This window comes from Lynx rufus, unplaced genomic scaffold (assembly GCF_022079265.1).
Source record: "Lynx rufus isolate CCGP_SWC_20201006 ecotype Redwood Valley unplaced genomic scaffold, mLynRuf1.p SCAF_6, whole genome shotgun sequence".
In the NCBI taxonomy this organism is placed as follows: Eukaryota; Metazoa; Chordata; class Mammalia; order Carnivora; family Felidae; genus Lynx; species Lynx rufus.
This window is the reverse complement of record NW_025814878.1, coordinates 107,755,152-107,827,240: the sequence shown is the minus strand read 5'-3', so window position 1 is coordinate 107,827,240 and position 72,089 is coordinate 107,755,152.

Genomic DNA, 72,089 nt, shown 5'->3' with positions numbered 1-72,089 from the left:
ATATGGGACACTGATGGGCAACTCACACCAGAGCACCTCATCACATTGGTGAAGCTTTCTCAAGCATGCTTCAGTTGGACTTCTCCATCTGTTTAATCTGCATCCTCCTGTTCCTTTCACAGATGCTGGTCCCTATTAAATTTTATACCCCAAATTGTATTGGCATCTGTTTCAGAAGGACCAATTTGCAATAGGTCACAACTGATATTCCTTGCCTACCACCCATTCTAGATTTCCCTTGTTCTCAGATGCTACTCCCCCACGGATTACCTAGGCCTTCATTCCTGACTGGTCTAGCCTTCAGCCTCTCAGCTACTTAAATTCATGGTTGTCCATAGCTCTGGAAACACCAAGAGATGCTCAGTAATTCCCACATATGTCCCTACCTCCCATCATTATCTAATAGTAGCCTTAGCTCCTTACCACAGCCAAAGTTATAAGTAATTTTCTTCTTGTGTCCTTGATGGGAAAAGTCCACTTTCTACTGAAAAATGTCAGAAACTCCCAACAAAACATAAGATTGTGTCAGGGGAAAGAAATTTGTAAGTGGGTCTTGAGAGTGGCCATTCCTACCTCTACCCTTTGGTGGCAGAACATGAAAGTCTTCTATTGGTGGCATCAAGAAGTGGCTGTCAGCACAGAGTATGTACTCATCTATCAGAATGGCAGAGTGTCATGTGCACCAAAGCTGATGTGCCAACTCTAGGTAAGAGGCCATACTCAGGTCATGCCAGCAGCCTCTAGGTGATGTAATATACAATAGCAGTTTGTGTTCCTTTTTGTGTCTAATGTTGGGCTTGTTCATTATCTCCCATGAGTCCATGCAATTGCTGCAGGTATCATACACAGCACTGAGTGGGGATATAATTGAGGAGAACTATTGACTCCCACATCCTTTAAGACTTCAAGGGAACAGTAGAACCTACCATTCTAGTATACATTCCAACATACAGTATTTCAGTTTTCTGTTTTGGACAGGGTCTAGTTTCACAGGCTTCCCCCTTGAAGGGTTAGGGTTGAAAGGTGGGTCTTTCTTGCCTGTAGAACGTTAGTCCACATACAGGAAGTAACATGGTTTTACCAACTGCCAGGTGGGCCCAACCCTTACAGGCCTTCAAGTGTAATGGGAAAGGACCACAAAGAGGATCAGAGAAACACTGGACTGAGAAAGACCAACTTGGGTGGGGGCTAACTACCCTCTTATACCTTTTAACAGAAAAGTCATGAGTGTTTCGGGCCCCTCCTATCAGCGACCTATCTAACCCTGTATCCAACAACTTCTGATAGGTCTGAGTAGTTTCATTACCATGAGGTGGAGTTCCTCAAATTAAGTGAGCATAGATGCTTTCAGGGAAGGACTTGGGGAGTCACTACTGTATACTTGCCATGCTATTATGGGGTCTTCCTTCAGGGGGATTTAGCCAGTACTAGCTAAGGTGTGAGTACTGGGCAAGTGATAGTGGACTTTATACTGGGGCAACTAGTCTTAATCTTCTGCTCATCCACTCTTGATCCTTTTTGGTTATGTAAATCAAGTGATACTTCTGTTGGCCGCCCATCTTTATTAACCCCATAGATCCTTGTCTAGTAGCCTTATGGGTCAGGGTTTCTCCTTGCCACTCTGGATTCATGTTTTTTTTTTTTTTTATGGCAACCCTTAGAAACAATGTGGATGTGATTACATGCCGCCGCCAGGCCTCTGCTTTTCCAAATCCTACCACCCCCACAGACACGAAGGAACCTAGCTCTATATATGCCCTGCCACCAAATTTGGCTTACAGAGGATCTCCATAACACTGCGTCTCATGGTGGCTGGTGTCATCCTCACTAGTGTTCCTTTAGTTCTAGAGAAAGGAGTGACTACTGGGGAATCCCAGGGAACAGACAGCACTTGACTTCCCTAACCAAATATTCAAGACATTCAGGCCACCTACCTCATAGGCTTTACAACATAGCCCCCAGAATAGTAAAAGTATATGAGGGATTTTCCAACTATACCTTCACATTTAGTCATCATGGACTAGGCAACGATGGAGTGGTTCCTTCCCGAGACTTAAGTCCTCAGACCAGGAGGATTTGCCTAACTGGCCCCATACATCCTTAGTCTAGTTGTAAATTCTTGAACATTTTTCAATCCTTCATATCATTAACATGTACAATCCTTTCTCCAACACTTTCTGAAGGATCTTAGTATTTTTTTCCTCTGTATATAGTTCCTCATAGAAAGGGGATGGACTTTGGAAAATCACTACTCTATGTACTTGCTATAATATTACAGGCTCTTCCCTTAAGAGGAGTTAGCTAGGATTGGCTTAGGTACGAGAACTAAGATAGTTCCTTCATGTTGGGGCAGCTGGTTAAGTCCTTTCACCTGCTGTTGGTTGATTGCCTTGGACATGTCAAACAATACCTTGGTGGCTGCCAATCTTTTGCATTATATCTGTCATGGTCTAATTGCTTTGTGGATCGAGACTTATACTTGCTATTCTGGCTTTATGTAGATGTGATTAAGTGCTACTGCCTGACTTCTGCTATTTCTGAATCCTATTATTCTCATGGACACTAGTGAGCCCAGTTCAATATAAACCTATAGCACTACCAATCCAGGCCTGTAGATGATAGTTACCCCTGCTTCTCAGTGAGGCTGTGCCTTCTATCACTAGTGTAGAACATTTGTTTTAGGGAAAAGACCCCCCCCACCTCAGGGCACCCCAGGAACATCCTAGTATCTTGTTAAAAATCTTATAGCAGGCTCACCTCTGAGCCCTTTTCAAAACCTTGCCAATGTAACTACCATCTCCTCCTTATTTGCTCTATGTTAGTGGCTTTCAAACTTGGCTGCAATCAAAAATCACCTGGGGAGTTCTAAAAACACTGATGCTTATGCCTTATGTATTGAGATTGATCCATTTGTAAGAGATTATGGGAACATTAAGAGTCAAGAGTAAAAAAAGTCTCCCTACAGGATTTGAATGTACAGCAAAGTTTGAAGACAGCTGCTATAGGCCATTTTCCACCTCCCCACCCTTATCCAGAGCTTCTGATCACTATACCAGCAGCATATTAAGACTGGCTCCATGTCTGTTAGGACAGTCGTTAGTCCTGTGAGGGCACCTCACAATCAACTCTCCATATCTGGCCTTCTATACTCTCTGCTCCAGCACCTTTAAAAATCCATTCATAAGTCTGTTCTGAGTTCCTACTGACAGAGTAGCCAGGTCCTATAGATCCTTTGGTGAATAATCCTTTGTCTCAACACTGCCCCACTTGGGCCATGCTGGACTTGACACTAGTAATTGGGTTAAAGCTGTGAGAGATGTGGGGCATCCCTTACAGGGAGTAAATATCAGCTACTGCGAGATGTGCCTCAGATGAAGCTTTTGCATTATCCTTCAGCAAAGGGAGAGAGGCCCAGAGGATTAAGGGAAATGAGTAGTTCCAGGATGTGAAGTGCATCTGCCCAGGTGTCCTTATACCAGTATCCTAGCTCCTTCACCAGGACCTGACTTTAGTATACCAGAGGTGAGAATCTAGCATCCCTTGTAACCTGCTATTGTCCTGATCATATGCTGGGGCCTGATTCTTAGCTACGTGTGTACTTCAGCTATAGGAGATGAGAGTTTTTAGATGATGCCATAGTTTGTAGTTAGCTGAGCTGAACTGAGCTTCCCTTTTCTTTTCCCAGTGCTACTATGGTCATTAACAACCAACTTCTCAATCCTGGTAATCACTATTGCCTTCCTCTCTCTCAAATGCTAGAGAAATTATACAAGCCAGTATACCTTTTGGATCTCTAGGTCATCTGCATTCACCACAGATGAGAAGTCTGAGAACCTCTGTATTATAACATCATACTTACTAAAACTCAGCATCAGAATCCCCTGAAATGCTAGTCAAGCATAAAGGCCAAGGTTCTTTGAGGCACGAAAGTATCTGGCCTTAATATTTTCACCAAGTTTTCTAGGCAATTCTGATCCCCACCAAAATTCAGGTGTCATTGGTATAGTAAGCTGGGAGTTATTACCACTCCCCTAATACCTGCAATGTGGTCTTCCTATCATAAGGTAGAGGAGAACAATTCTAAACTCTTAACTCTTAGCAGAGGCTTTCACTGGCCAAAGATAGAATAAATACAACCTCAGTAGATTAAACACCTCAAATGTGTATGTTTGTCTAGGTAGAGAGCTAAGGTATTGATCATTAGCCTTTAATGCATTTTGTAATCTTCATTACTACTAAAATTATAGAATAACTTCATTAGAAGGAAATAATGGAACAAAAGTGTAATCAATTCAAAAGGAAGAAAGCAGGGAGAGAAAAAGAATCAGAACTTGTGGAATAAATCTCAAGTATTAGTAACAAAGGACTAAATGCTTAAGATGTCAGGCTTCAAAAAAATCTAGCTATACACACACCCCCACACAAGCCATAAGGATGTAGGGAAGTTGAAGAGGAGAGAAAGATACCAATTAAACTCAAAAGCTATATTAACATGTCAGAAAACACATGGAGATCAAGTTATTATGTGTACTCAAACAGAATGCTATTTTGAAGTGACTCTCTAATGGTTTTTCTGCCTCAAAATATGTCAACCAAAATTTATAGTTCTTTTGAGATGAAAAATCCATAAACACACCGGGATATTAATATAGTCCCTTAGTAACTGATAGAAAAGTAGACACATCAATAAGGAAATTAAAGATTTGGCCACTACAATTAATAAACTGGAACACATACAAACACTGTACCCAGTAAATGCAAAACACTTTGAAGCACATGCAGAATTTCTACAAAATAAATTTCAAAGGCAAGTTGTAGTGAGTGCCAATTAAATGCAAATAGACTAGAAATTGGTACTAAAAGTGACAAAATCCTGTATTTGGGAATTAAGAGTCACTTGTAAGGTAATCCACAGGTCAAAAACTCAGTGCAGATCAGAAATTTGGGAATGAGGTATTATTTCTATTCAGAATGTAGGAAGCTTCGAGAGAACATTCCTCCCTTAAGCCAGATGTACAAAATTTTAACTTGAACCCAGAGAGCTGAGGTTGCAAAGCAACCAAGGGAGTTACATTCCAGAGTATCCACCTCTTCTGAGGAGAAACAGAACAGTCTTACATCTGGTCAAACACAGAAGGGACGGCGACCCCCATAGAAATGGGTAAGAAGAAATCAGGGGGAATGTTTAGGAATTCTTAAAAGTTAGGCCAAAGTTTGAGATGTTTGGGTTCCCCAAACAGAAGAGAAGTTCACTCGCAAGATCTTTGCCAAAGGTCTCCTATGGTTGTTCATGGAAAAGACTGGGGCAGACACCAGAGAGTTGTGCTTTGTTGCACAGGCATGCAGCATGGGATTGGCTCCTGCTGGAGGCCAGGTACCAACACCTTCCCATTTCCTGGACCTTCTCTCAGAAGGGAGGCCTTATGCCACTCGGAGAGGAGAGGGAAATGCTCTTCTCTGAGCCTGGCAAAGGCCCAAAGCTTCTAGTGGAGAAGCAAAACTCATCTGCCTTTGTCAGAGAGAAAGTGTTTTCTCTCCCCCATTTCCACGACTAAAGGCAAGAGCCATAGCTTCTGGGAGAAGAAAAACAAAAAGCAGGAAATCCCATAGTCTGACCCCCTTCTTACACCAATACAAAGAGGCAGGATACACCTGGGGGATGAGTAGGATGTGTTTGCTTTCTTGCTAAGACCAGGGGGAGTGTGGCTGCCATGGGGTTGGAGCAGAGTTGCTCAGAAATCACCCTAGAGGCTCAAGCACACAGGACCAGCTTGAGACTAAGGCTGGTCAAGGAGAACAGAGGACAGTTCTGCCTCCACCATACGCCTAGCACTTGTAACAAACCAAGCAGTCTATTACAGGGGCAGTGCAAGACCTTGGAGAGAGACCCTTTCTGGGTCTTTCAGGCATTGAGAGATAGCTAAAAGCGGGGGATGGGTAGGAACACAAAAAAACTGGCACCATTAGCATAAGGGAAGAGCAGACTGCAGTAGAGAAACTGAAATCCATAACGGCAATAGCACTGACAAAACCCCTAACCCAAGTCAACATCTGACCAGATTGACTCGCCACCCCATCCCTCCACCCATATTAACAAGTAGTAGCCCACTTCCAGGTGGGAGTTTTATCTGTTCAAAGTAGCTGGCACTCAGAACAGAAAGGACCACCTATTGTAAAGATTGAAATAGTCAACACAACTCAGGGACACCTCAGAGGCTAGAATATCAGACAGGGACTTTTAACCATTAGATAAAAAGATTTAGTGAACAACATGCATGAACAGAGAATCAGAAAAATAGAAACTAACATTAAATGGAAAAGCTAGCAGAAGGCATAGTATCAGAGAAAGATGGACTCCATGGGTCTCATCAGAAGACTGAACTTAGCTGAAAAAAAAAAAATCTGAACTTGAGGCCATTTGAATAGAAATGACCCAAACTGAAACAACCCCCCGCCCCCGCCAGAATCCAAGATCTATAGAACAGTATCACATGGTTTAACATTATGAAAGTCCCAGAGAGAGGAGAGTAAAGAGGGAAGAAATCTTTAGATAGAATGGTAGGGCCAGGGGGTACCATGTGAACACTAACTTCTGCTCAATTTTGCTATGAACCTAAAACTGCTTTAAAATAATCTATTTTAAAAACTAGGGGGAAAAGATAGAAAGGCTGAAAACTTTAAAAAAAGTAACAAAACCACATATCCTAGAAGCTCTAAGAACACAAGCAGAATGCCAAAATAAATACATCTATAATCAGATTTAACAGGATTATATTAAACTCCAAAAGTTTTGTTTTCTCTAGTAATTGACAATTTCGTTCTAAATTTATATGAAAAAGCAAAGGGACAAGAATAGCTAACACTGCTAAAGAAAAACAAAGTAGAGGCATGTTCTACTAGAAAAAGACTTTAAAAAGTGGTAATGAAGACCAACGGAACAGAATGAAGAACCCAGAATAGACTCAAGTATGCGGAAGTCTAAAATGACACAGCTGCCTCAGCAGGGAGGGGGTGAGTCAGGAATGAATGCTTCCATAAATGAGTCTAAGACAGGAAGTTATTCATATGGAAAAGCATGAGTATGGACCTTACCTCTCACCATGTGCACAAAGTATATCAATTCCAGATATATTGAAGATGTAGGTGTACAAGTCAGCTTACTCTATTGTCTTCTAAAGTTATTTTATGACTGAGGTAAAGTAGAAATCCTTTGGTATTTAAGAGATATTAATTTGTGCTGTATAAAAGAATTGAGGCATCAGAAAAAAAGACATCAAGTTGTGAAAAATTATATGTACCATATAAACCCAAGAAGCAGCTAATATCCAGATTATATAAAGGAACTCCTGTAACTCAGGAAGAAAAACACTATAGCAAGTTGTGAACATAAATTTCATGTAAGCAGAAAAATGTGAAGATGGCCAATGACACTAATGATTGGGGATGGAAGTTAAAGAAGATTATAGAAGCACCAGATTGGCAACCATTCAAAAGGTAAAGAGTACCTGGCTTTATCATTCTGAGTCCCAACAGGAGACAAGTGGCTTGCTAGCTTAAAATATGGCCATTTGCAAAGGTATTCTTCACAATGATGTCGGCAGTGTGTAGAGGGAACACATTGGATTGTGTAGTAACCAAGGGGAGAAGCAGTTATCTACCCCAGAGGGGCCAGGTGGAAGAGTAGTTCCCTTCCTTCAGATCTCTTGGCAGTGTTCCTCACTAGCAGGGCCAAACCAGAGATCAGAAGGCTAGAGGGCTGGAAGCCTGAGTGATCAAGTGTTCAAGTCAGCCTCTGGGAGCTTAGAAGGTGGAGAAAGGAAGGGAGTCTGAAGAAACAAACATAAAATCCCTGAAACTCCGGCATTGTTGTTAGGGACAGGAACAAAGAACTTTAATACATAGCTGGGAACAGAAAACCTACACGTACACTGGAGTACAGTTTTGTGGTTTCCAGTAAAACAGAAGCTCCATATGCCCAATGATTTCTGGATATTGTTATACCATGAACAATATCTTAAATATGTATACCAGGAGACACATTCAAGAATGTTCATACCATTGTTCCAATAGCAAGAACCTGGAATGAATCCGAAGTTCTATTGACATTTGTTCCCAGTTTCAGTCTTTGCCCTTCTGTTCTGGTCAGTGTACTGCAGGAGGGCTGACCTTGTACTCGCAGGCCGCATTTCCCAGGCGTTTTTTCCTGCTGGTGCTTAGATGCTTTTGCCAAGTGAGAAGGCTGGTGGGGGATTGTAAGTTGGGAGGGAATCTAGAGTATTCTTTCCCCTTTGTCTCAAGCAGCTTCTCTGTGACTTAGACCCACTTTGACTTTTCTTTCTCTGGGTACCTCAAACCTGGACTTCCTGGCATGCTTTTCTCGTCTCTCCAGCCTGGGGGGGGGGGCATTAAATCCTTGTAGTTGTTCATTTTTCAGTTTTCTCACTGTCTCAGTCCCCTGTTTGGCTGCCAGCATGTTCATCTTCAGAATAACTCATTATCTGGATCAGATTCCTTTTGTAGTAAATACTTGAAGTGTTTTGTTTTCCTGGTTTAGACCCTGACTGATAAAAGGATACAATGCACAAAGAAAATGCCAAAATAAAAATTGCTTAGTTTTATAAAGCTAGCATAATTGATACCATAGAAAACGAGAACAGTAAGCTATAGGTCAACATCATTAACAAAGATGCAAAGAATCTAAAAATATTTGAAAATCAAATATGGCAGTGTATTAAATTAATATAGGGAACAAGCAAAATTGTTTTAGAATGCATAGATAGATCAATATGGGGGGTGTATATCAATAACTCACTACATTAACATATCAAAGGAGATAAACCACATTATCTCAAACTTCAAAAAAGTATTTGCAAACTTTGAGTAGATTTTGTCAAGCTAGGAATAGAAGGAAACATCTAACTTGATACAGGGAATCCTCCAAAGGCTTAGAGCAAAACTCATTTAATGATGGATCATTAGAAGCATCCAATTTAGTTAGAAAAATGGTATTACTACTACCCCTAATTTTCACCACTGTAATGTCCTAGCAAGTTAAGTAATGTTGATGTTAGAAAAGTATTTGTAGCTATGATCATATTTCAAAGTTCAAGGTGGTAAACTGAGCACATGCTGAAAACATTCTTATTCCTTACCTTATTTGTCAAGGTTTTAGAAAGAAGTTCATAAACTACAACATAGCCATGCTTGATATGGGAGGTCAAGAGCAGTGCTTGACTTAAGCTAATGCTCTGTGAAGGATCCCTGGCACATTAACTCTAGTTGTGAGAGGTGAATAGGACTATCTTCTGTTTAAAGAAAACACCACCCATGGACACCTACCTCCCTCCCCCTAGGGAAGGGTACAAACAACATCCCATGGTCCAAGCTTCATGGTGGGGTGTGGGAAAGAGATCTCCACTGAACCAGATAGACTCAGGTGCTCAGGCAGTCTGTTGATTTTCATGAGCTCAGATATACCGGCTCATTAGTTTTGAAGTCAAAATTAGTGCTAGTATTTACTTACATTGTATGTTGTCAAACCTTCCGCTCTCCCATTCTTCTCCCCAATCTCATTTTTGCTTAGAGATGGTAAGTTTAAACAGAAGAGAAAGTTTTTCCAAAGCTAAGTGACCAGTTAGTGGCCATGTCCCATCATTTATCTAAAACACATCTACTTCATAACCTCAAAGAATATTAGTGGAAGTCTATTCCCCACCCATCCCAGTTCCTTGAAGAGGAACTTATATTTATCAGCTGTGTGTCAACACATTAATATTTTCTTATTCTTTAGTGACTTAAACAGAAAAAAGTGTTTATGGAATTTGGCTAAATCTTTGGTTAGGTATAAGCTTATAACCATAAAGTTTGAAACACCTGTTTTTTAAAAATCTGAAAAAACATTCAAGTCTGAGTATTTGATTTATTCTTTGATCCAGTAGTTATGACGCAAAGCACTTTAAATTGGAAAGGTATGGAAATGTTTTCTTTCTTTGCTGCAGAAGATTCTCTTGTGAATGTAATTTCTACGCTTTGAAATTTAGGATTATCTGCCCTGTTATAATATTGATTTCTAGCAGTTTTTCATGGATGCTTGGAAATGTATGCTCTGTTAATAGGGTACAGAGTTCAATGTGTAATTATCAGTTTAGCATGGAGCTCCAGATTTTCTTCTACTTTAATAAGGTCAGGTATATGAAGAAGTGTAACCCAACAAGTCACATTCCTAGATTTATCCCACATAGTCTCAGATTCATAAAGGGAATATTCTAGAACATTCATTTTTGAGTTGAGTTGGCAAAGAATCTGGATGTTTATTACAGGAAATGAGAAATAAAATTACAGAAGTTAGAAGCCATAAACTGCACATAGTAAAACCACCACCAATCTTGAGGTGTTAAGTGAAAATTGGAGATCTATAGCACTATATCATTTATGTAAATTAAGAATACATATAACATCTTATATTACCCAAGTATAAATGCATGTTTTCAGACATTTAACACACATTAGAGAGATTGGCTCTGGGGGAGGTTGGAATAGGAGTGAAGTCAATAAGCAGAGAAGAAAATAGACATGGTTAAAATAGTTCTGGTTTAAACCATTTGATATTTGGCACCTAAAAATATCAGGCTCATGTAAGTCTGTTGTTTTGTTCTCAGATCCTTTGCCAAATTTATTCTTCACTTTCCAGGTTCCCCTGCTAGTGGATCACCTCTAAGATAGCCCTCATGTTCCCTGCCTCTGGTATTCACATTGTGAAGATCCTCAAGTATGGGCAGGACCTGACCTGTGTCTAACCAATAGGATATAGCAAAACTGAAAATGTGTCATTTCCATGCTTAGGTTACATAAGATTGGGACCTTCATCTTGTAGATATACTCTTTCCCTTTTAGCTTTTATGAAGCAGACATTGGTATCTGGGGAACCCATGTGGCAAGGAAGTCAGAAATGTCTGGAAACAGGATGGCCTCTAGCCAAAAGCCAGCAAGAAACAATCTCTCACACCAAAACCACCAGAAATTGAGTTTTACTAACAACCATCTGAGTTTGGAAGTATATTCTCTTCCAGTCAAGCCTTTGGATAAGAATGCAGTCCAACCAACACTTTGATTATGGCTTTGTGAGACCATGAAGAAGAGTCAGTTAAACTGTGTGTGGACTCTTGATCCATAGAAACAGATAATAGATGTGTGTTGATTTAGGTTGATTTAGGCTTCAGTAATATTCTTATGTAGTAGGTAGCTAAAACCTCTGTCGACAAGTTTCTGGCTTGGTTCAGCAAATGGCACGTTAACAGGATACTGGACAATAGAGAAATAGAAACTCAGATACTTATTACCTTTCCTCAGCTTTGAGCACCAGCCCGCAGTGAATGTGTACCCTCTGCATCGCCTGCCCCTGCCAGATAGTCATCAAGTGGCCCTGGTTCCTGGGCTCTGGGACTACATCTTCCCTCTGTCTCCTTAGCCTAGGGTGCTAATGGCTGCCTGTTGCCAACTTGAGTTACTGCACTGATCCTTTTTTTGCTTTTGTTTTAGGATACTCATGAAACTAATTCTCTTGAAGTGTTTGTTGTATGGAAACCAATTTGACAATAAATTTCATATTAAAAAATAAAAATAAAAATAAATAAAAGTCCAGTAAAAAATAAGCCATTGTTTATTGACAAAAGGCCCTTTCAATAGATTTGTTATTCATGAAGTATAACATCTAAAATGTTATTGAGAAAAGAAGGATATCCAGTCCATAAATAGGACCTAATTTGTGTTAAGATGCCTATTTTCCCCATTGAGCTATATAGTTAATACCAAACAAGATATCAGCACTTTTCTGTAGTATTGACACTAATTCATATGGAAATAAAAATTGAATAGCTGAAGTAATTCTAATATAGAACAAAGTCAGGACTTCTACTTGAGACTAAAAGCTATGATAGTCAAGATAGTGATACCGGCATGAGAATAGACATAGATCACTTGCCAGCTTAAGCTTTCTGGGAAGCATATGTTGAGTTGGGGATGCAAAAGGGTTGAGGGAGTAATCTTGTAAAGGAATAGAGGGAAGATAAGAGTCTGCCAGATTGCAGTTTAGAACTGTCAGTGTCAGCAATGGAGAAAAGTTTGCTCTAGAGGGGAGGTCCAAAATGGACAGAATAGCTAGATCTTTGACCAGAATAGTAGATAAGGGCAAGCTCTTCTCTGGACATCCTCCAGCCAGTGACTGACCAAGGTCATGATACAGAGTTGTTGGCAAGGATGTGGAACAAAAGGAAATCTTTATATCCTGTTGGTAAGAATGCATTATTCAGTGGTGGAACCTCAAAAATAAATTTTAAAATATCTAGGCTCTAAAATCCACTTCCAAGTATATACCTTTGAGAGCTCTACCCATACAAAGAGATACTATATACCTGCACAAGAACTGTCCAAGGATTTTTCAATGCATCCCTAGTCATAAAAGCATCTGAACCCAAAGTGTACCAACAGGAAAATACATGAACCTTCACAACTTTTCTATTGGAATAGTTTGATGAAAAGTGAGTAAACTATGGGAACATGCATGGGTAAGTATCACAAACAATGACTGAATAAACTGAAGAATTCTAGCCATTTACATCTAAAAGCCTGAAAAACCACAAATACATTGAATATACTGTTATGGTTCAAAGATAAGAAAACAAGGAATTGATGAGCAATTCTGGAGAGGGAGTCAAGGAGGTGGGTATTGGAGCCACAATGAATTGGGAGTCCATTGCTGCTGGTTTTTACTTCATTTTTCAACTAAATATTTGTTATTTTATTTAAAATGTTTTTGATATAGAATATGTGCATTTATTGTGTGTACCTTGTAAGTATACAATGAGTTTTGACATGTTTACTCCTACTGACTTCCCTGGGCAAGAAATAGAACATTCCTATTACCTGAGAAATCTTCTTTCTACCCCAGGAAATAACCTGTCAGATTTTATGGAGTCCTATAACAGTCAAAACTAAACAGAATTATAAAGTATATTCTCTTGCTAATCTCTGGATTGCTTCAATATCCCTGTTAAGCTTTTCTCATTTTCTATCACCCACATTAAAGTCAATTGTACTAGAAAGCACTGTGGGAATTTCAAGCAAAGGAAATTTGCTTTTCTGGTTGGACCTTGATGGATATACCAACTTTGAACCAAACTTACATCCCTGAGAAGTCCGTTTTATAGTGTTTTTATATATGTATGTGTTGCTAGGCTCAATTAACTATAGTTGGTTATTTGAGATCGTTCAGGAGTACCAATCCCCAATTTTCTTTTTATGCTATCCTTCGTTTCACAAATGTTATTCAGGCTTTGAAATGAGTTGAGAAATGTCCTTTTCACTTTTCTCTGGGAGACTTTGTAAGATTGGAGTTAACTGTTTGAGAGAGCTTAATTAAGAAACAGTCTGGGCCTGAGTTTATTTATAGAGCTATTCAGAGAAGTTATTTCTTGATTTCATTATGGCGAAGACTGTTTTTCTAGAAATGTTCATGTCATCCAAGTTTTCAAAATTGGCATAAAGTGGCTCATAAAATTCTTATTCTGTATCTAATTACATTCCATTTCAAAAATCCAAATGTTTACTTGGAGCATCTCTTTTTGACCAATTATTTTGAGTTATCCCAAAAGTAGACCTTAAGAATTCAAGTGCAAGTAGATTTGGGAAACACCAGTGGGCAGAGTAGGGAAGGGAGACAACAGAAGGTAACCAATACATGATTTTGTTACTAAGGCTCTTATCACCGGGAATGACTGAAGGTATCCCATATAAGAGGTAAACACACTGGGACATTTTTACAGACTAACTTCAGAGATGTGTTAATTCCCCCAGCATGTTAGGTCTGCCCTATGCAAAGGCAAAGGGGTCTTCTAAGGCTTTGAAAGGGAAAGCCATGAGGCAGTAATGCGACACTGGCAGTCAAACTGCCACTGGCAGTCAAACACTGATGTGTTAAGACCCGAGGGGGTATGGGCGGGCACCAATAGAGCCCACCATACCCATTTCACCAAGTTTGTTTTCTTGGCCTTTCCACAGAATCACTTTATTTCATTGGGTTCTGCTATTGTATGCATGTAGTTTTATTTTTACATGTATGTGTATTTATAGATGTATTTACATAGAAAATCCAAAAATGTAGAAGTGACATTTGTTCGCCAACATAAAAAGTGCTAAAAATAGTTAAAATCTCTTTAAAGTTGTTTTCTGTATCCCATAAGTTTTGATTTATGGCACTTATCTTTCATTTGTAGTATCTACCTTACATTAGGATTTGTTCTTAGACCAAGAGTTTATCAATGTTTCCTAAATTCCAAACATGGGGGTGTTAAAGTGAAATCAACAAAGATAACAAAATTTGAGTCAAAGAAGGTGATCCATGTGTAGCAGGTAGTTTTGGTGGCTCACCTCTAACCTCCTGGCACACCTGATCTCATGCAAATCATGTCCTGTCTCAAGGGCTCTCCACTTCCTCAGGGTTTTCTCTGAAACCCACGAACTCATTTGGTCTACACACAGGGTAGCTCAGAGTGAGGGAGTTGATGCTCCTGGAGGCAGCCCTCAACAAGGCTGGAGGTAACAGATACATTCTCTGGCCTCCCATCCTGCACACCTGCAGCACTTTCTCCAGGGTTCCTCAGAGGTCCCCAGTAGGGTCAAGCCCCATTTGCCATGGCAGTAACCAGCTAAATCACATGGGTTTTACTTTATTTTTTTTTATTTTTATTTTTTTATATATGAAATTTATTGACAAATTGGTTTCCATACAACACCCAGTGCTCATCCCAAAAGGTGCCCTCCTCAATACCCATCACCCACCCGCCCCTCCCTCCCACCCCCCATCTACCCTCAGTTTGTTCTCAGTTTTTAACAGTCTCTTATGCTTTGGCTCTCTCCCACTCTAACGTCCTTTTTTTTTTTTTTTCCTTCCCCTCCCCCATGGGTTCCTGTTACAGCAACATGCAGAAGGTTGAAACTAGACCACTTTCTCACACCATTTACAAAAATAAACTCAAAATGGATAAAGGACCTAAATGTGAGACAGGAAACCATCAGAACCTTAGAGGAGAAAGCAGGAAAAGCCCTCTCTGACCTCAGCCGTAGCAATCTCTTACTCGACACATCCCCAAAGGCAAGGGAATTAAAAGCAAAAGTGAATTACTGGGACCTTATGAAGATAAAAAGCTTCTGCACAGCAAAGGAAACAACCAACAAAACTAAAAGGCAACCAACGGAATGGGAAAAGATATTTGCAAATGACATATCGGACAAAGGGCTAGTATCTAAAATCTATAAAGAGCTCACCAAACTCCACACCCGAAAAACAAATAACCCAGTGAAGAAATGGGCAGAAAACATGAATAGACACTTCTCCAAAGAAGACATCCAGGGTTTTACTTTATTTTTAAGTAGGTTTAATGCCCAGCGCAGAGCCCAACTCCGGGCCTGAGCTAGTGATCCTGAGATCAAGACCCAAGCTGAGATAAGAGTCACTTAACCAACTGAGCCACCCAGGCACCTGAAATCATGCTCTTTGCTGCCTACTCTTCTTGTCTCTCTCCACTCCTGCTTTAAGTGATCACCTACCAAATAAGTCCCCTGCACCCAAGTTGTTTTCTCAGGCTTAAAATTTCTGGGATAACCAGACCAAGACAAAGTGAGTTTGTCTTGGAGTTTGTTCAAACTTTGTGGCCTAGTGTCAGCCATTTTGTGTACTTGAAACTGCATGTAGTCTGAACAAAAGTAAAAACACTTCAGATAGGTCCTAAAGAACACACTGATCACGATGTCACAGATCAGAACCTAATTCAGTCTTCAACATTCTTACCTATTTTTGCCTATGTGACATAGCATGTATTGGACACCTGTTGCATACACTTCAGATCCCTTCATTATCACCTGTTCCGTTCTAGCAGCTGGTTTCACAGTGATATAACCTAACAGCATATTATGTCACCTTCATGCCAATACCTCAACTTCTGCCTTCTGGGTTTCCCTATTCAGATGGGGGACATAGGAAGGCCCAGATCTTTGCACAGTGCCAAGGTATGTGGAATTGGGTGGAAGGGAAAGGTAATACTAACTGGAGCCAGCCTCTGACTCATGGGAGACAGAAACCAGCAGATCAATACTTCCCTTCTGTGAGTGAACAGTCAGGGACACAAATCATGTAGAGTCTCAGAGGAGGATCTGACAGTTGCACTGTTATTTCTCTCCTTTCCCTGACTGTAATAGGTACTTTTTCTGAGTCCCACTTCCCTGGCTCACCTCTAATTTTGGCTGCAGATGCTTTGGACACTTCTAAAGGAGATTGAACTTATGCTGCAGATGCTTTGGACACTTCTAAAGGAGACTGAACTTATGCTGACAGCGTCAGGCCACAAGTAAGCTTTGGGTCTTTGTGCTGTTTGGAGAAGCCCCCAAAGTTAGTACAGCACATGTGAAAGCACATTTTGGAAGTAAGGGTTGTTAACTTCAGGGCATAGCTCCACTAACATGGAATAAGTTGTGGATAAATGATTCCAGATACCTGTCCTTCACATAAATGATTTTGGAAGACCTTCCTTGTGTTGTTCAGGGATCTCAACAGAACCAAGATCATATAGCATCACCATTTAAGACTTCTCTTTCCTGAGTGGAGGTATAGATAGAAAGGGAAGCACGTGGTAATGCAGAGACTCTGGTACCAGAACAGTATTGCATAATGAAAATTAAGGACTGTAGAAGTTTTGTTTTTTTTTTTTTTAACTGATTTAGAAACCCTGAAGATGGAATGACAGACTACTACCAACTCAGAATAGGCTGGAAGACAGAACTTCAAAGACTTCATTTAAGGAGATCTTCATTTCCTGTAGCAGGATGATAGAGCACATTGGAAAATCAGGATGAAGAATTGACTCTAAATGTGGCAGGGATACAAGAGACATTTGATGTGAGGACTTGAGAGGTCTCCTTTTCTAGATTCAAAGCCTTGGAAGGGCAAAAAGTGGGACCTACATGTCAGGATAGGTGTATTTGGGTGAATGCCCGCGATTCAAAATCTGATATACTCTAAGCCCTCCAAACTTGGAGTGACCCTCTCCTCCTCTCTACTGGGAAGTAACAATCTCCTGTTGCCTAGAGATTATGAAAAGATCACACAAGGCAGATACCTTGAAACGTATTAAATGCCTAAAAATCCATCCCTTTCTTCTGCTTGTTATCTTAGGAGAAGTGAATAGGTTCAGGTCCCCCAAATCCGGAATTCAGTTTCTTCCCTGAAAGAAAAACTTCCCCACTGAAAGGGTTGCAAACCCGGATAAATTCATACTGTAGTACCTGTGAGAACATGCATAGAACTTTCGCTTTGATGTTTGAGTTACAGGGTTGAGAGGAATATAAGACTGGGTAAGAGTGTGTGACATGAGAACACTTCTCCATGACTCAGGACCTAATATCCTGGTTAGGATATCTGGAGATGATCCTAATCAGATGCTGCTCAGAGGAGATCCATCCTGTGATTTTCTAGTTCCTTGAGTGAGGGATTTTTGACAGAATGCTTAGCAGCTTATTAACTCATGTTGGCTCATTGACTGGTGGAATTAAAGATATGAAGATAGGGAAGGCCAAGTAGAATCCCCTGAAACTGATCACCACCTTAAACATTTGGAGGTTGGGATAGGTTATCGAATGCAATATAGCTTCCCTGGAGGAATTGCAGGGATTAGCACCAAACACCTAAAGGATGCAGGGACAGTGGTCAGTTATCACCCCCATCATTTTGTTTTTCTGATCCCTACAAAAACCAAGTATATGTGGCTGATGACAATGGATCATTTTAAACTTAAGTGATAAATCTAATCACAGCTGCTATGCCAGATGTTTATGGAAACATACCAACTTAGCTGTGACACTTGTATGTAGCTATTAATCTATAACATGCATTTTTCTCAACTCTGTCCATAAAGCAAAGTGCTTGTCTTACCACAAAGCAAGGTCTTCCGTGGTGTTCCAACAGTCTGGAGGGACAGAAGTTTTGATATTCTCCAGAACACTGATCTACCATCTTGGTGACATGCTAACTGGACCAGGGTAATAAGTTTGCTGAGGCTCCAAGACATGCATGCCAGAAGGTAGGTGATAAGCACTATAAAGACATAGGAGATTTCCACATAAGTCTGCAGGGGTAGAATAGTCTGGGGGCATGTCACAAGATCCTTTCTAAGGTAAAAGTATTCTATTTTGACCACCTACTACTAAGAAAGAAGCACAGCTCTTAGATTTGGGAGACTAATATATGATTCTTGGCTTTCCTCCCCATTCCCATGAATGCAGATTTGCATGTACTACACACTTGGCAATATTTTAACCTATTTCTTGGGTCCCTGAAGGTGCCAGTTTTGAGTGGAGCCCAGAGAAATAGGGAGTACTACAGAAGATCTAGTCTAATACAAACTTGCGCCATATTAACAAACAATCCCAGTGGTAATAGAGGCCTCAGGAGCATATGGGCATGCTATTGTGTGGCCTTTGGCAAGCCCAAGTAACAGAATTGTAGCACTGATCCCTTGGGTTCTGAGCAAGATTAGGTCATCCACAATAGAAAAGCAACTCCTGGGACCTGTCAGTGCCTGAATACTGACCACAGGATATCAAGAGACTGACTGGAACTGCCAATCAAGTACCTGGGTCACATCTAAGACGGTCTTATGATGGAAATTGGCCATTTGAGATAGGGCTTAAGCAGGTCTGGGGGAGGGCATGTTGTCATTTCTTCCTTCTCTCACCAAGGTGAGAAGGGGTAGAGGAAAAACAGATGGGGTCTACTCTCCCACAACATGGCTCTCAACTAGATTTGATAGGTATCTCAAGTTTTAAAAATATCAATAAATGGAATAAAAAATATCTAGTTGATTTCCAAAGAGGCAGGCTCAGAAGTATTTGGTAAAATCTTAATACTTGTGTTTCTTTTAGTCAAGATCATTTGACTCACTGGGCCACAACCTTCCCATTTATAAAGCTACCAGGGCTTATTACTATGGAATTTTTAATGGTTGGTCAACTCAGGTAGGATTCTATATTACAGACAGAGAAGTAGTAGGGAGATAAAAGGACAGATAGACAAGTCTTGTGAGGTGAGAAGCCACAATTTTGTATGACATTTTGATAGGTACCAGCCCTGATCCACATCAGCAATGGGATTCTCTGCCAGAGACTGTCAGGGGATGGGAAGAATGATGGGGAGTGGCAAAGGGAATCCATAGCTTCATACCTCACTGGGTTGACCATGGACATCAACCCATTATAGAAAGCCCACTATAGGCTTGATTTCTGGGGTTAAATGAACAGTTCACTTCTGTGGTGACCAACTCCAAACTAGTCACAGGCTGGAAAAGACTGGGAGACTAGATAGGCCTTGTTTCATGCATGCTACCTCAGTTAATAAAGTCTACATAGGAGTAGAGGTGTTAGTCTGGCAGGCAACATAGTCCTAATAAAGATGGAAGACTTTACAAGGTTGCCTGTGTCCATCCTAATGATAAGTTTTCTGGATAAAGGGTACAGATCCATTCTTGTGCTATTCTGCCTTTCTCCATTCAATAGGAGTTGACCCTTATTGGTGGGCTACATTTCTCAAGTTCCTAGTAAACTGGCTTCTAGGTAAGGTTTGTCTAATGGGAGGCACTGGGGTAGGTGGGAAAGGGAGAAAGAAGCCATGACATTTCTCCACTTCTACATTTGCTTTGGGTGGCATCTGCCTGCCTCCCTGATCTCTGGTTCCAGCTCCCACTGGAGTTGTGGCTCTGATAATGCTACCTCTACTCTTTGACCCTTAAGCCACAGGGATGGTAGAGGCTTCCCCTGCTAGACTCTGGGGTGCCTCAATTTCCCATTTGGCCTTTAGTCTAACATCTTTACTATGATGAATTGGATACAATTCCCTCATTATAACCTTGTGAATTAGGTATGATCATTGGAAGATTTTCTTGGCTGGACCCTGACTGATACAAAGGGTTGGAGTACACAGCATCCTTTGAGACTGAAACCAGGTTTTCTGATACTACCAAGCCAGTCTACCGCTCCTGCACTTTGTATGTTCTTGAGTCATTTGGCAAGATCATGGCGCTACTTTTTCCATTTGATCTCCAGACTCAAACTCATGGGCCTTAGATTAATGTAATTCTTTTGATGCAAGCCTTGGTAACTCTTTGGTCTGAAGTCTTTATTTGGCTACCCAAATCCACTTCACTTATGAACCCTCAGACTGACCCTTGTCCTCTCCATTTGTATATTACATTCTGTTCATTCCAGTGATCTTTCGAGTCTCAGCTTGTGATAGGGTATGCAGTGATATATGTTGGATACATACTAGGATACTTGATACATGCTTGATACCCTGATAGCTTGGCTCAAATGTTCTCTAGACTGATGGATGTGTTGCCGGGGGGGGGGAAGGTCTCTCACATTCCACTCATCTAGAAATTGAAGACCATCTCACTGAAACCTGAGAATAGGAAAATATTGGTTTCCCAAGTGGTGGTTGGTGTGTGTGTGTGTGTGTGTGTGTGTGTGTGTGTGGCAGGGGGGAACCTAGAGGTAGACTTCGATTGAAGAAAATTTGAAATGCCAGCCTGTGAGGCTCTTTCATCCTTCTGCTAGGTCCAAGGAGAGAAAGTGGCAACTTTCTCTAGGAAAGGTCTAGGAAAAAAGTATCCATTCATTGTTTGATCTTAGGGTCTCCCTGTCAAATACCAGTTTTCTAGGGCATTGATCTCTGCTTACAGTAGATCTAGGTAGCACTATCCCTGGAGAAAAAAAAAAATCAGACTCCTCTTCGAAAAGACAGACCCTACTCCTGAAAAAAACCTCCCTAAAGGCCTCAAACTCCTAAAGGACAGGATGCACTCCAACTATTTCAAGTACAGGGGAAAAGGCTTTGGAATTTGGTGACTTGAGATAGCCATTTTCTCTGAGGTGGTTAATCAAGATATAGGAGCACAGTATTTAGGGACACCTCTCCAGGGACTTTTAAAGCACAAATGCAGTTCCACACATGAAGTGTGTAAGAGGTTAGGTCTCAGGAAAGGAAGGGTTAGGGGGAAAATCCTTACTCAAGCATCTGTTATATGCCAGTGAGACAATTTTTCAAATAGTCCTGTCCCCAAATGAATCTTTTAGCCACTGAGATCAGGAGAGCTGGTGATCTCTATAACCATCTGCAAATATGGGGACACCAGAGCCTAGATCCTGCATAGGTTTTTGCAGCACAGGACAACCTGATTCAAAGGTAAGGGTGACAAAACTATTTGCCTCCCACCCAGACTTCCAGGATTCAGATGAACAAATATATAGCCAAGTAAACTACCTCCCTAGGACATCTGCTTCTGGGATTCCAAAGACCTTGGCCTTCTTGTTAATAAGATCTGTAATGGAACCTATTACTGCAGCTTCCATGTTAGTCTTTTCTCCATTTGCAGGGCAAGCTGAAGATGCTGGACTCTAAATCCATTCAAACAATCCCCTCATCCAACTGATTTGGGTGGTGCCTAATCCACTAGAATGGAGAACCTGTTTTGTCATATATGAAACCTGCCTTTGTAAGGTCACTTAGAAACTATCAAAGCCATCACAACATTTTAAGTTCGTGGACTCCTCATTGTCAGCATAGCTTTTCTGAGGAAGTCTCAGATCAGTGTAAGAACACTTAAGTTAGGATTCTCCAGGACCTAACATTTCATATACAAAGGATTTAGAGGGATAGGACAGTTAGCTTAGTAGCAAGATAAGTTGTGATATTAGTAATATGCCATAACTATGGCATTTATGCTAAATCCCTGGGTTTTCTTTAAAAGTCTAAGTATGTCCATAAAAAAACAAAACATGAGAAGTTAGAAGTTATGTACTACTTATTATGCAGTTAGGAAATACAAGGTAATTACAAGTTCAATTATGGGTGCTATATATATTTCTATATTATGGTTTTCAACCAAGCATTTTTCTATGGCTACTTAGACTGTACAGTATCCTATCTAGTGGCTGTACTATGGTTTATTGAATAAATGCATGGTTAAATATTTAGTATCTCAGCATTTTCCTAAGCCATGTGTGCATTAAAAAATAGATTTCTCCAATATTTGGTATTTTTGGACTCTACTTTTAGAGTTAAAATTATGATGCTAATAAAGAGAACAAACCTGATGGTTGACACTGTCCATCTGCCTCTCAGAAGTATCCTAAGAACTTGGGCCTATCCTATTGTGAAGTACAAGCACACAGGTTGGATACCCATAGCTTGCTCAAGTTTTACATTTGTTCTCATGAAGTTGAAGAGGTCTTTTTACCTGTTGAACTTTGTGAGGTAGGTGGTCCCTGGACCATTAATTTTTTAAGTTGAGATAATTTACATTACCATAGAATTCACCCTTTTAAACTATACAATTTAGTATTTACAGGATTGTTCAACCACAACCCCTATCTAATTCTAGGACATTTTGCCCTATCTTCAAATTGATCAAGTTCACTGATTCTTCTACTTGTTCAGAGAGGGGTTCAACAGCAGATTTAATATTTTTTCAGTTACACTTTACATTGAGAATTACTAGTTGGGTATTTTAGGAAGTCTGTTGTATTTTCTATTCAATGAGCCCTCTTATATTTCCCTGTAGTTGTATAGCATGGTTACATTTCTTTGAATATATTTAAGATAACTGATTTAAAGTCTGTATAGGAAGTTCAATATCTGGGCCTCTCCAGGACAGTTTCTGTTAACTGCTGTTCTCGTGGATAGGAATATTTTGTTTATGTGTCAACTTTTGTTCAAAGTTGGACAATATAATGTGGCAACTCTAAAGATCAGTTTGTTGTTTGCTTAATTAGTAACCTTACTGAATTATGTAAGGTCAGTACACTTTATCATAGGTTACCACTGAAGTCTATGCAGCTATCTGATTAGCTACTGATAGGACAATTTTCCTTAAACACCTGGGACCATAAGTTGCCCATCTTTGCTGAGAATCTCTGTACATGTATTAGGACATGCCTTCAGAACTCATCCACTCAGTTGGAAACTGCCTTAGCCTTAATTTCATGCTTGTGGGGCGCCTGGGTGGCGCAGTCGGTTAAGCGTCCGACTTCAGCCAGGTCACGATCTCGCGGTCCGTGAGTTCGAGCCCCGCGTCAGGCTCTGGGCTGATGGCTCGGAGCCTGGAGCCTGTTTCCAATGCTGTGTCTCCCTCTCTCTCTGCCCCTCCCCCGTTCATGCTCTGTCTCTCTCTGTCCCAAAAATAAATAAACGTTGGAAAAAAAAAATTTAAAAAAAAAAATTTCATGCTTGTGTAGAACTTCAAGATCAAGGAGAGGGGAGAGCTTAGAGCCTTCTCAGGTATTTCCTAGCATGTGCCAGCCATATGTATTGGCCCATTTAGGTTCCCAGGAATATATTGGAATTTTTCAAAGGCCCTCTCTGCACCTGATTTCTGGCTTTTCCTTTTAAGCTTTTTGGTTAGCTTAGCGTTTCCCCCAAATGTTATCTACCATCTCAGCTGCCATGTTAAAGTATTACCTCTAATTATTTGACAAATTCCCCCAGGAAAAAGTGTTATGCACTAAGTGATCAAGGAAGCAGGTCAAATAAAGACAGCCTTATGAATGGGGTCTTTCACTGAAAGAACCAGGCTGCTGGTTTTCAAGTTTGCTACAGAACTGGGGTTGAGGGTGGTGGTAGTGGATGGGAATAGGACATTTTAAAATAACACAAAGATTGCCATTAGAGATCCCCCCCTCCTGCCCAAATCACTGCAGGATTTGTTAGTTGGAGTTCTGAAATAAATTTGACAAGTTTTTTCCTATTGTTCTGGTTTATGGAGGATAGTGCTTTTGTAAGTTTCATGGAGGGCTTTACTCTGTCATTGTCACTAATGTCACGTGTCTATTGGCTTTTAGATAAAGATAAGATATTATCCTTTGGTAGCCTTGTGTCCACAATGTGGAAAGCCAAGTATGATTTGGGAGCATATAGAGCCATCTGACAGTGAGATCTTCTGGGTTTTCCCAGTGAAGTAGGACTAGGTCTGGCCCTACTGTGGGAAAATTGGTACACCAGTGTTGCTAATTCTGATCTACACATCAACGTTATATCAAGTATATGATAGTCCTTGATGAGTTAATGAGCTTGTATCAGACTATGATGTGCATTTTCTCCTATAGAGAAGACTTGCTGTGGAAATACCCCAGTTGAACTATACAGTGTGTTTGTTGGTTTAGTTTACATTTTGATACAGCTTTTTGTCATCGACAAGAACAGTTTGTAGTCTAACATCTTCAGTAGCACTGAAATGCATTACTTTGGGTTTGGCTCGAGAGAGCTTTAATTCTTCCATATCCACAAATACACATTTCAGATAGAATAACTGAGATAGAAGGAACAGGAGTTCCTGAATCATCTCTCAGATGAGCCACTCAACCCTTATTACTCCAGTAGGGAGGGGACAAACGTGTGTTAAGCTATGAAGATTTGGGGAATATTTGTAACCAAAACATTCTGTCCTACCACTGCACAATATATTTGCTGTACAAATTCCCTGCTGTCTTCAGTATAGGTCAGTTTTTTATGTCTTAAGTTGTCTATGTTAAAGTTCAGAAAACTGCTTTTACTTCTGGAAGTATTATAAGCATTAATGTTCATTTTAATTTCTCTAGTCTTTTTATAGGTCATTCTGAAGTTTTAGGATATGAAACAAAACCTGCTAAGTTCATTTTCTAAATTATTCAATTATAACTATCACTAATTGAATAATCCTTCTATTGTCCATTGACTTGCGATATCTGACATCAGGAATTAATTTAGATCACAAAAGTGGTTTTTTTGGTTTTCTCTGTTATATTGATTTTTGTTGTGAGGTTGAAACCACTACAATAGTGGTTAACAGTAGGACTTATCCTTCAACTCATTTAACATATGTGGTTACCTTTGGTTAGTCCATAAGATTCCAATGAGATTTTTTAAGTTCACCATCAGTCTTCTTGGAGTTTTAATATCATTTGAAGATAAAGGTTCTACTCAGAATGAATCCATTTTCTGCAAAGGTGTTGTAGGTAAGAGGCGCAGATTAGGAAATCTACAGATCACATAGTAAGAAGTGGAGATGGGAGTTAAACCTAGGCCTAACTTCAGAACATTCACTTGTTTCAAAAAGCATGCTACTTGCCAGCCAATCTAAAAACTCCTTTTTAGAGAAAGACTTCACTGAAACTGACCCAATGAACTTCCCTCCCTATATCTAGCAGGCTTATAGCATCTACCAAGGTTTAGTAGGATTCCAGACTTCTATGCTCTTTTCCAAAAGTAGTGTAATGAGGACATCCTCTTACCACCCTACAGAGATAACATGCCTCCATATAGCTAGAAAGTAGGGTTCTAGCTACCTAGGCTTATGTTTGAGTTGCCACTTATCCCAGTACTAGTCTTATTTCAGTAGCCTCCGAGAAATTGGAAAGGGAAGAAAAAAAACCTGCTAGAATTCCTCCTCTATTTAACACCATTGGCCAGGGAAACTTGACTATTTTGGTGTGGATGGGATATGCTTAATTCTGAAATACTACCCATATCTCAATGCCAAAAGGAAACTTCCTTGGAAGGAGTGGGACTGGCAGTTATGGGCCTTGCCAACCACAGGACAGTACCTACAATGGGACTTGCATACCGAAGCTCTAGATGAGCAAGTTGTGCATACGTGGATCAGGATAAAAACACATAAGGTGAGCCTCTTATGCTTTGGGACCTTCACACCCTTTACCAATTCTCTCGCAGCAGCAGAACACACTCAGATTGACAGCTGGCAGAAAGCCAGCTACAGAATCTACTCATGCCTTGGGAATTCTGGTGGGAGGTATTATTGAATACTACGGTTTGAAGTCACCGATTCCATCGTGTTTCCCAGAATGCTGGGACTGATGAGAGAAGGGTGGCAAAGTGGCAAAACACTATGTACTGTGTTTCTTTCATGTAAGAATTATGTCTCTGTAGAACAAGCTTTCCATTTTTGACAATATTGGCAAAAATCCAGGAAGCATTTTCCTAAAGGTGAAAGAAACCTGACTGGAGCAACCACCAGCATACCTTCTCTAGCACCTGGGCAGATTCTAACTTCATGATTCTCCATTGCCTCTTAGGGTTGGCATCCTTGCCTAACAAATGTGGCCAGAGAGAATATTTTGAACACTAGGAAGTCTTCTGAAAAGCCCTGGGAACCTACTTAGTATTTTTAGGCTTCGGGTCTCATACGTTTTATAGAGGTTGCTCTCTATAAAGGTCAGCTCACCTAAGGCTGGTCTAGAATGGTCTCATCTGGGACAATAGGATATATTGGTCTCCAGCCAGCTTACTGTAGCCCAGGCTCATTCTTAGGACAGTGAAAGAAGGATAAAAATGCACAGCATATTGAAGCCTAAGGCTTAGAATGTGGCAGAGACTGCCAGTTTATTTTCCAAGGTAAGTTAAGGTCAACTCAGATTCCAAGGGCAAGGAAACAAACTATCTTGAAAGAACAGCAAAGTCACATTGTAAAGAGGTATGTAGAATTTGGGTTTTTAATTATCAACCAGGAACTGAATTCCTGATGAGAAACTATCAGTGGCTGGAGACGTCAGCCTGATCCATTCACTAACCTTAGCACCACTGTAAATGGAACAACCAGATATTGTGCTTCCAAATGTGATACAATAGAAAGTACATGTCACCTATGGAGTCTTCTCAAAGACCATCTAAAACTTGTAGCATCAACTACCAGTGTAAAGTACAGGGAGAAGAGAAATACGGGGGGGGGGTGGTGTACAGCCAAATCTAAAATGTTGAGCATTTTATGACAAATGATCAAGTTTAACATGTGACCCTGGTGGAGAGATGACTTCGCATTAATGCTGCTTAAGCCTTTTAGACACATCTGCTGCTTCCCCTCAGATTCTTTTGGAGTCACTGGTCTTCCAGATGCTGGCCAGAACTATGCTCAGTTTACACTGTTTACCTGCATGTGGGGGAATTTCTGGCTCTAAGTGCTTCTGGGCTCAGATGAAGTGCCATATTGCATGAATGGGACTTGTATTCTCCAGCTGCCAAATGGATTAACTAACCATCCAGAAGAATGGGAGTTTACTCAGAGGTAAATTTTGACCAATGAAGGCTACACGGCAGAACAGACCCACAGATGAATTCTTCCCTCTTTCCACTATACAGTCTAGGACTTATGAGACCCAGAAGTCAGCTGTGGTTTTGTGAAGCAGTGGCAACACGTAAGCCTATGTGCTTTTTCTATTCTTTACACCCTTTTCCCCTCATTATCCCCTCATTGGGAGTCACACCTCCTGATTAAACATTACTGATCAATGTTTTCCTCAGTTTTGGTTTTTAGGGAAGTTGGGTTAAGGCATTCAAGTCAACCAAGTGACTCCAACCAAGTGACTTGTTTGGAGCCTGATTTGAACGAGCCAGCTGTAGTACATTTAGATGCAAGCCATGCAGTTTGACTAGACTATTAAGGAATTGTTGATTATGTAGATGCAGGACAGTGATTACCCCAAAAAAAAAACAAAAAAAAAACAACAACAACAAAAAAAAAACCCTTTCCAGTTTGTATTTTGTGGGTAGACAAATAGGATGCCATATATTTGCTCTGAAAGAATTTTAGCAAGGCAAACTAAGTTAGAAAGACCTCAGGGGGATAAATAAGACTGAAAAATATGTAGTTGCTAAAGCTGAATGGGTATGTGGTTCATCACACCATTTTCTATAGATGATTTTATAGAAATGTTTAAAAACACAAGTTCAATGTTTAAGAACTGTTCCTGTGTCTATTTCACCTAATGTTTGAGTCCTAGGAGATCCTGATTTTTGTTCTGTAGATGATCTCAGCTTTTGGAATATTTGTTATTGCACCTAGTTGTAGAGTTTTATACATTCTATGAGCTCTTTCAAAGTGAGATTATGTCTGGCAAGTTTCTCTATTTCAGCTTTCTTTTGAAGCCATCTACCTGTTTAGTTTTATGAATCTATCCCTCCTTCTGGGAGAGATCCTAAATCTGATATTTGACTCACTAGTTTTTTCTTTACCTATATCCATCTACCCATTATGTTCTATTGACTTTTTTCTTACACCTGATTTTTGTTTAATGAAAAGGTCTTGACCTTGGATATAAATATACTTATTTTAGGTTATCTGAATGTTTTAACATTTCTGCTTCCAGTAGTCCATGTTGTTTCAATTTTCCTTTTGAGGTAGTTGTACTCCAGGGTCCCCTTTTGGCCTATGAAAATATCTAATTCCCTCAGGGGGATAGGATTTATCCAGTAATGCCATATTGAGTAGAGACCAAAAGGCAAGATTCTAGTTTGTTTCAGCACTAGTAAATTCAGGAGAGAAGAGACCCAGGATGTATAGTTTCTAGAAAGAAACTTTAGGTCAGGGTCTCCTTCCCTGAGAGGGGCAGCACTGGACAGAGGCAGGCTCCCTGGACTGGAATCCACCAGCTCTACTAGGGGACAGGATGAAGGACTAAATGCCCAAGATTGATCAGCCCCCACTCGCTTTCACTGACCCACCTCAGCTAACAGTGCTTCTGTGCTAACCTGATTTTACCCAGTAAACCCCTGCATCAGTATGTGGGGTTGTTGCCACTGATTTCTGCCAGGCAATCAGTGATTATCTCAAAGCAGTCATGTGGAAGAGACCAAGAGCAGAACTGAAGTCACTGTTCTCTAACACCCTCACAGCTCTGCCAGATGCCCTTTGTCTCAGGTCACAGCTATTATACTTACGGGCACCATAAGTGTCAACTTGCCCAGGAAGTTCCAGTTTATGCCTGTTGCCCTGGTACAATCATGAGTAGTGACCTTTGTCCAAATAGGACACTGGAGAGTAAAAACAATTATACAGGCATTGTGGTGACCAGAGATGCTCTACTCAGAGCTCAGAAGCTGCCTGATTTGTGCGGTTAGCAGACAGCCTTCATCTGCAGCCTCTTTGCTAACTGCTGTAGGATCAGCAATAAGGCCCTTTTCACCCAGGTGGCTCCTAGCCAATGAGTGGGCAGGGAGGGGCAGGGAACACTAGAACCTGGCTACTTCTGCTTAACATAGGACCTCTCTATGGGTAATCTTTGTGCAAAAGTTCCCTGAGGGCTGGCTGAGATTTTCTTAAAGCTGCATTGAGTTCTGGGTGTCTTCCTGCTGGCCATGAACTGACCTAGTCATCCTACTTACACCACCCCATATCATATCAAGACCCCTAACCCCTTTTAGTATGTTCAAGAGCTCTTCACAGTAATTTTTCCTGGATTCCATATTTGCTTCTATATAGTTTCTCCAGGGTTGATGGCTGAGGAGGAAGACCACAGCCAGTGCTGATTTGTCAAGAAACTCAGGCTGGGAGTGGGAGACAGGAGGCAGTAGTGTTTCAAGCGCCATAGGTGGGTTTTGTGCACTCAAGACGTTAGATTTGTATTCCATCTCTTATTCTTCCAGTAGTTGCCAGAAATACCTTTTAAAGAATATTGTTCTGGGGCGCCTGGGTGGCGCAGTCGGTTAAGCGTCCGACTTCAGCCAGGTCACGATCTCGCGGTCCGGGAGTTCGAGCCCCGCGTCAGGCTCTGGGCTGATGGCTCAGAGCCTGGAGCCTGTTTCCGATTCTGTGTCTCCCTCTCTCTCTGCCCCTCCCCCATTCATGCTCTGTCTCTCTCTGTCCCAAAAATAAATAAACGTTGAAAAAAAAAAATTAAAAAAAAAAAAAAGAATATTGTTCTAAGGCCATAGGCTACTAGATCACATTCATTTCTGGAGCCAGGACTCTAAAGGCTCCCAGCGTTAGATCTAAAAACTGGGTTGCTAGGCCTCCCCACAGAGAGCTAAAGCCAGTTGGCTTGTTGGATCACAATATTGTTATTGGATCTGCTAATATAAAATCAAGTAGCAAGAATCTTGAGATCCTAATTCTATTACCTTGTTATCCTTTAAAAAACAGCTCCTTCCTATGAATAGGTTATGTATCTGGGTTTCTGATACCAACTTTATCCAATCACACTTCACCAATAAGGGAACTAGGGGAACCAGAAGGTAGACAACGCTCATCTGGTAAACATTAGAAAGTACATCCCAGATACAAGCAATTAGGAGTGACACATTAACTCCGGTCATCTTTGCTGTACAACACAACCCACAGGAAGAAAATTTTATGACCAAAAGGAGCAAACTTTCCTAGGCTGTCTTGCCATCTGGCTTCCAGTTAGGTTTGGCCAACAGGAAGCACTGGTGGAGGATCAGAAGGCATGTGGAAGGGAGATACCCGGGTATTTTTCTCCCCTTCAGTAGAATCTCTCCAGCAGTGGCTATTATCACTTCCAGTGTTCTAGAGGCAGCCCTTCTTCTATTTCCTCTAAGCATTCCCTGCTATGACTCTAGCCTACTCTGTGCAGTTTTTACTACCATAGTAGTAGTAATATCACTTTCTCCTTGACCCTCCAAGCCTTAAGAGTAGAAGTGGCTTCTTGCTGGTAGTCTGAATTTCTTCATGATTTCCTGTTTGGTTTCCAGCTCTTAAAATATCTTTGTAGCTTACTGCCCACATTAAATTCCCTCTATTGAACTACTTAACTTTGGCTTTGATTTTCTGAGTGGACCCAGACTATTAACAGCTGATTTATTTCAAGAATAAGCCATTAAATTGCCATCTCTTTCAGTTGGCGTGGGTTAATGTTTAGGGCATGGAATATTTAGAGGCATCTTAAGACATGAGCCATTAATCATAAATAGAAAGTAATATATCTAGAAATAAACTATAAGAAAATTGATCTGTAACTATTATATGTGCCAAGCAACAAGAGTTTAACCCTAATAAGGCACTACTTAGCACAGAGGTGCTAAACAGGCCACATTTGGCCTGCAGAATCTGTGCTTATGTTCTAGGCAGATAAGGTAACTTTCTCCAACAGCCTTTCAAAAATATTGAATGCCAGTTTAATTATCCTCTTGGGGACCAGGGGGGCAATATTTTTTGTCGAGCTATGAATATACTAGATTGATCTTCAGACCACCCTCTAGGGGTTCATGCTATAACATCAGCTACCAGGACTCCAGAGAAGCTGTGTTCCAGAAGGCTAAGGCACAGCTTTGTAAACATCCTGTTTCTAACCGTCCCTTCAAGAAGCCAAATGAAATATTTGTCACTTGTCACTATTAATGCCATTAACTTTTATTACTCAAAGTCTCTAATTTGTCCATTCACTGACCTACTTGCTAACTTAACTGTACCTAGGTACACCATAGTGGACATAAAGTCCATAATTCTGGCCAGGAGGATTTCCAAGGTGCTTAGGTGGTAGTCCTTGTTTTAGACCAGAAATGAAAGCTTGTTGCACATTGATGCTTACCTTAAAGGACACAGCATCTTATATTGATCTCAAGCTCCCAACTCACACATACCCTTTTCTACTTGTTTAGCAGGTAGTATGGCTATCACTGGTGAGGCAGGTCTTCAACACAACCATTTTCATAGTGAAAGGAATAAGAAAAATTGAGTTGTTCTGTCTGGTAATTCAAAGCACCTTCTCCTAATCTGGCTCTGGACCATTCCCCGAACCTCTGATTTTCTACCTGTCACTCTCAGGATAGTTCTTCCTTAAAGAAATATTCTAGGCTACCCATGTTTGGGCATCTGTACCTATTCTGTTTACCTAAACCAGTAAGAAACTTCATATGGGTTTGTTCCAATCCTGAAATCTAGCTCTGAAACAATCATGAAGGGAACAGTTGATGATCCAGCTAGTTTTTATTTTATTGGAATTAGCCTTTTGGTTCTGAAATCCCAAAAGAAACACCAAGTTTAGAGAGTCTAGTGGGAACTAGGACACACTTTGAGGTGCACATCTTAGTACTAATGTTCTGAGGGATCTGTGTGCATCTTCAGCCTTGAACATTCCCTCGTGCCTCTCTGGGCAGTCTTTATTGCCATTGCTTCAAGTTCATGAAGCAATTCCAGATCTTTCCCTAGTGACTAACAGTGAGCAGTTTTGCTCCTAAAGTAAAAGTTGATTATAACTGCGTAATTGTCACCTGTTATTTCTCAAGAACTACTACTGGGTTCAATCTTCTGGAGATATGGAGTCAGATCTGTAGCCCCAAGACAGTTCCCCCACATAACCATAGAGAACATTAAATAAAACTTGGGTTTTTTTTTTATTGCTTTGAATACTTCCCTGAGCTCCTGACTCATCCAAGCATCTATGTGACATTTCCACATGGGTACCATAATAGACATCCCAAGTTTAGCATGCAAGAAAACTTGGATATACCCCAAACTTTATTCTAGTCTTTCCCATCTTATTGGTGGCACTAAAAACTACTCATGGGGTCAGAAAGCTAGGAATCATTCTAGATTCTCTTTTACCTTCATTGCCCACACCTGATCAGTAAGTACCACTCATTGCATTTCTAAAATATGCTCTGGATCTATCCAACTTTTCTACTTCTACTGCCTCACATTAGTCCCAGCAATATTTCATCTGCTTCTGAGTGGATTATAGGGACCAAGAGTAGAAGCAGAGTGATTGTGATTCAAGACTTAACAAGGGAATCATTCATGTTTCTCAACTGCTTGAAACTTCCTTAGTGGCTTTTCATTAGGTATAGAACGAAACTTACTTTCCTTACTATAGACTCTTGTATTCTTCATGATATATTCCCTGATTTTCAATGCCTCTCCCCTCCACTCATTTAAATATCAGTCGCATGGCTCCCTTTCAGTCCTTAAAGCATGCCAAGGTGCTTATACCTCAGGGCTCTCATTTACCATACCCTCTCCCCAACTCATTTTTGTTAAGGTCCTTACATTCTAAAGCCACCCTCCCCATTTGTTTTTTTAAAAAGAGCAAATGTCAAGGTCATATCAAAGATTCTTGGCCACTTTATCATTGCCTTCAAAATTCCTGCCAAATCCTTTCGCTGTTCTCTTTAACTTACCACTAACCAAAAAAAGCCTGTTTGACTCTTACCCATCTCTTCCAGGAGAATAGGATCCTGTTCCTGCAGACCTCCTCTGCCTAGACAGATGTTCAGATGCAGAGGTAGGCTGCCAGATCTTCAAGAACGAACTTCCTGTAGAGCTATAAGGGGTACACTAGCCAAAAGCCTCTATCTGTACCAGCTGCAAAATCCATCACTGTGTTTGAGCTAAGGCCACACTTAGTATGGAGAATAAGGTTAACAAGGACATTTTGGGGGGACCCCTCTGCAAGCCTTCTTTGCACCAGAGCTTTCTTTTTGGATTGCTAAGGCTCTCAGGACTGCATTGCACTCTGATATTCCATCCTTCCCTTCTATCACAGGGGTCAGATCAGCATGGCCATCTGAAGGCTTGCTGCCTTACTGATATTGCATCCTTCTTCCCTCTTGTAGGAATTATCCCCTATAAGTCGTATATCTCCAACTCTTCTTGGCATTTATTTTGAGGATTCAACATATTTGGTAAGAAGTGGTTTGGGGACTGAGTCACCTCTATCCAGATAGCCAAGGAGGACCCAATCCCAACTGATGTGTGGTAGAAGTTGCTAAAACTTTTTACCAATACTGATCAAGAATATGTTCCTATTAAGGGGGAATTCTCTGGCCAGTGCAAGGATTCAGGCCTTTAAGTACAGGCAAATAGAATAGTCTAATTAGTACATTGTAGTAATGCCCTACTGCAGGAGGAGGAGAAACTGAGGAGTTTGTTAAGGCCAAATGAGAGTCAGAGGGTCTTTCTGGTAAACAGCATATAAGAGGCCCTCATCTCCTGCAAAAAGAGAGTGGACACAGCTGAGGAACAAATTCAGAATCTGAGTCACCAAGATTAAAATATGGCTAAATGCTCCATGAAGACAGGGCTGCTACAATGTCAGAGCCCTAGTTAGAAAAACCTGGGGACTGAAACATGGGATGGGGATATCTGGGTAGATGTTCTTAAAGAATTGAGATCCTTTAGGTAGCCCTGAACCAATGTCGTTACAGACTGTAGAAGGGACTTACTTCTTTATTAGGAACTATCCTTCGTTAAGGCATCCCAAGACACTGCAAAGCCTTCTACCACACAAGCTGACAGATTAACCTGTCAGGTGACATCCTTTCCTGAATGCCAGGGTAATAACCAGGATTAAGTCTCTGCATACCTCCATATAATGGAGCTTAGGATATACTGGCCCTGAAGAGGAAAGCAATTATACCCCAAGAAGCTATGAGAACTAGTTAGCAAGTATCAGAAGTCCAAGGAATATTTCTAGGACTAGATTTTAAGGATGCTTGTTCAAAGAAGAATGTAAAACTTAGGAACACTTTCTCAGGACACTATCTTTAAATTCTGGTAAGGAGCCCCAGGGATAGACAATCTCATTTTTAGGTGACTTAGGCATCTTAACTTTGCTTATAATTGACCTTTATCATTCTGAATTGGCAGGGCAAAGCAGCACTAGAAATCTCTAGAAGGTGGGCACTTGAGTGAGTTGTACAAGGCCAGCAAATCCAGATGTTCCATGAAAGGACAGATACATCATTTATCAAGATCATCTGCAATGTACTGCTGAGAGGGGTTCCACATCACTAAGTTTAGTGGCACCTCTTCTGCAGGCTAAGGCTGCTGACAGAAGCAATTCTAAAGCTGGGTTAATACTCAGATTGTACAGCCTCAAAAATCAATGTCCAGTGGTAGCACTTACCACTAGAAGCCAGGGTGTTACAATTTTATCAGCTAGAAAGTTTGGAAAGGTAGTGAAAGGGGTGGTTGTCTCATAGGGAGTCCTAGAGGTGATTAACTGAACATGGCATCCCTGGGGCAAAGTAGCATGGCAGCCAAAGAATTATAAAGAAGAATGAAGGCGGAGGGAAATTGCCTCAACATTACAGTGTCTTAGCCATTTCCCAGACCTGAACTATTTAAAAACCTGTAACCCATGGACTAAAGAGGTGGTCAGGTCCCAGGAGAAAGGGGGACTTCCAACACTACAGCAAAGACACCTATTGAGGAACTGGGTAGGGATAGCCAGACATTAAACTTTTCTTGGGTACAGGGTCCAAATGGATATCAGTACTTGAAGACCAGAAACCTGGTCATGACTTCCTTGTTAGACTAGGCCTGGTGGGTCTAAGTAGCATTACAGTCAATATAAGATTCAATGGGTCTGCTGGATCCATACACCCACCTGGAGATAATTCCTTCAGTCTGTGTAGTTGGCATGGACATAATGGAAGTAACCCATTGACATTTTAGACTGAATAACTGCTATAATAGTGGGGACTGCCAAGTGAAAGCTTCTGAAACTACCCAGTTCCCAGCCAAGATTGTGAATCAAGATGTATTTTGGAGTGAGTGAGTGAGTGTGTGTGTGTGTGTGTGTGTGTGTGTGTGTGTGGCGGGGATAGAACATGTTAGTTCCATCCTGAAGGATTTTAAGATTTCTGGGCTGATACTTTCTATAACAGCATCATGTATTTCATCAGTCTGGTTTTTGTAGAACTTGGACTGGCTGAATGACTAGAAACACTTAGGTACTCAATGTAGTAGTCTCAGTTGCTGCTGTCATGCCAGATGAGCTATCTTTGCTAGAGCAGATTAAGATGACCTCAGATACATGGTATGTGGTCAATAAGGTGAAGGAGTTCTTTTCTAGATCATAAGAGGATCAGACCATTTGAATTCATGTGGAATTGTAGATATACATTTAGAGATTTTCCCCCAGGGAAATGTTTTCAGGCTCTGATATGTTCAGAAGACTTGGGCCATTTGGACCTGTTAGAACATATTGATCCTTTATAGTAGGAGTCATATTGCAGAGATGGCTACTATAGTGGAAGTCTCAGTAAGATACACCTATTTTAAAAGATGGAAGGTATACTGAAACTTCGGGAACTTTACACTTCAGGAAAGGTTCTAAGAGGTCCAAGGTTAAAGAGAATAATGTGATAACGCCTCTGGAGCAAGACAACTTGTGGAGGATATAAGACGTACTTTCTTCTTTGTTATAACACCAGGTAAGCTTTAGTTTCTAGAAACAAAAGAAGACTCTGCAGTAGATCTGGGCTGTGATACAATCACCCCTGACCCTGGATCGTATAATCCAAATGATGCAATGGAAAGATCTATTGCCTCAGTTGAAGTGAGGGAAAATCTTTCCAGTGAGCATAACTTAGTAGTACATCATGGAAGGGGAAGTAACCTGAAGAATATTGGCATACTTCTGGGCAGCAGCAGATAGGTCTGGTCAGGGGTCTGGAAGAAGAGGACTAGAGTGTCAGAGGCAAGGAGATTTTGGATAAATACATGTAGAATAACATTTGGAAGTAGGCACAAAGTATAAGGACTTATGGCATATGTTAATACCTATCAGAATGCATTTACCACAGAATAGGTATTTTAGACAAAATGACCAGTTGATGTTAACCAGCTTCATCACTGGTCATCTAAGAATGGTTATGATGGCCAAGTAATTGAACACAGAAGCAGAGAGGACAGTTCCGGAAAAACCCAGAAGCATTGATTTCCACTTAAGGCCAATTTAGGTACCACCACTTACTAATGTCTAACCTGCCAGCATAAAGCAACAGGGAGCCTTCCTTGAGGAATAATGCTATATCAGTCACTCAGGAGGAAATTAACTCCATTAGATCCCCTTCATCCCAGAAGGGCTAGTAATCAACACTTGTAGGAGTAGACACCAGTTTCAGATAGGTGCTCACAAATCTTGCTCAGAGACTTAGCCCAGCATTTACATTCTAGAGACTTAGCCTCAGATAGTGTCTGATCTATAGCCATGAAATGCCATAGAACATGCCATATTACCAGAGGATCTCCTATATAGTGAAGGTGAGGGAGAGCCCCCATGACAGCACGATCCACTGGCTATAGCACATACCCTACCATCTAGGGACTGCCTGCCTGGTACACTATTAGGATGGCCTGCTGAAGGCACACCCAGAGTCAGAGGAACAACTTTGCACGGGTGGAAGGCATCACTAAGGATGCACTATATTCAGGTCAGAGACCTTGATATAGCTTTGTGCCCATTAGAAAGAGCTCATGGGCCTGGAAACCATGGTGCCAAGCAGAAATGGTCTAACTTTATTATTAGTGACCCAACTAGGGGACTTGATCTCTACAAGCCTGGGTTCTTCAGTATTAGGTGTCCTAATCCCTGAAGGGGACACACTTTCTCCAGGAGATATAACAAGGGTCTCTATGAAGTACAAGCTACATGTTTCTATGTACTTCTAGGATGCTTTGAACTTCTTGCATCCAGGGACAAGTAAAAAGACGTTCAGATCAGGAAGGGATAAGGCCCTCGTTACATAGTGGGTGCAGGAAGAAAAGCGTGGAACTCTTTTATATATCCCATCTAAATGGGATTCATTTAGGTACCTCTTGGTACTACCATGACCACTTGTGACTAAGGAAGTACAGTTACCCAGTTTGAAAAGTATATTATCAAGGGCTTAAGAAATCAGGTTTGTGCCATACCACTAGGTAAACCATGAAGAGCAGAAGCGATATCTGAGAGCAGGAGTAAGAGTAGGTCAAGAAATGAAGGAATGAGCCTAGTTGTGGCTCTTAGGACAATTGAATGGAATATAATTCATTCCTCTAGTATTTAGAGGTTTTTCCTCAGTACTAGGCACCCACTGGAAACCTGGAGGCCCTGTTCTTTGAACATATATGGAGAACTAGATCCACATGGCATAGGGGTTGGACTAGAGGCATGCCCTCCAGACTTCAAGAAATTGATACCTGAAAGGAATAGTGTCAGAGAGCCTCCAGTTGTAACAGCTTTGAGATTCAGCACAGCATTTGAACTGATGCTATCTTCTCCAAGCAATCCCAACCAGAATTTAGAGGTCCTAGGGTCTGTCCAGCTATCTGTACTCAATGGGAGAAATCGTCTATGGAAAATATCTGACCTGTTGCTCCCACATATACAGAGCTGTGATCTGAACCTATACACTCCTCTTTATGAATTCAAGTCTGACACTTGTTATTCTGGAGACTTTCCCTGAATATTTCTGGATACCTTTCCCCTCTGGCTTTAACAAGAGGCAAATATCTTGTACTTCCATTCCATTTGGTGTACTTCCAACACATTTGGTGTATGCCCAGTACCTTGGAGAATGCCCAGCACAAAGTAGGTATTCAAATATTTGATTAATTGGTACTTGGTGCTGAGATAGAAAGGCAGAGGACTTCTCCAGATTTCACTTTGTAAGGGGTTTTGGCAGGGTGGGTAGAGGCTGGATGCAGATACTGGAAGTAATGTGTATGTGTGTGTGTGTGTGTGTGTGTGTGTGTGTGTGTGTGTGTGTGTGTTGGATATTGCAGAGACCAGGAGAACTGGACTTCCAGGAGTATTTTTGGTAACTGTCATTTTGCCTTGATGAGAGGAGAGGGAAATAAAGACAGATTCTTGATCACCAGACCATCTCTAATCCCCGAAATCTTAAGGGGACATTGGCCAGAATAAGTAGTCTGGCTCTTAACACTAGAATGCACCCCTCCTTTTTTTTTTTAATTTTTTTTTTTCAACGTTTATTTATTTTTGGGACAGAGAGAGACAAAGCATGAACGGGGGAGGAGCAGAGAGAGAGGGAGACACAGAATCGGAAACAGGCTCCAGGCTCTGAGCCATCAGCCCAGAGCCTGACGCGGGGCTCGAACTCCCGGACCGCGAGATCGTGACCTGGCTGAAGTCGGACGCTTAACCGACTGCGCCACCCAGGCGCCCCGCACCCCTCCTTTTTTAATCATAATCGGAACCCAGGGAAACCCTAGCTACATGAGCAAGATATCTACTAAGTTATTGCCCTCTTATCCAGTTAGACTACTTACTTCATAGGCACCTGTCAGGACATAGACATGGCTAATATTGACACAAGTTACCCTCAAGTTCCACTACCAATTTCTCTGCACACAGTTACCAGTCAACTGCAGCAACTGAGTTGTATTTCACCTTATGGCCCCTACTTGTCTCTGACTTTTAAACCTCTTATTTCCTCCAGGAGGCCCCATCTGCTCTTGGCTTGCCCAAACCAAGCCACAGTCATGTAAAAACACACATGCACACACACGCGCCCAAGCCAATTTTGGCCCCAGAGGAAAGGAAAATAGAGATGTAATTCTAGGGGGCCCAGGACAAGGAGGACAGAGTTGTTGGTAAATCACCTAAGATACAGAAATAATGCTGCATAAGTATGGGTTAAGCAGTGCTTCATCATTCTTGTTTTAAGTTCTCTGGAACCTGCATACTTGCCTAATCCCATTAGTTTAACTCCACAGCAAATAGGGGATTACACACACACACACACACACACACACCAAGATGTATTTTCTCTAGGAGTTTCTGTCCCTGCTAAGAGGATTTTTTTTTTTTTTAAGACTGAATAGATCCAGAACATTTCATCTCTTAGGATAGAACATCTTCATGATCATGAAGGAATTCTTTTGCTTGTAACTTTTTTTTCGACCACTGGTTTAGAGCCAGAGATGTTCAAGTAGTTGTTTCATCGGTGTCCACTCAGAGCAGAGTGTAGTGCTAAGCAACAAATACAGATGTACCAGACAAGTTGGCTGTTTGGGAGCTGGAAGCCCCCCTCCAACTTGAGATCTGTTAATATCGTCCTCATCCTTAGATCAAATTCTTATTACTATTGCACTGCAGTTTCTGCTTATTTGGGATTTTTCCATAGTAGTCTGTTTCAAAAGGTAGAAATGATAGGCCAGCATGAAAATTTGGACCATTTATGGGAGAAAACAGGACTTTCATCCCCCTGATATACGATAACATGTGAAGGTTTTATAGGACTTGCAGACACAAAGCAGCAGTCCAGAATGCTGAGCTAGTGCCCAAGTCTGCAGATGCTACAATCCAAGCCCACTTCATTCAGAAGCTTGCTAGGTTCCTGAAGTCCTGGATAGTTCTAGGTCAGGCTGACTATCTGTCCCATCATTCACACCACCACAGATAACCAGTACTAAAGGTGCTAGGTCTTTCCCAAGATGGACAGGTCTTTAAGCTGTGGGTTAAGCAGGGATTTGCCATCTATCACAACTAAGACAAAGTCCACAAGCAGGGAGCTCGTGGCAATCATCTCAGAGGCCCCTGAAGTCAGTTCTCTTTTCAACTGTTACTTGCTTTGGGATGCCACCAATAAAACCAACCACCTTGGCTAGATACCAATGGGATCAGGTTTCAGCCATGAATATACTTCTCTGAACTGTCTGGCACAAGTTTTTCCTCTGTTACTGCTGAGAACTTAGGGGGCTCCAACCTACATGCTCCAACAAGCTGAGTTCTCAAGTATAACTTTAACAAACATAGCACGTGGGACTGGACAACATCCTTTACACCAGCAAAGTCCATATGAAAAAGGAACTCCTGCTCCTAACCCTCCAGAGCATGAAGCAGGGCCTGTTATCCATTGATGTGACTCTTGAAGTTATTTCCTCCACCCCCACCAAGAGTCAAAGTTCGGCCTTAGAGAGTGGCTGCTTTGTTACTAAGACTCTGAACCATAGCTTTGCCTGGCAGTGCAAAAAGATACATTCTAATTGCTTCTCAGTTACCTTCTACTACTTGACCAAGATACACAGGTCAGAGGGCACATGGTGTGACAATCCATCTGACACCTAGGATTGACCAGGTACACAAGGAAATCCAAGAGATGATTTGACATCTGGCACTATTCTCATTGGTATGTTCTCTTCTACGATCAGTGTGGACCAATGCCTGAAGTGGGATGAAGCATAAGTTGTTGCATCTGACTTGAACTATTTCAAGGAGGATTTTGTTTCTCAAGGTAGACTATAAGCCAAGTCAATTCCTTAAGAGTCGTGGCAAGCATTTTGCTGTTTTAGTCCAACATTCTCAAGTAGAGTTAGCAGTCAGCCTTGGGTACCCTATACCAGAAGTACCACAGGATCATGCTAGAGGAATCCAGGAAACAATAACAGCTCATTTTCTAACACCCTGCAGCCATAACTGAAACAAGACAAGCCAGTCAGGATGGTAAGGCCTGCACATGGCATCTGTGGCTGCTCTACTTTTATGTAGCATGTGGAGCTTATGGGGCATCTTGAGTTTCATCATGAACCAGACCTACCATCTCAGCTGATAGAAGCTGTCTATAGTTCATGTTCAAGACAAAACATTAAGAACACGTTGGTATCAAGATATAAAAGCCTGTTTCTGGAGGAGCTGTCAGATGACCAATGTCAAGTACATATGGACCCACACAGACTACACTTTCCACCAGTGCTAATTGCCTCGGTCTACCTATCCAGTGCTGACACTCCTAGACTGCCACTATCTTTTTCTTTCTTGTGGCTAGTCAGGACAGACATCAGCCATGACCATGCGAATCACATTAATTACCTAGAATCTAGAAGATCTGGTATGCCTGGGCTGAGTTATCAACTACAAGTTGATGCTAAAAAACATGTTGCACTCAATCTCCCTTCCCAAGTGTCTGTCTCCAGCTCCGTGGTGGGGCTCAGAGATGACCTAAAGCAATAGTAATATACTACTCCATTAGGTATTCCCTTCAACTCTTAGGCCATGGCAGATACAAATATGACAAGAAGGGTCTTTTGTGACAACCATAGGAATGCATCTGAGATCAGACTGCAGGAAACATGACTGACCATGGTCCCTCATTGCTGTGCTCTAAAATCCATCACTGTGTTTTACCAAGGCTGTACTTCTCATGTCTACTTCCAGTCAATGACTGACAGTGGCCAGTATATTAAGACAGGTCTGTTCCTGGGGGACGTGAGACCCCTGACAAGAAGATTTTGCTGGACTCCTTAGAGTTGCATTGTGAGCCAGATAATTCTACCCAACCTTCATTCCTTTACTTGGTACCAGGCCTGTGTTGCAGTCTGACAGCTCTCAGCCTCTTTAGATCCCTCATTTTCTCACAGGTGTTTCCCCCCCCCCCCAGTTTCTTCCACCTTTAATCCAGTCCTGGCATCTTTCTTGACAAACCAGGACTATCCCATTTCTTTAATTTATGTAATTCACTATATATCAGACAAAGAAGTGATTCCACAAACTCAGAACAGAATACTTCAACTTGTTTATGACAAGAACCTGGATGTCGTTAACTGAAAAGGGTACTACAAGAAAACTATAGGTCAATATGCCTCAATATCTTAAAGATCCTTAGACTTAGCAAATCAAAGCCAGCAAATATGTAACTGACCATGTGAAGTTATCCTAGGAATGCCAGATTAGTTTAACAAAAATCCATTCACCACACTAACAGGAGAGAAATCCTCAGATGTAGGAAAAGCAGGTCAAAATTTAATATCCATTCCTTATAATTCAGCAAACTGGGAATAGGAGACAACTTTCTCAACTGGGAAGAATGTTTCTAGAACTACCTGTGACTTGCACAATTCTTGATTATGGAATATTAAGTGTTGTTTCCCTCTAATCTTGGAGAATACTTATCTATATCTATCCAACACCATGTTGGAGGTCATAGCCAGTACAAGAAATAAGTTTGTGATATTTATGTCTATGCATAGAAGTGTTTACCCTATGGAAGTGGGCAAGCAGATAAGCAGGCAGTGGGATATATCAGAGTTCCAGCACCCTGGTAGACTTAAGAAATGCAGTTGGAGGTTCCTAAGGTCTTTCACTGCACTTGTCACTTCAGAGCCTGGGTACAGTTATGCCTCAATAGTGAGTTCCTAGGAATACCTTAAGTTCCTAAAAGAGCAAGCACCAAGTGCTGAGGAAAGAAGTATGGTTCAGATAAACACAGGCACTGGCAATTGGATAGGGGTATTTATTCTAGGGTGGCCTTTTCATGGAGACCTAGCCACACCCTGCTTGTAAGGCTTGGAACAGGTGGGCAGAGTTTGGAGAAGGTTGTGCCTAGGTCAGAACCAGAGGACTTTTTGCCCAGTTCTGTCCTCTTGGCCTCTTCTCACTTTCCTACCCACTTCCTGCCTTGGGCCAGGTTCCACTCATGGCTTGGGGTCAGAGGGCAGGAAAGAGAACATCTGCCTTAGCTAGCTTCAGTCTCCAGGGCCCTCTTCACATCTAGCTCCCCTTCCATCTTCTCAAGGTATGGAGCAGGAACCCTGGGAAGGACCACATTGAAACCCAGGAGAACTTTGCTATTTCTTTTACCCCCTTAAGTTGTAAAGCATCTTACTGCAACCCTGAACTAGACAAGTCATTTAGATGTGGCCAGAAAAGCTGAACTGGGGAAGTATGGAGACTCATAGCATCTTATTTCCTCTGAGAAGTCTCCTTGGAACAAAAAAGGGATCTTCCAACTTAGTATCAGTTCACAAACCTCTAGGAAGATTCCTAGATATAATCTATAATATAATCTGAAGCCAGCTCCAATATACAGAGGGAAGAGAGACTAAAGAGGCAGGCCACTCATTGGTAGGTGGCATTTTTAACAAAGAACTCCCATGAGGCTTGTCTTGGGCAGTAGCAAGACCAATAATTCCCTCACCTGCCTAGATCTTAAAGTTTATGAAGAGACCTTAACTGAGTTCAGTCATATATACCATGTAGCTGTTCAACACTATCATTATCTCAAGGTTAGGTCCTTGGAGCAGTCTCTGGAAGTGGAAAAGGCAAGTAAAACCCACATTGAGGCCAAGGTGGTGATGAGTCAGAGCACAGGTCCAACTCCCAGGTCAACTTGTAGACACATCTTTGATGACCTTCCCAAAACTTAACCATTGGCCCATTGAGTCCTTCCCTTCTCCAAGTTGTCTAATAGATTCCTTCTATTCCTGGTAGAGACAGGATGAGTGGTCTAGTTTCTACGTATATAAAAATTAAAGTCCTTGGCTTTGAATACTTTCCATTGCAATGCTTACTACCTGCTAATAAACTCCCTGATTTCTTCTGTTACTTACATATCCCTCATGGCCAAGAGGACATTCTTACTCAAGGCTACCCTAAGATCATGCAAAATTAACAATGGTAAAATTTAGAGGTAGCCCATAGCTTATGCAAATGTTTACTGAAATACTGGAAGAATATACAACTTAACCTATCTTTTGTCATATACACCCCTGCTCATTGCTGATTTTGCTATAGTTCCATGGCAGTAGAGATGGATATACAGAGTACATGACTGAGGTGAAGTTCTACTTCTTGCCCCAGATCTGCTTCCATTGAAGGTCACCCAATAGTTCTCAGGCTAAATACCACCTACCAACAGGATGCAAAAAATCCATTAGGTAGAAGAGGTTCTTGCTTCCTAAGCTTCTGACAATGCTGCAGGTCATCTTACATGTTCTAGCAGCTTTCCGTGGAATCACGTTCCCATTGCCCATGGCAGAAACCTCAAGGCTTTCCTTCTTCTACACTCTTCTACACTTTAGGTTCCCTCGTTCCTACTCTTTGGGATTAGTTTCCAAAAGACCGTTTACATTGAAGTCTTTATCTTGGGTTCTACCTTCAAGGCAGTGGAGCTAAAACAGAAGAGGCCCTAGAAAGGCAATTGTATTTATTTGGACTCCCCAAAGTATATTTGGATAGGGCATAAAAGGGAAACATTTAGGTTTTGCAACAGTTCGGCACTTCAGTATAGGAACAATGGTAATAAGTTGTAGAGTTGGCTGGTACTTGCTAACTGCTTTAGAAAAACCTGAAAGAAAAGATCAGAGACTTAGCTGTCAACTCATCAACTTAGGGCATATGATGATATCCAGGGTCTCAATGACAACCTTGGAAGAGGCTATTGTATCCTGCAACTAAAGGGCTGTAATAATTAGATTCTGGGCTTGAAGAGTAGCAGAGTTGCAAGAGAGATCAGATTCATGTTACTACCAGGTCTTCTGTGCTACAGCCAAAGACCCAGTAAGGGATGAGTAGGACTCTGACACCCATGTCAGGGCTATCCTAAATATATGAGCCCAAGAATATTGGGCCAGGTTTCTTGGAAACCTCCAGGACAGCAGAAGCAGCCCCCTACCATCTGCAAGTGGAGATCCACTGCCCATCGCCCAAAGACCACATTAAGATCTCCCTTAAAACAGACACCTTAAGATGTTTGTAGTAAAAGTCATTCCACCCCCCTTTCTCATTGCATCAAGGCAAATAAGTAGGGTTGGCTCTCAGCATAGCCTGAAGAGGAAAATGCTTGCTTTAGGGGAAAGTAAACCTTCACAAAAGTATTTTCTGGGGCGCCTGGGTGGCGCAGTCAGTTAAGCGTCCGACATCAGCCAGGTCACGATCTCGCAGTCCGTGAGTTCGAGCCCCGCGTCGGGCTCTGGGCTGATGGCTCGGAGCCTGGAGCCTGTTTCCGATTCTGTGTCTCCCTCTCTCTCTGCCCCTCCCCCGTTCATGCTCTGTCTCTCTCTGTCCCAAAAATAAATAAAAAACGTTGAAAAAAAATTTAAAAAAAATAAAAAAAAGTATTTTCTACTACTTAATATGCATCAGCAGGGATGGGAAAGATCTTGAGGGTGTTAGGGGGTTGGATGAATAAGAAGCTAGATAGGATGGTAGATCACCATTATTCAGAACTTTATATCCTGAAAATTACGCCCAAAACTGGTCTTACAATGCTGAGCTTTTTTCTTGAAGCTTGGACATAGGGCCTTTAGCAAGTAAGGTAGAAGTTCTAGAGCTGTCAGAATATAGCGGTAAGGCTTAGATATTCAACAGGGTGAGATCAGTCTTATGTAATATACATTCTTACACAGAGTTCCCATCAGATGACTACATTCCTTCTAGTAAGTTCAGGGAATATACCCTTCACTAGGATAATACAGAATATTTAAGATTACAAGCAATTGTTTACCAGCTTAGTGTGGACCATCTGTCCTCTGTAGGCAAGAAAGGACAATAGATGTTGCCCTGAAACAGAGCTCCTTAGCATAGATGGGGATGATAGCAACCAGAGTTGGCATATAGCCTTCAGAGGCAAAGAAATTATGATGAGCAACTCTGGTGTAGCCACCAGTATATTCTGACCTGCAGGGATCTCTGATCATGACTAGTATACAATCCTATCCCTAATGTGTGAGGAAGATGTACAGATTACTAGAGTGTTGGGCTTGTAGGTTTGGGGCCAGAAAGGGGGGGATGTCCCAAGACCCCACCGAGGATGGGGTTAACCACAGAAGTGTGAAATCATGATTCTTTACCCCATTGCCAGAGATCTAAAGCAATCCTCAGACCCAGACTCTACTACTTGAAAGTAAATCTCACCAGAAGGAGGCCTCTGGAATGCTAATAAGTATGCCTTAGCTATTCTAATCCTTTGTCAAAGCCATTCGCCAGAGTTGTACACAAGTGCTAGCTCACATTTGAGCTGAAACTCAGGCCAAGAGATTTAAAATGCTATCATGGTCCCTCAGAGTAGAGGCCAGATAAGAGTTGTAGCTCAAGGAAGTCTTGCATAATCCGTTGGTTCCAGAGATCTTGTCCTGAGTCTTAGAGTGCATACTTAGGGTGGGTAGACCTGAACGTAGAACTCAATTGGTTCCTTGACCTGGGATGTAATTTCAAGGGCTTGGAATTAGTCCTTCCAGTATACTGGTTCTAAGCAATGCTGAATTCTGGGATGAAATTACAGAGAAATAGTACTAAAGGACTCAAGATGGGGATCACTAACACTGCAGGCTTTATCACATGTAGGCTGTTTGTGCAAAGATGCATCATGGCAGATGTTGATGAAAGTTATGGTTCTCAATATGATCCCCAAATACAGCTGCTTTGCTAGATGTGGTAACTTTGATACCAATATGACATGCACCTGATATGCTTTATGAACATGGAAAGAGCTTTCTCAATCCCTAGGAGATGATTTGACTGTCACACACAGGTGTAAATGGTCTTAATAGTACAACTTCAAAGCCTTATAAGTCTGTTAACTCTCCTGTTCTTTGACTATGTATATAGACCATAGGATCATGATCACCCTGACATACCACAAAATACCTTGTCAGTTCTCCATATTGAGGCCATGCTAATCAGACCTAGTGACAGGAATAACAAGTTCTCTGGATGCCCTTGAAAGCCATGCCAGATATCTAGAGAAACCCTACAGAATTAGAGTATTCCCATATTCATGAGTATTTTTAAGATTGTAGTCATCTGATCTATACCAGGACATTAGAGATAAAGGACATACTGTACCTTGTACTGCCTACAGCCAAAGAACAAGAGAATTTGCTGGGTTTTTCACATGGAAGCAGAATACTTGGGAGCTTTGTTTCAATACCTTTGTCAGGTTATGCTGAAAGCACACGTTTCAAATGGACCCAAAGATAGACAACTCTGTAGGAAATTGAGCCTATTGTTCCAGCTGTTCTGCCACTTGGCCAATATAACCCAACCAATTCCAGTAAGAGATAGCTTTAGTACAAAAGGCAATAAGGAATGTCCAACAAGCCAGTTTGAGAGCCCTCAACTTTCTGGAACAAAGTCATGTTAACTACAGCATACCTCTGTTCCTAAAACAGCTCCTGACATACTGCTGGGCCCTCAAAGACTGAGGTGTTTACCCTTGGGACTTCAAAGTCACTGACAGCTGGTCATCATGAGATAGTATAGACAGACCCACCAAATCCAAGGTTGGGTGGGAAGTGTAGAAAGTATTTTAGAAATGGCCATAGTACACTCAGGTGGAGTGTGAAGTCTTGAGGGTACAAGTTATGTAAGTAGGTGGTTCAGACCCGGTATCTCTTATCTTTCTAGAGGTTCACACTTATTGCCTCTTAGGCAGCTTTTTTAAGATTTTTTTTATGTTTATTTACTTTCAGAGAGCGTGAGCAGGGGAGGGTGAGAGAGAGAGAGAGAGAGAGAGAGAGAGAGAGAGAGAGAGAGAGAGAATCCGAAGCAGGCTCCAGGCTCTGAGCTGTCCACACAGAGCCTGACACGGAGCTCAGACCCATGAACTGTGAGATCTGGACCTGAGCCAAAGTCAGAGGTTTAACTGACTGAGCCATCCGGGCACCCCATGGGCAGTAGTTTCTTAAAATCACCAGGAGGCAGAAAAAACCTGGCTCAAAGCTCAGTGAAGGTGCTAGCAGAGTATCCATTGTTGTAGTATTATAGCCATACGAGGGCACAGACAGTGAGAAGAGAAGCCTTTTAGTAGACACAGATGGAGAATACAGGCATACATCATTTTATTACATTTTGCTTTGTGCTTCATACATTTTTTTTTTTAAAACAGGTTTGTGGCAACTCTGCATCAACCAAGTCTGTTGGTGCCACCCTCCACCCCCTCCCCCGCCAACCCAAATACTACCTACAGTTCATGTCTCACATTTTGGTAGCTCTAAATAATGAAAAAGTTTGAAACATTGTATTAGTTATGTTGATCCATGATCAGTGATTGATAATTACTATGGTAACAGATTTTGGAGTGGCATAAACCATGCCTATGAGACTGCAGGTTGATTATTGTGGGTGTTCTAACTGCTCCAACTGGCCTTTCTCACATCTCTTCTCCTTGGACTTTCTTATTCCCTGAGATACAATATTAGATTAGGCCAGTTAATAGCCCTACAATGTCCTTTAAGTATTGAGGTGAAAGTCCTGCTTCTCTAAGTCAAAAGCTACAAAAGATTAAGCTCAGAAGCTGAAACAGGCTGAGTCCTCTTGCATCAAACAGTTATCAAAGGATAAGTTCTTGAAGGAAATTAGGAGTGCAATTCCAGTGAACATGCAATTCAAACAGCCTTATTGCTGATATGGAGAAAGTTTCAGGTATCTGGATAGAGGATCAAGCCAGCCACAACATTCCCTTAGAAATCACAGCTTAGGGGCGCCTGGGTGGCGCAGTCGGTTAAGCGTCCGACTTCAGCCAGGTCACGATCTCGCGGTCCGTGAGTTCGAGCCCCGCGTCGGGCTCTGGGCTGATGGCTCAGAGCCTGGAGCCTGTTTCCGATTCTGTGTCTCCCTCTCTCTCTCTGCCCCTCCCCCGTTCATGCTCTGTCTCTCTCTGTCCCAAAAATAAATAAACGTTGAAAAAAAATTTAAAAAAAAAATTAAAAAAAAAAATCACAGCTTAATCCAGAACAAGGCCCTAACTCTTCAGTTCTGTGAAGTCTGAGAGGTGAGGAAGGTTTAGAAGTGAAGCTAGTAAGAAGTTGGCTTGTGAGGCTTGAGGAAAGAAGCCATATTCAGATGAAGCAGCACGTGCTGATGTACAAGGGGTAGCAAGTTATCCAGAAAATCTGGCTGGGATAATTAAGGAGTGGCTATACTAAGTAGTTTTCAATGTAGAAAAATAGCCTATTGGAACATGCCACCTAGGACTTTCATAGCTAGAGAACTCAATGCCTGGTTTCAAAGTTTCAAAAGACAGGTTGACTCATTAGGGGCTAATGCAGCTGGTGACTGGAATTTGAAGTCCATGGTCATTTACCATTTACCATTCTGAAAATCCTATGGCTGTTAAGAATTCTGCTATTCTGCCTATGCTTTATAAGTGGGACAGAAGTCAGATGACAGCACATCTATTTACAGCATACCTTACTGAATGTTTTAAACCCACTGAGAACTACTCAGGAAGATTCCTTTCAAGATATTACTGCTCATTGACAGGGTACCTAGTCACCCATGAGCAGAGATGGAGACATTCAAGGAGATTAGGGTTTTCATGCTTGTTAACACAACACCCATTTTGCAGCCCATGTATCAAAGAGCGATTTTGATTTTCAGGTATTTAGGAAGTGCGTTTCATAAGGTTATGGCTTCCATGGGTAGTGACTCTTCATGAATCCGGACAAAGTAAATTGTAAGCCATCTGGAAAGAACTCACCCTCCTAGATGAAACCTTGGTGATTCACTAGAAGAGGTCAAAACAACATTAACAGGAGTTCAGAAGGAGTTTTAAGGGTTCAGGAATTCAAAGAACTGCAGATGTGGTAGATATAGCAAGAGTACTAGAAGCCTGAACATGTGGCTGAATTGCTACAATCTCATGATCAAACTTTAGTGGTTGAGGAATGGTTTCTTACAGAGGAGCAAAGAAAGTGGTTTGAGGTAAAATCTACTTCTGGTGAAGATTGTTGAACTGACAAAGGATTTAGAATATTACATAACTTCGTTGAAAGAGGTCAGGTTTTGAGAGCGTGGACCCCAATTCTGAAAGAAGTTCTACTGTCAGTAAAACACTATCATGGAGCATCGCATGCTGTAGAGAAATCCCTCATGAAAAAATTGATGTAGCGAGCTTCGTTGTTTTAATTCCCACAGCCACCTCAACCTTCAGCTACCACCATCATGATCAGTGCCATCAACATGGAGGCAAGAGCCTCCACCAGCAGAATGGTTCACTGGAAGCACAGATGGTTAGCACTTAGCAATAAGTTAAGGTATGTACATGTAGATGGAGTATGTGTAAGCAACTTATACGCACCAGGAAACCAAGAAATTCATTTGAATCACTTTATGACAGTGGTTTGGAACCAAAGCTATCATGTCTCCACGGTATTCCTGTGTACCTAATCATGTACTAAAAGTGACCCGAGACCAGGATATGCAGGCACTTCTACGTAAGTGGCTTTGCTACTTGGTCAGCTTCCTGGAAGGAAAGAGAATGGAAGAATGGACACAAAATTCTGAGGTAGGAGTGGGTCATTTGATCAATAGAATGATCTGAATTTCTGTAAATGCTCAGAAGACCATGAAAGATATTGAACAAATGATTAGTTCATCTGTTTGAAGTCAAGCAAGCTTGTTCTCTACTCCAAGGCTTTCTGGAAGAACCAATGAAGTGGTCATAGAATGATGAATGGAAGCTATTGCATAGGCCCACAGCATGAACTTTGTCTCACCAAAAAACTTATCTAGCTACTGCCACTGTTGAATATGTAACCTGTGATCTGGATAGGCTTACATCTTGATGGTGCTATACAGAGAAGGCCACTCTAAGATGTTGAGCTGCCACGTGGGGACAAGCTGAATATTGGGTCCCTTCTGTCCTAGAAGGAGCAGTGATTAATCCTTACTGGAACTATGTATTCTAGATATGGGCTTGCTTTTGCTCAGAATCTTGGCCAGAAACACTACCTAAGGGACTGCAGTCATTTATATAAACATTTCAGACTAAGGAACCCATTCTATGGTAAATATACAATGGAAATATGATCAAGAATTATTGGTCCTACCAGAGGACCTGGAAACTGTAAGTCCAATAGAATGTTAGAATGGTCTTTTGAAGATACAGCTAAAATACCAACCTGGACACAGAATGCTTCAGTACTTGGGCACAATCTTCAAGGAGGAGATCTGCGCTTTAAGCCAGTAATTATAGGTGATCTTCTCACTAGCTAGAGAACATGGGTCTTAGAAACAAGGAATAGGAGTATCCCTCCCTCTTTATCATTGTAGACCCATTTGAGGAATTTGTGCTTTTCCATATACCTTTAAAAGCTACTGAGCTTGGTGTCTTGTTACCGAGGAGGGAAAGTAGAATGCTTCAGCCAGGATACAGAAAAGGGTCTACTGAACCTGAACTCCTAGATTAGCAGGCAAAGGAAGTAGTTTTTTGGCAGGAACAGGTAGGCACTATTATGTTGAGAAGTCTGTTGCTACATAATGGGGATGAATATGTCTGGAAAACATGAGAGGCTTCTTGGTGATCCCATGTTTTAGGCAACCATGTAAGGAATTGCAACAATAGCATGATAAGGACTTCTTAACTAGAGACTCCACTGTATTGAACAGTGGGGTCATGAATTATCTTAATAGGCAAGCAACCCATATCGGAAGTGCAGGCAGATGACGAAGGGAAGTGTAGAATGGCTAGGAGGAAGAGGAGGATCAGATCACTGGACAACTTCAGCAAGAGGAACTGCAGCATATCCTACTCGCCATTCTGTAGTAACACTTTATCAAAAGCATCTCTTCTTCTTAGTATTTTAAGACTCAGGGAAGTAACAGGGCAGACAGTCTAGTCTCAAAGTATCTTAGTAATGTCAGAAGCAAATTTAAGTCTATGATTCTCATAGACACATATTCCACCTTAAAAAAAAAAAAAAAAGGAAAGGTTAAGAAATAGGAGGTGCCTGGATGGCTCAGTGGGTTGAGCATCAGACTTCTGCTCAGGTCATGATCTCACAGTTTAGGAGTTTGAGCCCTGCATTAGGCTCCCTGCTGTCAGGACACCAGGTTGGGATCCTCTGCACCCCCTCTTCTCTCTGCCCCTCCCCTGCTCATGCTGTCTCAAACATTTAGAAACATGCTAAAAAATAGATCACAATCAGTGTTCTAGGCCCATTTAAGTTACTATAAAGAATCAGGAAAGATTCAAAGTATAGTTCTGTGATCTTATTTCAAACAAGTTGAGAGCTGGGACATTCTTTCTAGAGAGACTACCATCTTTAACAGGATTTAAACAAAATAGTGATTGCATGGGGTTTTGCTTTATAGGGGGAGGGATACTGCTGTTAGAGCTATGCTTTCCTTATATAAGGCTTTCCAAGCTGAAGCTGGGTTTGTAGATGTGCAATTGTTCAAAGGATGCAGAGGGTCATAGTTCTTGTATGTCATCTCTGAAGATTTGGCCTTCATCTATCATAAGGCCAACAGTTTTACTGTGCCCTCATCAGCATGAGATCTGCTAATAATGGCACAATAGTTACTAGCAATGTTTGACCTTACCCCCCCCCCCCACCATGCTTGCAAAAGTCAAAACCTGGAAGATACTAAGAACTTCCTAGACAAATGGGCTAAGTATAGACACAAATTTACAAGTAGAGCCCACAAACAAGATGTCACATCTTTGGCATCCTTGTCAGACTGAAAAGCATTTTAAGGAACAGATCAAAACAGGAGTCCTTGCTCTCAGTTTCAAACCCAGGTCAGTGACCACTTATTGGTGTTTGTATGAATTCTGCACTGGTCTTGAATTCACTCCTTGTTTTCATTCTGTACAGCTGAGGCTGAGTCATACATCAGTAGAGGAGTTTAAGCAGATTAATATCCCATCCCCTCAAAGGGCAAGGCATTCCTGAAGTCAGGCTCAAGCTAATGGAAACAGCCAGTTATCCCCTCAATGTTCTTTCCCTCTATGGTAATAGGTTTTCTCTAGACATATAAACATGCGGGTAGAGATGGCTTTTCTAAGTCTTTCTTGCAACTAGCTATGCTACATGACTAGACACTGGTTAATAAGATCGGAGAGATGTATACAATTCGGAGGTTATTCCCTTAAAGGTGTATATCTTATTCCCCCCTTTTTCCTCCCTCCTAACTTGATGGATTAGAAGTTTTTTGAACTGAAGTCTAATGTGGCATGCTGGCTCCATAATGGCACTTGAGTCTGATGCTGTTAAGTGGCACCTAGTCCTGAAATTAAGACACCCACACACCCCTCCCAGGACTGTTACGTGAATATACTTTACCCCTGTACTCTACTTTTTTCACACCAGGTCTTAGACTTGATCCCTGAAGATCTACCTGAAAGCTATTAAGGTAGATACAGGATTATGTAAGGACCATGAAGAATGGTAAAGTAACCCCAGTAGAGTAAGGAAATAAAGTCTTCTAAATTAACAAGTAGGACAAGATGCCTGGAGAGAAAGTCCATCAAGCTCCTTTTCAGATTCCGGGAAATAATCAAAAGCTTATGTCCCAGTAGTTTACTTGGGGATATGGTCATAGGAAGGATTGAAGGATAAAGTCAAGGGAAGCCAATAGAAAGTTGCACATTAAGTTGGCCACTAATACCAGCAGCTGATTGCTTCTCCAACAGAATTACTCAAGAAACCTTATGAAATCCATCCTAGTACTCAGGGGAAGATAGAGGGATGCATTTATCCATTGGCTCCCAGCTCCCATCTGTCAAGGATTGCCTCCAAATGCCAACTACCCCATACTACCAGGTTGCTTGGCAGGAATACCCAGTGGATTCTGAACATCCCATACCTCCAAGTTAGAGAAAAGCTCTGAGACAAATTAGGAAGTAGCTGGTAGGAGATGTTAAGGTGCCCTCAAGTAATACCAGCAACCACAGCTGGAACAGAGAGGAGGCAGAGGGAATGTGAAGTGACATGCAGGAGGAGTCAATACACCAGCTGACGTGAGAAAGGATTGTGGGAAGTATGAAAAAGCCAAGTCAAATGAGGTTTCAGGTACCAGAATGGCAACATTTCCTATGCCACTGGCTTTATCTGTTTTATTTAGACACCTGCCTCTCAGTGGTAGAGAATATGAAACAGGAGTAGCCAAAACATGCCAAGTACTAATGTATGCCAAGTACTAATACAGTAGTAAAAAATTGAGTAAAATAAAAACTGGAAGCATTAAGCTGTGACAAGGAAATGATTTTTAAATGTATTTTAGTAGATTGTAAGTCAAGTCTGACTGTGCTTAGGTTTTGAAGTGTGAATTCCTAGAAACTTAACTTCCTTGAAAGATCAAGGAGAAATATAAGACATAGAAGGCTTGAAGAATGATTCACTAGCTCACTATGCTACATATATAGAACTTCACACCTTAAAGATATATTCTAAGTATCGTTCCAGCTCTTGGGTATGAGCCTTTCAATATCTCTTTGCCAACACAGTGTGGCCACTGCAATTAAGTTCCTATTCTTCTGTGGTTTTGATCTTTGCTTCTGCCTTCTACAAAGCCAGGAATGCTTCCATTGTAAGTTTTATAGCCAACATTAGTTTTTTTCCTTTAATGTCAGCTTCACTGTGGGCTTATTTTGACCCACTTCCTCTTCAACTGGCCCCCAAGCAGTAGTCCAGCTTTGATGATGTCCCTGGTTCCCAGCAGGAAGAGCCCAGTGGAGTTTGGATACCATTTGAGTTAGTTCACCTTGACATAAGACTTCCTACTAATAGGACGTTTAGCTAGAGGCAACAGGGGCTCCCAACACTGGACTGATAAGACCACTTCACAGAAATAATTGCCCTACTCCCCGGATACATTGTTGTAGGAGCAGGGAGCTGAATGTTACCCAAGCAGTACTGAGCTGAGTCCCCATAGGAGGTATAGGCTCCAAAAACCAGGTTCCTTACCCTCTACAGTAAGGATTACATTAGGCTAGATATACAGGCAAGAACTCAGGGGAAGAATTTTGGGATAACCCCCTAGACCAATTCCAAATAATCTTGGAAGGAAACCTCTGCATTGCTGAATTTATCTTCTCCCCCAAATAGGACTATTCCTAGGATAGAAATCTATGAACAGAGGCCACACAAAACTAGCATTCAACATATCTTGAACCTATTCCTCGTTGCCTTTGGGCATAAGGCTTTATAGACAGACTTGGAAGCATAAGATAGTCCTATTTGACTCACTGAGGTTTTAAGAGTCACTTATCTCCATCTTCTTGGATTAGCTGAACCTAATTTGAATGAAGGCCTACTTCCCTTCTATTCCATTTTACAATCCCAGAGCAAAATTCTGCCCAGACTGCCCCTTAAGTATAATACCGGTCTTGCCAACACAAGCCAGCCAACCATGATTAACGTAGTGTCTACAGAGTTCTGCTTGGAATATTTAAAGTTAGACAACTATCACTTTTTAGTTCAAGTGCTATGCGAACCATAGCAATAGCAGTGAGCTTCTACAGTTGATACAAGAACCAACTACCCCATCCAAGAAGGAAAACCTATCCTGACTGTTTCCATCACTCAAAATCTGACTGGCTTCATCTCTAAGTACTATGCCCTTGACTTTTCTTACTAGATAGTTTGAACTGTGCAAGGAGGCCTGACTACATGTTGCACCCAGGACACCCTGCAATGGGGTAGATGCAGGGAGTAGTTATCTATAATCTTCAGGTTAGGAAGGGTTCATGGGTTCTTGCCTACCTTGCATTCCACTTACCTTCCCAGATCCCTGTGCCATTTTTCTATCCCTGTGGGGGTAAGCTAACTTTGGACTGCAGAAACTTGCTTTATGTGCAGAGAGGGAGCTAAAGTACCTGGGAAACCTACATTCCTCTGGTAAATTCGAGACCGGCATACTGAGGTTCCCATGCTTACTACCTTGATCCCTAATCCTACATTAAACCAGATAAACCCACTACAACCCTGCTAGCCCATGCAAACTTTACACCAATTCCAGTAAGTCAGTTGAATTGCCAACTGCTTGTTCATACATCTCTTTATCCAATCCTCAAAGTTCTGACACCCCAATAAGTCCTATGTTCTTTCCAGAATTTGGCTTTATATATTAGCTCACGGCCTTGGATTTTTTCTGACCCCCTAGTTTGGGCTTTTAAGCTTTGCTTACTAAGGAGCTCCTTGTCCTGCCTTAGACCCCTGAAATAGTCCTGTCCCTGGACACCTTGGACATTTGTATATTCTATCCCATTCGTCAATATACATGAGCTATGTCCATTCAAAGACTTCCTACATCCTTTGAGAACACCAGCCCCAGGTAGGAATCAGCAACTGGAGGGGCTCGGTAAGACACCTGATACCAAGAATTAGTCCAAAGCACTTGCTAGTTGACCAAGGATGCCAAGGAAGAATCTTAGCTAGCAGTGCCGACATTTGATAATTTGTGCTATAGGTCTTTGATGAATGCTGACTGCTCACTTATACAGGTCAAATTGTAAACACATTAAGCAAGTGTTCTGTCTTCAGGCAACATGCATCGTCTATAGTTGTCTTTTATATAGAGTGCCCAACTAGTCTCGGTTTGCCAGAGATGCTCACTTGGCAGTCTAAGTGCCTGGTTCCCAGGGAAAGTGGGACACTTGCTCACCATTTTTATGGCAAGCTCATTAAGTCCCTCCCTCTACCCCCTCCTCAGCTTGAACAAGCCAAGATTAGTAACCAGAGTACATACTAGAAACATAGTAATGCATACTTAAAAGCAGTATACCCCTATTTTGTGTGTTTTTAGGGAGATCAGAACACCCAAGTCTTGCCCCAGGCACACTAGGAGTGATTTCTGCAGACTACAATGAAGTTATAATCTCAATTCCCTGTCTGCTGCACAAGAAATCTTCTAGTCAAGAAGAATATAAGCCCGGATACAACCAGTGAATAGAGCATTAGCAGAAGAACTTGCTCAGGACCCTGGTCTAGGGATTCTCAACACCTTACCCGCCATGTAAAGATTGAGTAGTCACAACTCACAAGAAGTAATGTGGAGCTACATACTCAGCTAAAGGTATTCTAGGAGTGAAGGGTAAACAACCCAGTACAAGAAGGGATGTGGCGGTTTGTTTTTTCCTTTCAAGGAGAAGATGCTAGAGCAGAGAAGGAGCCTCAACTATAGACTTGATGGTTTGGCCTCACAACAGACTCCATCTGTTATCTACAACAAGCAGTTTTTCTGAAACCTCAGACCTATACGAATGCCATACATGCCCTGTGTCTTCAGGATTATTAGTGTCAGTTTAGATGGTAGTACTGTCAGCCATCTTAGAATCTGTCAAAATCCTAGAACTAAATCCACAGGATTGAGTAGGTTCAGTAATTCCAATTCCATCTTAAACCAGGCAGTATTTTGCTTGTTTCATTTCGTTCCCCCCACCACTATCAAGCACACACGTCACTACCACCAGGGAGTTTTATTCTGAACTTTAGATAAGTCTACCAAATGTCATGGACTGTTCAGTCTGACCAGTCTTAGTACCACAATGCGCACTGTTTTACTGCTTTCCCAACCCCACCACTTCCATTTAGGAGAGATTAAAATGGGCCAGAGAACTGTTTATAGTTACCACAACCTCTGAAAAGCTATTTGGTAACATATCATTGATGTCTGAAAGGGCCAAATTGAGTGCACAGATAACACTTCTACATTTCCCATTAGGCATGAAGTTATTGGCACTCGTCTTTATTTTGCTTAAAACAGTTTGTTTAAACTGTTGAGCTTGATTTCCCCATGAGACTAACAATACTAAGGAGTTTTGTCACTACTCTTGACTGCATGGTCACTGGATTAGGTCTCTCCTTATGATCTACATCTTGATAAGTATTGTAGCTATTGCCACCACTTTTTAGCGTACAGAAGTTTGAAATTTTGCTAACAGAATTGAAAGAGACCATGTGTCCAAGATTCTGGCCCAGGAGTTTAAACTTCAAGTCTTTGGAGAAGATAGGAAGCCAGTAGGAAAATGACTTTGCAGTTTGATAAAGTATCTTGCCATACTATTATTAACCCTTTACTGATATAATTCTTTCACAATAAGGGGCAGTTTACATATGATAAGTCATGAAGCCAGGAACTAAGTCAAAATTTGTTAGAGGAGATTGCACAAATGAACTAGCCACAGATCAATGGTCTGTCATCTTTACACTTATAGTGGGAGCAATAAGTCAAGTTTACACTTGTCAATGGGCTCAGGTATCCTGTTTTAAAGGATAGACAGAGTCTGAGCCAGTCAGCTGGCTCCCAAGGCTCCAGAGTCAGTAGGGTCTCAAAGGTCAGGCCTTTAGTTTGTCTTGTACACATCCATTACCATTTTGGTTGCTTCCATTCTGACATCTAGTAACCAATCTTGAATTCATGGCTAACCTTTGCCTTTTGGTGATCCAGCTCTTGTTTCTGAATGTGACTCTCCCAGAAGCAAACTGATGCACCAGAGTACAAGGGTATTCCAAATGATCAGAATCCCCTGTGGGAAAGCCAGGCAAGTATGTGGCAATTTCTCATGCCCCACAGGGAAGACTTTTCTGACCTCCTTTAACATGCTACTTCATGGTTGAAACCACTTTTTGGCCACAACCATCCCTATGTATGAATGCTCAGCAGCTCCTAGGCTTATGTATTTTAAGAGGCCCCCATGAATGCCACGAATCCAGAGGACTGAGTACCCACTTACCATGGAATGGAATGGGTGGGCATTATCAGGACACTCTTCTGTAGGAAGAGTGATCCTATAACAGGCCATGCGGGGATTGTTTTGGAAGAAGGATCTGAGGGCTTTCCCTAGAACTATACCAGCATATCCTACTCCATGTTCATGAAGAAAACTGAGTCATCTTGTTCTACCAGTTAGATCAGAATGGACCTCAATTCTGTTTTGCATAACATTAAACAGCCTATAGCCTGATTATTTGGAATCTGACAGAAGTGGAGCCAAGACATGCTTCTTCAACAGTGAGAAGTTCAGTTCAAGTCTGGTATCTAGCCTCGAAGACCCTAGTCCAGGGCTTCCTGCCTGCAAGGGGAACAGATCAAAAAGTAGGAGCCACAAGTTAGGTCAAGCAGATTAAACTTGATGCAAGAACACCACTTAAGCCCACTTGGGCCCCTTCAGTTAGGTCAAGGTTTCATTTCCCCAGAGGCCACAAGTGAACAACTGGCTTAACAGCCCTTGAGGATGCATCCATACTATTCAATACAGCAAGCAATTGGAGGTTATCAATAGGATGGATGTACAGATGTACATGACAGATGTACGTGCTAGGCAGTAATTAAGTCGTTACACTAGTCCTTGCAGGAAGACAAGACTGATGAGGTTTTACTGATAGTACTTGTCAGGATTTATTCCAGGGCATCCCGTGGCAAAGACCTTCTAAAGCAACAACATGCATGTGCTCCCACGTAGGGCTGTTTGTGTTCTTATTTCCCTACTTTCACATGGAATAGCTAGTCCATAAGCTTTTCCCTGCATATATAGCAAGCTGAAACAGGGACCCCTTTGAGAGCTTTGGCCTACTAGCTAGGTTCACCAGATGTATTAAGCCTGTTTTTTCTTACAACATGAAGACAGACCTTATCTGACTTCTGGAAGTTAGATTTCTAGTTCCTTACCTACCAAGCTCATGGAGCTGGTATCCTGGATCATCCAGGCAGAGTCCCAGTTGTTAAAGATATAAGATATAGGCCTGGAAACTCCAAGAATCTAGCTTATACCTGAATACCCTGACCTTAGTCATGGTTTCTCATCCCACTCTAACATGTTCTACCCTGGCTGTGGTTAAAGGAAGATATACTGAAAGTGAGGAGTTGAGGGGACATTTTTCTTCATTCCTTTGCTGTTTCCAGTCACCAACCCTCAGAATTCTTCCATTCAGATTTCAGTAACCTGCTTTAATGTTTCTCCCTTCAAGCTAGACCCAACTTCCATAGATACTTCATGACCCCGAGGACTGGGTTTTGTTTTAAAGAGCTTTTGCTTTGTCCTGTAGTTGAACTATTCCAATTTAGTAGACTGGTTGGATGGTTCTGATCCAATAGAGAAAAAGTCATTATATTAGATCTCCATCCTTTAATCACCTTCCGGTCAACTTTTAGGAGTTGACTTGATTGTTTAGACACATGCAGGGCACCTGGGTGGGTCAGTTGAGCACTGACTTCAGCTTAGGTCATGATCTCATGGTTCAGGAGTTCAAAGTCCTGCGTCTGGCTCTGTGCAGACATCGCAGAGCCTGGAACCTGCTTCAAATGGTCTCTCCCTCTCTGCCTTTTCCCCCACTCATTCTCAATCTCTCAAAAAAAAAAAAAAGAAAAGAAAAAAAAATAGGGGCGCCTGGGTGGCTCAGTCGGTTAAGTGTCTGACTTCGGCTCAGGTCATGATCTCAGTTTGTGATTTCGAGCCCAGCATTGGGCTCTGTGCTGACAGCTCGGAGCCTGGTGCCTGCTTCAGATTTTGTGTCTCTTATCTCTGCCCCTCCCCTACTTGTGCTCTTTCAAAAATAAATGTAAAAAAAAGTTAAAAAGCAGACACATACGATAAAATTCACTATGCATCTTTACATCATGAAGTAGTTTTTATATTACTTGACCTCCATGGAGGACAGGTGTCTAAACTTGACTATTGGCAACTAAATAGCTGCTTCAAGACAAGGTCTTACCTGAATTTACTTGGAAGAACAATTTCACAGACCATGTTGAAGTTTGTATGATCATGTAAGAACTATAGGTTCCTGAGGACACCATTCTGATGAAAACTGGAAATGAGCTCAAAAGGAGGCTTTTGTGAACATCTAGGACACAGAAAATAGCCATCACAGGTAGCTAACCAGAATAGATTTTGTGCTATCTGAACACTCAGGATTAACTAAAGTCAGGTAGAGACACCAATTAACAGGGTTAGGTTATAACATGGAATGGACAGTAATGTCTAATAGACTGGGTTATTCTTGGAAAGAAGTGTAGGAGCTGGCTAACACCTAAGAATTGGAATATTTGAGAAGGGCAAATATAGGCTGTGTAGAGGAGAGCATTAGGAGTATCTTCCTTTCACTCAGAAAGTAACATCTCAGCAAAGGTGCCTGAAGCTATCCTAACATGCTGCTAGGATGGCTCCTTGATGCTTGGACACAGTGGTCTATAGTAAAGGAGGGAGGGATGGTTGCTTTAAGGGGTCAAGACAGCATGGATAGTGTGACTGGGGAAGCTACCACTTGCTCATATTCCCTGGAAAAGCCAGCCTTTCACTAGAGGGAGTGAATTAGTGAGTTAATATACCAAGAAGTCCAAGGGGGGAGGGGTTCCCCTGTAGGTCAAAGCTAAGATATGCTGCTATGAGACTAGTCTCCCTGGTTTCAGTAGGATAGTTGAACAGGGACCAGGTGGCTGCATTTAACTCCTAAGGCATAATGAGCATAGCAGACATAACAGGTAGCAAGGTCAGAATGGTCTTGACCTTTAACAATCTGCAGCAATAGCTTAAACTATGGTATGCCTAGCAGTGAGAGGTGGGAAGTCCAAGGTATATTCTGTATAAATCAAAAAAGCAAGAACAGATAAGTTAAATATCCATCATTGTAAAGAAAAGTCCTGACCCCTGGATGGTTTTTGGTGTTAGCTTGGCTAGGCTTCAGTCTTGGTCACTAAGCCAAATATTAATCTACGTGTTATTATATATGTGTGTGTATGTATGTGTGTGTGTGTGTGTGTGTGTGTGTATGTATGTATGTATATATATATATATATATATATATATATATATATATATATATATGGTAGGAGAGGTGATTAAAGCCCCTGATCATTTGACTTTAAGGGAGATTATCCTAGATAATCTGGTAGGCCTATCAGTGGAAGGAATTCAATCCTACTTGTGATTTTTTTCTAACTGCTTGTGGACAATAGTTTTGGCCTATGCCTGGAAGTTCCAACCAGCCTGTTATCTTTCCATCTTGACTAATAGCCGTACATATTTTAGACTTGCTTCACCAGCCCCCACAATCACATAACAATTCTTTGAAATAAATTCAGGTTGTTATATTCCTCCTACAGGTTGTGCTTCTCTGGTTGCACCAAGACTGATGGGATCCCCTTACCCAGTGTCTGAACTTAAGCAAGTTGCTAGGTGCTACAGGAGCCTAGGGGATAGATGGCTCCCTTAAAAAGGGCTCTCTAATGTCACAGCAATGCACAGTAACTATTCTCCCCCGCCTTCCCCAGGAGCAATCTCTCCATTAGTTACCCAGGTAAATGGGAATAAAGGGGGGAAAACACTCAGATCTGTCATAGGCTGTTGGATAGAGGGTCTGAACAGACACTGGTATCAAGGGATCTCAAGCCTAATCAGTTCCCCTTGATAGAGTGGGATAAGGTATATGGAGGACTAGGTGACAAAAGGAGATCAAGGGAATGTTGCAGCAGCTCTAACGGGTCTGTAAGCTTACTTGAGAATCAGGAAGATGATCAGGACATCTAATTAGACACACATGGCAAGTGACTGAATCCACACACTAGTTCCTCAACCCATGGAACAAAGTCACGATGGGAAAGGCCAAGTGCAATCCCTTAAAACTGCTCTCTGCACAGCCGGAAGTAATTTAGAAGCTATGCCATATCCTTATTTGATAGTGATAATTCTGGGGTAGAGGCTCCCTATCACTTGATTCACTAGGAGGGCTCCTAGAACAGTTAGCTGAATTATGGCATGATGCTGGACCATAAACTCAACAAGATGGTATCTATAGTTGCTATGCCAGATGTGGCATTTCTACTGATCAGCCCTTTTAGACACTTGAAGCATGGATATAAACATTCTACTCAACGCCTACAGGGAGATTGAAAGTCATTCATGTTTACTTGGAAAGAACAGTTTTCGCCATCTTAATCCTAGGGTTGTATAGGTTTTTTCTGCTCTGCCACAGTAGTTTCAGATGACTTGAGTTTCTGAAGACCATCACAGTCCACACTGGTCCACTATGTCAGTGGCCAAGTGTTCAACATGATCAGCAAGTTATTGATGTTCTTACTAGGACACCTGCATGCCAAAGGGTAGAAGATTAATTAGGTGGTCAGAGGCAGGTCATATTTGACTGAGGGAGCTAGTAGTTTGGGATATACCAGAATATCTACTCCACAATAAGAGAATCGTTATTCTGTTATAGCACCCTTATACCTCCTACCCCTCAGTAGGTTTCTCTGGATTTGAAGAACATTAATCCCGTGTTTGGGAGCAGTATTGAGTAAGAACTACAATGAAAGGTCTATAACAGGCGCAGGATTTGATACAATTTTCCCTGCATCACATACTAGTGATGCCAAAGGTATACCGGATAAAGATATCACATAAGGTTCTGGAACAGACAGGTTCTGCAGCACAAAACCATTCATAAAATAGCTCCTAATCTGATTCTAGTCTCTAAAGAGGGGCAGAATGACTAAGATATTAAGGGGCTAAAGAACTAGAGCTGCCATTTTATGCACAGTATTTGACCCAAGTCTGAGCACGTCAAACTCGTTGATCAGAAATGTTGTGGAAGGTGCAATACATGGGGTCCAGAGCCCCAGGTGACATAACTCTCCAACTCCCATCTAGGGATTACTGGAGACCGGGGTTGTGTGGGGTGGTGGGGGTGAGGGGGTTCCTTATGACTGGTTCAAGGACTTCAATATTGAAGATAGTCAGCTAGACATCTGCCAAAGAGATGCTGTACTATACCCTCATTCGTGGCTCTAGAAGTAGTGCTGAGAGAAGTCCTCCCAGTGGGCAGAGACTCACATGCTACATTTGATTATCTGCTTGATGAGAAAGGAATAGAGAAAAGGTAAGGATACACTCTTGAGTAGTGATCAGGGGCCTAGAAAGGAGAAGACCTCAAAGTAAGAGACAAGGAGCCCTGGGAGAAAAGATGTGGATAAACCTATGGGAGGTGGCAAAGAATGTTCCTTGATATTTCTGTAACTCAATCCTATCAAAGGCTGTCAACCATGCGCTTGGCTCCTGTGGTCCCCCCTCTGGAGCAGTGAATAGACATTGGAGGATACTGAACCAGGTATCCAGATGGGGTCAGGCTGTAATTACCTGAAGTCTTCCCTGGAAAGGGCATAAGGGACCCTCGGGCTGCAGCTTCCAAGATTAGCTTGATGTTCAGAGGTAGATCTGCTTCCATGTGTATGAATATTCAGATCCTGTATTAACTATGGTTTACATGACGCCTAGTCTATCCTTTTCTCCACCTATGCATGGGTTGGGGTCTTCTGACCTAGGTACCTAGAAATATTAGGTGGAGATTCCCTCACCTCCCTCCGTTCAGAGGCTGCCAGGCACATCTCCCAAGATGCCAAGAAGGGACTTTGTATATATTGGATGAAGAGGCACCCCACTTCTCCCTTCTAGTATCAACAGGCAACAAGACATTAGGGGGCCCTGCTCCTCTATGCTAAAAAGATGGGAAGTTTTAGGTTTTAGGTAACTGAATTCAACTCAGATTGTTTGAATGAAAAATATAAGAAAGCTTCAGTGGAACAAAGGATGAAGGGGCCAAAGGATGAGGAACCAAGGGCTATCAATGGTGGTAAGTTACTGCAAATCATAAAGCTAGAAGAAGGCAAGAGTTACCTGAATTCTGTGAAAGCCAGAACTATGGAAAAGGATCCTACCTGGTAGGAGCAGCAGGTCTGGAAGGACATACTTAATGGCCTTAGATGTCCCTGTAAGAAAGCTGGAAAGTATTCCCCCAGATCTTTTCTAGCCAGTATCTCCCAATGGCCAAACACATGCATATCAGCTTCCAGGGGAAACTGAGTGATGCGTAAGGGCCAACCCCTACTGCAACACAGAACAGTGGAGAATCAGTTAAGGAGTGTTGGAGAACTGCCAGCTCACTTGTGGACTAATGGGAAGGCGAGAGCCAGAATAGCTAGCTACCACAAGCTCTAGCTTATGGATTTTCTCTACACATGGCTTTCAGGCTCAGTGCAGCTCCCATACTCCCTTGCTCCCCCAAATTAATCTTTTTTTAGTCCTGTTACCAGAGAAGTCCACTACCATCGTTTTCTAATGGAGTCATTATAGAAGTCAGAAAAGTCCAGGGGTGCCTGGGTGGCGCAGTCGGTTAAGCGTCCGACTTCAGCCAGGTCACGATCTCGCGGTCCGTGAGTTCGAGCCCCGCGTCGGGCTCTGGGCTGATGGCTCAGAGCCTGGAGCCTGTTTCCCATTCTGTGTCTCCCTCTCTCTCTGCCCCTCCCCCGTTCATGCTCTGTCTCTCTGTCCCAAAAATAAACGTTGAAAAAAAAATTAAAAAAAAAAAAAGTCAGAAAAGTCCTTCCTGATCAAGAAGGCATTATCCTCCTTTTAAGAAGGTGCTAGAATCTCTGCTTGGGAAAGCTAGAGTGTTGGGGACTAGGAGAAAGATTACCACTCTAGGGATCAATTTCTATTTAACAGAACAAACCTTTAAAAATATGCAGTTTGCTTTTGGTTTAGCATAGCATGGTTTGCTGTCTTAAAACGTTGCCAATGCTACATAAAATGTAGTTTTAGTCATAACACTGATGACAAGGATTATGGCTTGAAGAGGGCATGATATGTACAGTTTGTGTTACAATTTTAGCTTTTTAGAGATTAACTATATACAATAAACTTTCAGAAACAAAACATTTTGTACAACAGTGACCAAAAAAATCCCCTGGGTTACTTCCTACAGTAGGAGCCCATGTGCAGACCAGGTTTCCTGGTACTCAACATCTCATACCTAAATGAACAAACTTTCTTTGAAGCTGCAGCTGTCCTAACTGGAAACCCATCCCGTTTACAATTGCACCAGAAGCCACAAGATACCTAGGAATAAACCTGAGGAGAGGTAAGACATCTGTACTCTAAACCATAGAACCTTTAAATTGAAGACAAATAGAAAAACATTCCATACTCATGGATTGAAGAACATTGCTTTAGGTAGTATAGACATTTTAACAGTTTACATATTTAATACCTATCAAAGGACAAGCTCAGCTTTACTTTCAGGTTCAGGCCATGACTGAAATTGAAGTCTGATTTCACAGAGCTCTTAACAGGCATTGACCCACTTCATGTTGACAGCATTTTGACCAGAAGGAGCCCCCTTCTGCATTGACTCTCTAATCCATGTCTCCCCAGTTCTGTGGTTGCAGGGAGGAGCTAAGTTTTTAAGGCTGCAGCATAGAAACTCTTAATCCTTTAATCAAATCATTCCTGGAGCAGTTTTGAATGGATCTGGGTGGTCTGTAGATCAAGTCCTTGATACTAACAAGGGATACAAACACCCTTTGTCTCCTCCCATTTTTGGACCACACCCTAAAAAGCTATCCATATGCAAATTCATGTCAGTCTTCAAGGAAATCCAGGCTAAAATAGGATCCCCTTCAGATGAAGCATAAGCTCCTTACATTTCAGTAGGAGTTGAGTAGGTTTTACAACAGTGAATTAAGTTAGATTGGTTAAGAAAGTTCTAGTCTAATATTTGGTTTAGGGAAGAAGTCCCTTCATTTCTACCTCAAGTTCATTTCCATCAACTAGTGGTTGCCTACCACTGCTTGGACTTTTGTCATGGAGTATTAACAGGTTTTTAAAGGAGAACATTCTAGGAGGATATGATGAAGTTTGAAGTTCCTAAAGGGGCAGAACACAGACATGTTAGGAGTTAATTCCAGCACTCCCTCACCACTTGAGAATGGTTTTTCCAATCCTCTGGCTTCTCCTTTGTTTCTGTTACTTGGTTATTGGCCAACTGAATAGCTCTCCACTTGTCTTTCAGACCTGAGACCCTTACTTCAAGGGTCACTTAGAAAGTCTTGAATATTAACAGCAAGAGTAGAATGGGTAGAAGGAAGGATTCCAATCCCTTTTCAGGAAAGGGGCCTTTGACAAATACACACTACACAAAGTCTAGGGGTATGCCTTGAAGCAGAGGGGTTGGTGATGTGCAAGTAGAAAAGATGAACTGAATCTAGTTGGGCACATCAAGGAGGAGGGCTCAAGAAAGACAATATACACATGTACACATTAAGGGAGTCTTCAAGAAAGCCCACCTTGATATTGCCTGATAGAGCCACTAAACTGCCATCACTGGGCATTTTCGATAGATGTTAAGTCTTCTAAACTCCAGCTCATTCTACCATGCCATTAGTACTTACGCTTCAGAATTTTACTGTCATCCATAAGCATTCTGAGATCTTGCATGACAAGCAGCTGATGAATATGTTGTTTGATCACTTAAGAGCTTTCCCTTTCAATAGTTCTGTACAGAGTTGCTTGTAAGCATCTGTAGGTATTAATAATCCAAAGTTAAACTATGCAATTCAAGTCTTTGGATAGCAATATTCAATACTTTCCTTCAAAAAGCTTCAATTCCAAGACTTAGAGCATCTTAGTCTAGAATCTAGATCTAAGTTACTACTGGTCTTTAAGGGGGGGGCGGGTGCTGGGGAGCATTCAGTAGGCATGCATGTGTGCCACTTTTGGTAGAACACCAAGAGTGCCATTAGGGTGAGGTCAGGGTAGAAGTATCTAGAAGCATTCTCAGGATTGAGCTTCTTGGGGCTTCAACTACCTTAACGAATCATGCTAATGACAAAGTCCATGGTAGATCCAGTTTGAGGAAGCTGATAGAAAAATCGGCCTTCCTAATTTAGAGCTAGTTTCAAAGACTCTCAATTATAAGCCATCTTCAAATAATGTTACTGTTAAGGTTACTTTTTAGTTCTTAGGAGATTCCAAGACGAGAAAGGTGACTAAGTTTGAAACCATAGTTTTAACTTTGTTCAGATTTGATGATTAACGAATGATCAGATAGAGACCAGAAATTCTGGGCAGAGGCTGAAGTATAAGTAAAGGCCTGGGTTAGGAAGGACACTACACAAACAACTGGAAGGGGTAGTAGAAACCTGGGTCATTCCCTGCCCAAAACCAACTTCTCAGCAGCCCCAGGGTAAGTACAGAGAAGGCCCTCAGGTTTTTCAGGTGGTAGGTCTTGCCCTCACCTTAAGGCAGGTCTAGTAAGATGCATTTCATTGATCTAGATGTTACCCATTAGGTGCGTTTCCTATGTTTTTCTTTAGTAGGATCTTTTAAACTCATCCCACTGCCTAGCCAGTACAGTGGTAGGGAGCACCTCTGAAGTGTTTATCCTATGGTTTATCAACCACATTCTGATCCATCCATCTTCTTGGCTTTTGATCTGATTCACTCTCCCACTTAAAGCGTGGTCTCATCTCTGCCACCAGTGTCTGATACTATTCCCTTAGAGGGCATTCCTTTGACTAGAACAATTCACATAGTCTCTTTAATCCCATGTGTGTCTGCAGGGCTGCCTTACCTGCTGCTTTACCATCTGCAGAGCTGGACCTTACTTGTCTAGGAGTTGGATGAACAATTCTAGTACTGACCAATTCCATGCACGACCTTGGGTTTAGCACCCCAGATGGAAGACCTTTTAGTTTCTCTTACTCGGCTTCTAGCTATATCAGTGACTCTTTAAAAGAGATGTCTCCAGGGGCGCCTGGGTGGCGCAGTCGGTTAAGCGTCCGACTTCAGCCAGGTCACGATCTCGCGGTCCGTGAGTTCGAGCCCCGCGTCGGGCTCTGGGCTGATGGCTCGGAGCCTGGAGCCTGTTTCCGAGTCTGTGTCTCCCTCTCTCTCTGCCCCTCCCCCGTTCATGCTCTGTCTCTCTCTGTCCCAAAAATAAAAATAAACGCTGAAAAAAAAAAAAAAAAAAAAAAAGATGTCTCCAGTAACTAAGGTCCTTCTTACTCCTTTGATAAGTCAGAAGGTTTTACCACCATCTTGGCCCTCAAGGAGGGGCACTGGCACTGCTCTCAAGTATGCTAGGAGTGCTCTTTTCCCATGTAATACTGCTTATCTGCCCACTTGAGCGATTACCAATAGGTGGGTGGGTTTGTCCCACTTCAGCTAGTCAGCATGAATGTTTGCCTCTTAGATATGGATCTTAATTTCCAAGTAGTTATATAAAAGGTGTTTACCTAATTAAGCCAGAGGAAGAGATTGCTAGAGATTTTTCAGCTGAGTATAACAGACCAGGACTTCCCCACCTCTACCTTGGTAGAGGTGTCCCCAAACTAGTTCTCTCAGTATTCACAAGTTCTCATGTCTAATCTCCATCTGATACCTAACAAGGGTAAGTGTATCTTCTAAAATGTGTGCACCTGAAGTGCTTAATACTGCTCAAGAAGCTCAAGTTTGGAACAGAGCCAACTCAAGTAGTGAGGAAAAACCTAGGTGCTTCCATGAAGGTACTCTAATTGCCTAAGGAGGTCTCTTCAAGTTCGTTCAGCATTACCTGGGTCAGTAGGGAATCAGCTTACGTATCTATTACTAAGTGAGCCTATAAGTAGGGAGATGTTAAAAGAACCAAAAAGGTCTAATAGTTCCACTTCTGTGATATTAGATGCCTGTTTAGTTATGTATTTTAAATACACAAATGAGTATTTGCCTCTGATGAGGAAGTGGAGGTAGAAAGGAAATAACCATGCAGAGGACTTGCACGGACCAGGTGTGCCATGAATTAAGGCATACAGCCACGGTCTACTTCATCAAGTAAATTCTTCTGAAGACAATTAAGTCTGAATTCCATGAAAAGTTAAAGATTCACAAGACCGGTGTCAGATCATAAGGAGCATAAGTCAAACTCTCTACTAACTCGTGGCTCCAGTTAGAGTTTTAAACATTAACCACCACAGAACCTTTAAGATGTACTTACCCACGAAGTTAAGCCAAAATTTTCATTTTAAGGAGACTTAAAAGTCTATAGGGATGGACCCTGGAATGATTACCTCTTCAGTTCCATGCCTTAGTATCACCATTTTATTAAAAGTTTAGAGGATAGGTTTGACACCTGGCCTGCTCAGTCTTTAGCATAGGGTCCTCAATTTGAGTTTCGTTGTTAGGAAGTAGTTGTATCACCTTTGGGACATTTTTGCTTTAGTCTGAAGTCTTTCTCTTCAATTCTACCAATGGGGAAAGAGTTTTAAGGAATGTGTGGCACCATGGCTAGCCCACATTTGAGATACTGTCTCAAAGTATTAAGGATCCTTTTTGTATCCTTGGTTAGCCAGCTTGTTTGTGAGCCTTGCCTAACTGATGGTATGAGGCATCATGGCCAAAAGAGGGAATAAAAAGGGCCAGACATCAAATGGAGATCTAGATATCCTGTTGATATGGAAGGGATACTTGAGGTGGCAGCTTAGGAACAGATGTGTATGTTCAAGAGTTAGACACAAGCTCATTATAGAGCTAGGCACCACCCCCATCCATGCTTGTCCATTAAGCAAATGGCACTCAAACAAATTTGAGTCAGGAGAGTTGGGCAGGTGGGAAGTTTGCCCTTAGCTGGAATCCTTCCCAGTAAGAGGCTTTGCAGTGGTCTGAATGAACAGCTCTAATAGAACCTTTAGCAGACAGAACTTCTTAAAAAATGCATGAATCAGAAGAGTTAACTATGGCAAAGTACCAACGGGCTGGACTTGAGAGCGTGTCTCCTCAGTGGAGGACTAGTCCATGTAAGTGACCAGGTCAGGAAATTCAGGACTTTCAGTGGACTTAAAGTGCTTGGAAGTTAGGAGCCAGAAGGGAGAATTTGGTCCTGTGGGCCTTCTAAGGGCTTTCTTTTATCACTTGTCACTTTGAAGATTTATGCCATACTTCTGGTCTTTCTAAATGCTAGCAACTAAGGAGTAGGCATTTGAGAGATTACTCTAGCAACACAAGACAACTGTATCTGTGAAGATCTGAAGCTTCAGCTCTGCTTTTCACATGAAGCAAGGCAGGATAGAGCATGGAAACCTTTGGCTGAAGGCTGGAAACAGGACTGCCTGACAAAGCACCAGGGAAAGCCCTACTGCTAGAAGTATACAGAGTTATAAAAGAACTAGGATAGCAGAGTGCCCCTTACAGATCTTTCCCACCTCATTCCAGCCAAATGCAATGCTGGCCTATAGGGCTAGGCAGGACCTATGGATCCTCAAGCTCACATGTTACACTTTCCTACCCTTCCTTTCTGCTGGAGGGCAATGAAATAGGTTTCAGTATTCCTAGCTAGGCAAGGTAGATCTCCAAGAGGTTGTTCTGTCAGGCTGGCTAGTTCTTTTGAAGACCCAGGATCCTTTCTCCATGACCAACCATCCACTTTAGAGGTGAAGTTCATTGAAGTGTGGAAATCTCCTAAAACTGGGTCCCCCAGAGTTTTTAACTCGAGCTAGTCCATAGGGCATCCAGCGGTTTTCCTTTAAGTGTTCCTACTGATTGGCTGGCTGGCTCTAGCTATGGCTTATGGCTCATGGCAACCTGGGATTCTCTTTCCCTCCAGTTTCCAGGGCAGAAGTTTGCCCTGTGACCTCAATTATGATCGATGTAAGGGGATTCAGTCGATTTATCAGTCCTGTCCTTACAGGAAGAAAACCGACTTCTAAGCCGTCTTACATTGGAGTGGGAAGTCCCCCTAGGTTAGCTTAGAATAAAAACATCTCAGGTCAATAAGGAAAGGTTGACAACCCAGGAAACGTCATTGAGATGTTTAATGGTTTAGAACAAGGAAGATTCCCCTTGTATTTAAAAAAGAATGAAAACCTAGAAGTTATCCTACGTTTAATCTATTACTGAAAGAAGGCCTTTCCAAGCAAGATACTCTAGAGGCCCTGAAGAAAGCCATTGGGCAGACTAGATATGAAACAAGTCTTCAATATAGAAGGTATTCCTGAAGACGGGCAAAAGCCTGAAACAACCTTAACACAAAGTGCTCCTCTCCAAGGAGAGGGAGCTGGAAGTGACTAGTGTTTGGACAAGTGAAGACTTAGGATGGGAATGTGAACCAGTTCTGAGGTTTATGAACATGGAAAGATCTGTAGGGGATCTCCAAATTCTCTAGGATTTCTGTCTGAGGAACCACTTGATCAGAGGTTTTTCCCTCCTCTGCCAATTATGGCTTTTGAGAACACCA